This window comes from Thunnus albacares, chromosome 10 (genome assembly GCF_914725855.1).
Source record: "Thunnus albacares chromosome 10, fThuAlb1.1, whole genome shotgun sequence".
Classification (NCBI taxonomy): Eukaryota; Metazoa; Chordata; class Actinopteri; order Scombriformes; family Scombridae; genus Thunnus; species Thunnus albacares.
Window position 1 is genome coordinate 7,736,186 of NC_058115.1, and position 66,519 is coordinate 7,802,704.

A 66,519-nucleotide genomic window follows, 5' to 3' on the forward strand; every position below is an offset into this window, starting at 1 on the left:
AAAATAGACATTATGAACAATAACATAATAACAATATATTAGGAATAATACATCATCATAAACTGTAAAATACATAAATGAACTAACTCAACTCATCATTATCAATGTTAGATCATTCATTTTTGTAACACCCCTTTTCAAAAGTGTTGTATTTCATAATGACATTTTTCCCGAGAACACTTTTGTCAAGTCAGGTTTGATTTCACATTTCATAATGACTCCAAATCTCAGAAAGGAAGTGAATAAGTGAGTCACCAAAATGTTCACCTGTTCCTTTAAAAATAACTTCACATATATGCAATATGACAAAATGTGTTTGTGTTGAGTAAAAGATGAACAGAGTTGAACCAGCAAACAGTCAAGTGGAGGTCAGGACACATTTGTGGACAAATTTTGGATTACACACTTCATCACAGCTTGTCCAACTGGGGATCTTTTGATTTCCCTGGGTTAGGTTAAGGTTAGAGTTTGGCATGCATCAGTTATATTCAGACTGAAAAATACATTTATGGGTAAATCCTCATGTTAGTTAAACACTACCACCTTCCACTACATCCCTGTTATCTGCGCAAAGTAAGTGATTCTCTGTTTTTAAGCTTGTATTTAAAGGAACATGAACGTCTCTGTCTGTCTCACTTCCAAGGGTGTCGTATATCCCCTGAAGACTCACTGGCACCAGTTGCAGGTTTCCTGGCCCCTGCCTCACACTCTTGGATGAAGTTAGGTCATCAGCTGCGCCACGGAAGCCACCTTCTCGTCATTTGAAATGATCTGAACAGATTGTTTTTTATGATCTTTAAAAGATCATAAATTGCAAAGTGTAACAGACGATCTCTCTCTTACCTCTGGTTGCTCGTTAGCTTCCACAGAGACAGGTGAAGCACTCGTTTGAGCAGCACAGATTTGAGCTTCACTCACCTTTGACTTGGAACTGTGTGATGATGACTCTTTTCACTACTCCGCTCTAAATTTGCCCCTTCAGGACACCTCTGACCGGTCCCCCCCCACCCCTCCCCTCCTCCCCCTGCCCTCCTCTCACCCCCCTCACCAGCCTCAGATTCCCTCCTAACCCCATTCCACCACCACAACCCCCCCTACCCCCTCAACACACACACCCCTGCCTGTGTGTTTGTGTGTAAATGTGTGTGTCAGCTCAGGAGCAGGGAGCGCCCAGCCACCAAGCCATGACTGGCAGCCACACAGTCACATAGCAGTAGCAGCATTTAGCATTTGGATCATTCACACTTCCTGTTGGATCAATACTTCTGTTGTTGTTGTTGTTGTTGGGTTTTTTTTATCCTGCTGGGAAAAGACCAGACAGGTAAGGAGGGGAACATTTTGGTTTAAGTTTTTTACAGCTGGGGTAAAGCTGCATGTTGAAGCTGCAGCCTCGGCCTGTTTCACATGTGTGTGACTGGATCAACACTTGAATTGAAACGTAACTATAAAACACGCTTACTCTGTGAACTTTTCACAACCAACAAAGTTTAGCAAGAGTGGGAATTCAACAGAGGAACTTTTCAGGATTTATGTAGGTTTGTGATACAGCTCCTTGCTCTGAGATGAGAAGGCAAAAGTGAAGTAGTCAGATAATCAAATGCTGTAATTCACTTGGTCAAGGGCCATATGGTTATTGATACTGCAGGCAGGTGTTGGTGCGAATGTGGTGAATGAGTTTGCAGTCAGAAAAACGAGGACAGCTGGGAGGATCAGTTTTGCGCTAAATTTGTATGCTGTTATCCATCTATCTATCTATCTATCTATCTATCTATCTATCTATCTATCTATCTATCTATCTATCTATCTATCTATCTATCTATCTATCTATCTATCTATCTATCTATCTATCTATCTACATTTCTGTCCCATATATGTCTCTCTATCTCTCTTGATATATCACTATCTAAAAGTGTCTTTCTGTCTATTCCTCTGTATGTTTTAAATGTATAAGTATGTGATGTAACTGTGTAAGTAAGTCTAAGTGTGTGTGTGTCATCCAGGATGCAAACCGTCCACCATCAGAGCTCCAAACTCTTGCAGTGGAGGAAAATCTGTTACATCCGTTTGGGGGTTTAAAGGGTGGAAGTGGAAAAAAAAAAAAGTGTGTCAGTTATATAGCCTGCAGGGTGAGGCAACACAAGACATACCAGCCAAAGCGGAGTGGGTGGCAGAGTTGGGGGGGGGGGTGGGGTTCACAGTGTAAGCCTGACATGCCTGTATGACGCTGTGTTCAGCCGCTGAGCCGTGGTTGGTGGGATCAGGTGACCCAGTGCGGGCTAAATCGGTCCCCAAAGCAGACAAGTTGAGGAGTTAGGAGAATTGGAGAATTGGAGGTGGAGGTGGAGGGTTAAGAGGATTTCAGAGTGATGCAACTGAGAAAATTCAAAACAGACTTCAACACAGCGACTAGAGGAATTCCTCTTTTTCTACTGATGCTCCTTTTACATCCCAGTGTTCCTCTAAAGTCACAATTAAAACCAAACAGAAAATTAAAGCTGTACAAGGCAAAAGTCTCATGTAATAGTATAGAAATCTTAATCAGGGAAGAGTGTTTCGTCCTCATCAACCAATTTTGTTTGCATAGATGAAATTCTGTGTTGTATGGACAGAAAATTCAGCAGGAAGTGACCACTTGAAACTTGTCCACAAGTGAGTGTGCGAGTTCTCCATTCTGATGTTTCAGTAACCCCCACTCTGTATAGTTCTTTACACAGAGGTATACAGTTTAGCATTTAGGTCACTTCTAGGTATTGAAGTATTCAAGCAGTTATCTCTCACTGCCTCTTGGGAGCACCAAAGTGTAACACTGCCAATATAGTGCAATTTATGGTGCTTATATAGTACTTGCCATAAGACATTATATAGCCTCTGAGTGTGTAAAAGATTTGGGTAATACTTTATTTAACGTGCCTGTCATTTCTAAATATATTCCAGGAAGTTTCCTGGACAGAACCATGAGATTTGGAATTAATTATAGGGAAAATAGAGATTTTTCAATTGATGCACTGTCAACAACAGCAATAGTTTGTGCTGACTTTAATCCAGAACATGCATTTTTAGAAGAATTGATATTTTTTCTCCCTTCTTGCTCTCATACCCTCATACCATCTGTATTGTTGTGGGTCTGCTATCAATAGTGTATCTGTTTTGCGTCATAGTGATGAATATGCATGCATGGAGAATATGCTGACTATACATAAAAACTAAGTTTCACACTGTACACGTGTATGAATTATTCTTGTGCTTTTGACTGTTGTTCGGCCACTGGATGCAAGCCAAAGTCCTGATTTGAGCTGATTTTATTGGCTCACGGATGTTGATGCCTCCTGTCAATCAAAGAGGAGCACACAGACTTATGTTATGATTGCTTAGCCGTAGATTTCAACACAGTCCGCACATCCAGAATGTGCCGCTGTGGAGCTAAATCTGTCCACAGTTGAGAGCTGCTGGGGGTTGGAGGCTTCATGGTGTTGTATGCAGGGCTGGGATTACACAGTGGGTGGTTTCTTTATATTTAACAAGGTGGACTGTGGGTAGGTGTTGGTTTTCTCACCATGCAGGATGCATGTTAGAAATTGTCCTTCGAATTCGGGCACAGATCATATTTCTATTTTAAGTTAATGATCAATAACGATACAGCCACCCACATGCTTTACATGTTTTGTGTTGTAATGTGTATATCTGCTTCAAACAGTAGATATGTGAAAGTTGGATCATTCTGCAGTTTTCTTTCTGAAAACCTCCATCCCTGCCAGACTCTGAACACTTTATTGCACATTACAGAAAGCTGCAGATGACCAAGTTGCCCACCATGACTCATTTTGAACGTCTTCTGGTGAGAACAGGTGGACTGCTGCTCTGCCGTTGAAAACACAGTTACAGTGTTAGTGAGAGTGCAGCCATCTTCGCTCTTTCCTGTGCAAGTGAACAGGTGGGCTGAACATCATCCCAGGAGGACACGCAGTGTTAAAAATACCAGCCAATATTGACACATAAACTCTGGAGATGTGTGCCATAGGTCGAAATACTTGACTGCATTAGCAGAACATCTGTGTGCTGTGTGTTATTTTGTTTATTTGGCTGAGGCTCAGTTTGATAAGTGATCTGTTTGCTGTTGTAAACTGATATTTTCTATGTCCAAAAGATCAATTAAATCTGAATCAATTTTTGTCACTTTAATCACATATGTAACACACAAACAACATCATAGAGATCCTACTAATTCAAAATCAGGTCTTAAATTGGTTACTTTATATATAGAACTTATTGTAGTAAAGCAGCAAACCACATATATAAATAAAATATAAATATAAACTGCAAACTGCTGTGTTGTGAGCTATTTATAAGTATAAATCTTGTAGTACAATGTGTTTCTTAAATTATGAGGATCCAAAAGCAGCTTGCAGATTCACACATGACTCAAGGTCACTAGTGTGGTTTAGTGGGTCAGTCTGGGACTACAGTACGGGAGCAGACTGGTGCATTTATAATAATAACAGCAACACTGGCCTTTAAATATCAGCTGTGGCTCAGTAAGTATGATCCACCTCTGATTTGACACATTTGTTGTAAATAAGTCCACTTTAAACTTAATGTTAAAATTATGCCACACATGCATGACACCATATAGTAGCAGTAGTGTGAGGATGTTGCAGTGTACAGTATGAGCAGTGAGTCCTACAGTCAATTTTTACATACTTGTTCATACAGTATGGTGTTGCTAGAATCTAGTGTGTTTAACAGCAATCATACTCAACTAATTGCGTTAGTGCAACCAATACGAACATATTATAAGACAGGATCAGACCTTGAAATCCTAGAAAATCCTGGATATTGTAAATACAGCACTGAGATGAGTTTGGAGACACCTGTAGTTGCCTGTACAGTAGCTGCTGCCAATCATTGAATGCAATCAAATCCAATACAAGTGTTTTAAAAGCTGCTTTACAGCAACACTCCACAGATTTTAAATATCAAATACAGTTGTGATGTGGTCTGTGGTTCTGGAGAGACCTTTCAAACGTTATAAAAACAAATAAACAAACAAACAAACAAACGAAACCTGATGATGTCTTCAGCTTTATCTTGGCTTGAGTTTGAGACCTACATTTTTTTTAACAAAAAGCCTGCACCACAAACCGGGGGTGTGGGATTTGAAAGATAATAATAATAATAATAATAATAATAATAATAATAATAATAATAATAATAACCTTCATTTATATAGTATAGTATAGTATTTATATATGCTTTTCAAAAATAAGTGGTTTGCAGACATAAAAACAGAAAATACACTGCATATTAGAATCACATATTACATATTAGAATAAGTCCAATGCAATCAAGAAATAGAAAGACAATGAATAAAAGTCTTTAATTGAAAGCCAGTTCATAAAAATGATTTTTTAAAAGAGTTTTAAGAGGACACTGTGGTTGCTTGTCTGATTCCCAGTAGAAGATTATTTCACAGTTGTGAAGCCTGTAGGGCAGATAAGGGTGTTTATACCAGGGAGGGAGGGTCGAATGAAAGACGTAATCATGTTGCATCATGGGAATTGTAGGATGCAGTGTTTTTGGAGCTTGACCCATACAAGAAACTAAATATATGTGGATATCTCGTATTCCGCTGCTTCGATTTCAACCATTCTTTTTGAAATCTATCTCTTGTGACATGCCTAACTTTATGAAAGTGCAATGCTAAACTATGTAGCGCCCCTTTAATTTGAACATTTACTGCACCATAATATGATATTGTGAAAATATCGTGGTCATCTTCGGACTGTGCAGCCTCTTCCTACACGTCTCCATCCATCCATCGCTAGCCAAGGAACAGCTTAGTAGTGCTGCAGATTGTTGCTTTTAATCATCTGGTTATGTAAGACAGAGACAATTGATACGAGGGGTTCAGCAGCAGCTGTTGTTGTATCAACAACGGGATCCCACCAACGTACAGACACACACAAACACACCTGTTAGGAGTGATTATCTGAGGGGAAACTGGATGTACACATGGATGTTGTACATGCTGCAGCTGTTTTTGCTTAAACTGTGATCCTGTGATTTAGACAGTGTTTAGACTGTTGTGATCCCCATATGGGCCTTTGAAAGACAGGCAGACAGACAGAGAGACAGAGAGAGAAAAACTCAAAGAAAGGAGGTTAAAGTAGAGGAGACATAGAAATCTGGAGTGAAAAAGAGATTTATCTCAGGTCAGAGAGTCTCTGCTGTGCTCAGGAGGCAGCAGAGTTTAATTTAGCCTGGAAACCTGAACCTCAGCCTCCTCTGTCAGCTCCTTCTCTGGGTCCAGGGCAGAGACACACAGCGCAGCAGGCTGAGATTTTTGTGAGGGTCTTTCAAGTGTGGAACGATGAAAGACGGCATATACCTTCAATTAGCTGTGATTCCATGATGGAGACGCTTAGTAACCTGACCCAAAGGAAGTCATGCATTTGTTGGTTTGTTTGGGCTAAATTGGAGAAAGAAGAACTGGGTATTTAGTGTGTGTCTGAAGAGAAAATATAATAGTTAATCTTCATCTGCATGCACAGAGATTCATGTTTGAGCTCAGGGTTGCAGGCCGAGTGAATCATCATGAGCCTTGCAGGTGAAAGAGCACACAACACTGACCAGACAATACAGTGTCCGATCCAGATTTTAATGGTTCATACTTGACCTGAAGCTAGACATAGTCATGGTGTGTGTGTTTATTTATGTGCACATCTGTGTTCATTTGTGTGTGTGTGTGTTTATTTATGTGTGTGTAATTCTGTCATATGAGGAGGTGGGAGAACAGGGAAGGGGAGTTGACGGTGTGTCACATGTTACGACGTCAGATATGACAAAGATATGGCTGAACGTGTTATGAAGAGGTCTGGATTCATTGTTGCAAGAATAGAAAGAGAAACTTCTTTAAATGGATTTTGATTTCAAGGCACTCATGTTGCTTTGGTGTACAACAATTTTTTAATCCTTTAGTTTTTCCTTTAAATAAACCTGCAACAGGAAAGCTGTGGTATGTCTTAATACATAACGCATGCCTCGGCTTCCTTTTTTAACACCTGGTTTATTTGTAGATCTCAGACTTGTGGTGAGATGTAAAGTCTGAATCACTACAGAAATGTTAACTTAGTGTTCTTTTTTGTTTGTTTGTTTTCTTTTTTTTCATTGTTTTTAACATTTGGATAAATGTTTTACATGCATGTGGTTTATGAAAGAATTAAATGAAATCAACCATCTGGTATTCCCATTTAACCAGCAAAATGTTTGAATGTTTTTGCTCTTACAGGAATTTCCCAGCAACAGACACACAGACTGTCCGAATATGCACATTCAGCTCAGAGCTTTGTAAGGTTTAAGAAGGAATAGACTGTGGTGACAGCAGGATCTTTGGGTTTACCACAGCTGCTCATGTATGTGGTCATTATTTTTAGTGCTGCACCCATTTTAATGATGGACAAGTAAAGGAAAGCACTATACTATAATTTTGTAGGCTTCAAAGATAGGATTTGTTGGATTTGTGCCATTTGGTAGTCAAGATTCCCACTGGAAAATATGAATGAGCAAGACTGAGACTACATGCTGCTGAATATACAGTATATTCATCCACATGCAGTACAGTATATGTACATTATTATATTCTACAGCAACAGCTGATTCATGTTAATGGCTGCTACAGGGGAAACAAAGGCAGACTCTATACAGCCATGCTATAGTGTTTCCTAGATCTTTTAGTTTGCTGAAAACATGTGTTATGAACATGAACCATACAGTTTTGTGCTAGCAATGGATCTCCTGCCAGTAGTATCACCAGATGTTGCATCTCAGTAAGGATAGTTTAGTCTATGGCATTGTATTTGTGTCTAATTTCTGAGTGTGCAATTGGACGTTTTCAGCTCAGATTTTTTTTTGCATGCGCGTCAGTTATTTTTTGTTAAGAAATTATTATCATTATTGAGCATAGAATACATTTACGCAATTTGAATTATTCTTTGCATGATAATTCCTCTAATATAATTAAATATAATTCTATAGAGATACACATCATATATGCTAAGGAACCTGAAAGAACAGTCCAGCAATGAATCAGACCTTTGAGAGATCAATGAAACTTTATGAAACTTTTGTTAACTTCTTGCTGACGGTGTGCCAGAGAGACACTGATGGTAATTTTTTGAGGCTGTGATGTTTTGACGATGTTGTACTGGACTGCCTCCTATTGAAACTGAAGACACACCACAGATTTCCTCCCAGAATGTTTTTGTAACCTTTATTTTCTCATCGAGGGTTTGCAGATCATGTTTGCTTGTCAGGATCGACTGTACCTGCTGCTCACCTGTTCATAAACAGCATTCAACCCAACAAACAACAGCAGCTGCAGTTGCTGCTCAGGACGACATCAGTAGTGTCATCCACTGGAAAGAAATTGGGATTTAAGGGCACCTGTGCAGTTTATATTTAAGCTGAAGAGAGCATTTAACTTCTTCAAGATTTTCCTAGACTGCAGACTGACAAATCCATATCAATATAAATCATTATCAATATAAATGCATGTAATCATACCTGGCATCCACTTTAACTATACAGGCCAGATAAATATCCAAATACAGTCAGGTTAATGGTTTCATGTTGCAGGGTAGATGAGATTAGTCATATATTTTGTTGCTGTCACTTTAAAACCTTGTAAGTCCAATTTTGACAGTTTGACATTGGATCATCTTCAGGACTGGATTTAGTAAGTTTTTCCTCTGATGTAAATTCTATGTCTTTATTTATTTGTTCATTACAGTCTGCACAGTCACAACCTCTCCTCCTACAAAGCTTTTTGACAGGTTTCAAACTGTATTATGGGCGTCTTTCTGTCTCTCCTCACTGTGCTAGTGCACTAATAACTCATCCAACTGCTGCAGTATATCCCAGCATAGCTAATATCTGTGCCTCTGTTTCTCAAAAACTTTATGTAACTACGGAGAGATATTGCTGACCATGCATCCTTTCACAGCCCTACTTATTATTCATGTAGTTAAACATGCAACTCATACATGCAGGTTTCTAACACTGTGTCTGACATTCTTCTGTCTTTGCAGAGTATAAATCAACCTTTGTCGCTGCCTCCTGGAACGCCTGAAACATGGCACAGTAAGTTAAACCTACACACACATGAAACACACTTCAAATTGAGTGTATAAAAAGTTTTGTGGCAAATCTTCAGAACAACAGTTTATAATTTTGTATGATAAAGAAAATCTCACACACTTGCAAGTTGCTCGGTTAATTTTTATGATTCCATAATTTTTCATTTCCAGTGAACTTAAGAATAGAAAAATCATCAAGCCACATTTTTAAAGACATGTACCACTGTGTGTGTGTGACACCGTGTAGCGTCCAGAGGGTGCAGAAGAAGACCAGCACTATGTCTCTGACCATCTCCTCCTCCTCGTCCTCCTCCTCTCGGGAGCTCTCTTCCTGCTCCTCCAGCTCCTCTGCCTCCTCTGCCATCCTTGCTCAGAGACACTCCAGCCTGGTGCAGCCGCTGTCTGTCAGCCCTCAGAGGGTGATCACATCTAATTATTAGAAATCTTGTATACCTTCTAATGATGCAGAGGCATCTGTTTTCAACTACCTGTAACAACATCTGTTTGTATAGACCTTAACGAATGTATTATTTTTCTTTTGCAGACCCAGAGTCCAATCTACACTCAGCAGTATTCAGGGCATGGAGTGGCCCCTACATTTGTTAAGGTAAAACACACTTACATATGAAATACTTAAATTTGTACACAGCAGAATTATGAAAAAATAAGGAAAACGTGTATGATTTACACTGAAGATTGCACTCCTGTATTACAGCAATCACTTTTGATATTGATCTGTATCTTCTTTTCTCTTCTTTTCATCTTCCTGTCTCTGCTCTTTCATCATCATCGTCACGTCTCCCAGTGTCTCCATGATGTGTCCACAGTGAAGGGCCAGCTGGTGGTCCTGGAGTGCAGACTGAGGGGGACTCCTCCCCTGCAGGTCATCTGGTACAGAGAGGATGATCAAATACTTGACTCTGATGACTTTAGGATACTACGCAAGAGTGAGTGTGTGTATGTGTGATTGGAGTCACCTGCACCTGAGTCATGAACTTAACTTCAGTCTTGCAATTTGACTTCACCACCAATTATGCAATAACTTGATCTTTATGGCTTGAAATACCTTCCTGAAGCTCACAGCAGAAGAATCTACTGTGAGCTAATATAATGTACTGGTTTCATAGACTTTTTCTCACCTGATAGATGCTCAATATTAACATTAAACTGCCCAAATGAACTGTTGCGAACAAAGAACTTCAAACTCGTTCTGTATTAGAGATCTCTCCATATCTGGCAAAATTATTGCAGCTCCAGAGGAAATAACACTTATCTCTCCTTATTTTCCCAGAGGCCAGTTCCGCATCAGTGCCAGGTGAGTACAGAATATTGATTGAATGATAATGGGTTAAAGCAGTGGTTCCCAACGTGGGGCTCGGCAACCTCCAACAGGTCCCAAGATAAATCTGAGCTGTTGGTTTCATATTTCACATCATACTTCAGGTTTAATTCTCAGAGGTGCTGTCAATGGATGGTAAAAAGTAGCTGACTAACTGCTGGTTTTATGCAGTCGCATCATTTTACAAGTTATGCATTACATTGATTCCCAAACAAACACTTTATACTAGTGATCATACTTCTGAAAACATCCTTCATAACTGGATTGTTAAAATATATTTTCAAAGCATGTTTTTTGCAATACAGTATGATATCAGTAATATTGAGGATTCTGAAAGTTAGCACACTAGCGGCTCCCTGTGGAAGTGAGAGGGAACTGCTTGAGTGTTGGCACTTCAATAACCAGCCATCATATTAAATTCTCAAACAGCTTGTTATCAAAGCGTTTGAAGAAATAAGAGACCAAATAAGCATCATAGTGAGTCCAACAAACCTCTGTTCACTGATGCTTTCTTACTTTTAAGAGAGAGTTTTGCTCCTACATTTGTCACCTCTTGTGGGCCACTAAATATCCATAGCCTTTATGACACAAGAAGCATTCATGCTTTCATTCATTCAAACACAGAACATCAATTAGTGGAGATAAGAACTTGATGTTCTTGTGTTGCCCCCTGCAGAGGAGCTCTGTACACTGGTGATCACTGAAGCCTTTCCAGAAGACTCAGGCCTGTTTAAATGCATGGCCCTCAACCCCTTCGGCACAGTCTCCTGCTCAGCCATCCTGGAGGTTTACAATGGTATGATGTCCATTTATACATCAGTTTACCCATCACAAAGTAATTCAGTGGAAATGACCAGTCAGTTTATACTAACAGTCTTCATATCTCATCTCATCTCATGCTGTGAACTCCCCATGTAGACCTGGAGGAGCAGCTGGAGATCGAGGCAATTCGCCAGCAGGAAGCAGCCACTCTCACACAGGAAGACAAGTTGTTGTTCCAGCAGGAGAATGTGTCTGTCCAGACTTCCTCCTCCACAAAGAGCAGCCAGGACTTTCCCCCTTTGCTGCCTGACTCCATGACCCTGCCCCCTCCTGAGTGGCCTGACAGCCCCATGGAAGATAACACCCCCACTGTTGCAGAGTGAGTAGATGATACACAACACAGAAATACTGTATATACTGTAGTCCAAACTCCATTGATGCAACTGAGCGAGGCTTGAAAATATCAGGTTTAACAGGTTTTGTGCAACATGGATCAGTGACTTGTTAAATACGTTTGTAAATTAGTGAATGTCAGTCTCAGTAAATGAGTATCTAAATACATTATACATAACCTGGACCTAAGCAGTGTTTATACAAGCACCATTATTGTGAACCAGTGATGAACTTATTCTTTTATGCTGCTTTTCACTGTGTAAATGATGAAAGCATATGTGTTGAACCATATGCTCACAAAGCTTTCACACATTTGTCACATTTCATACAAGTTGTATTCTAGGTTGTACAACTGCAACATCCTCCTCTATTTACTCTAAAAATGTTCTTATTTTCAAGTCTGAGACAATTCAAAAGACAAGCACAACTTATTTCTTCAAATATCATCTGGCTCCTGTGACCTTTGACCTCATTATTTTTAGCTATACTTGTCACACTAGTGATCTGCAGTTTAACCTTCTCCTTCTGTTGTTCTCACAAGTCATTATCAATGACTAAAATGTTCAATAACTATTTTGATTTAATTAGTAATTTAATTATTTAACTTAAAATAATAGACCTGTTATTTTTTTATAGTTTATGGAGGAAGCTTAGTGGTGTATTTATTTATTTATTTATCTACTCATTCTTTCATTCACTCATTTTTTATTATTATCAGTCTAGAGGGTATTTCCTTTAAGTAAACTGTTCAGGAGGAAACATTTCAAAGCAATGAAAACTTTAAGCTTTATATTCTTGTTCATTCTTTGAAATGGGAGCAGCAGCAGAGAAAATAATCCTAACTCAAAGTCCCTCTGGAGCTTTCAACCATATAACAGAAAGAGTTTGCTCAGTTATGTAACATAGACGTGCAAACTTTCTGTATTCTGAGCACTTTTGGGGCTTCTTGTCCATGTTGGCTTAAAAGTTCATCAGTCATCTGCTGATGGGGCTGATGAAGATCGTGTGAAAGGTCCAGGACAAGCGTATAAATGGACCTTGAGTTCAAATTGCTTGTCAACAATTTTGTGCTACCACCGTGTTGTAGTTCCTCTTTAAGTTCAGAGGAGGTCGCTGTTGTCTCATTCTGAAATTGTAAAGTGGGCAAATCAACCTCATTCTCACGAGTGAGGTTGACATATTATTAATAAATTATTAATTTCAAGTTCAACATTTAGCTTTAAAAACAATTGGCGCGAAAATATGGATGAATCAAATAAAGGATCTATTGAATAAGTGCGTGTGGTCTGTATATATGGAGGAGCTGTGTTGAACCATTGAGGCTTATTTGCAGTTGCAGCTTTTAGAAGCTCAAACCAATCAGCTGGGCCTCGCGCGGTCCCGTCTCTCCTCGTGAGCGCGCGCTCGGGGGTTCACCTGTTGCAGCCCGGCCTCGCGCCTCTCACCGGGGCTTGGACTCCCCGTCTCACAGGGGAAGACCGCTTTCATTCAGCCGGTGCTGAAGTTTACGGACGGTGGTGTAGAAACGGTGTCCGAGGTAAGAACTGATCCAGTTTGTTTTTATGCAGGCAGCAGTTTAACCTGCGGCAACTTTTCACTACTCGGAGGCACAACTTTAATCTCTTTAATGTAAGTTTACTTAATGTTTAAACTGGATAATTTTCCTTCCTTGTTTATATCATGGAAACTTAATATGCTATGTCCTCCTTAAAAGGTCAAACTATCTTTGGAAAGTGGACTTTAGTCTATTCTGGGGTTTTATGTCATCCAGCTGGTGATCTTTCAAACTTGTTAGGAGGAAACAGGCTAATTTAAATGCGACATTATCACTTTATTAGTAAATTAAGTGGAAAATAATGACTCCTGGTTCTAGCTTTCCACACGTGTAGTTTTTGTCAACACCCTGTTGTATTTAAAGTTTCACAAACATGTAGCTAATAATAATAATAATAATAATGTTATTTTATGATTGGAAACAGGGTTGTTTGATATGACATAGCAGTAAACTCCACTTCTGTTTCTACTGCAGGAGGTGAGGTAACACTGTCTACTTCTACATCTCCACACACATCTAACTTTTCTAAACTGGATTGAAATGTGATATTATGATATGATATTATCTTCTCCCTGACTTTTCTGGGGATCCTCTGGAGCTGCTCCCAGGATTCACTCAGGGAATCACCATACCTATGTGTTTATTGTGCTGTTAAGTAGTGTTTGCTGCAGGCCAGACAGCCCGTACTTTAGTCAAGTGGTGCCTTAGAATGGCTTATGAGCTCATCTGTAAAGTGGTAATATGGACTGTGTCCTTCAGACTTAACCCATTATCAGCAGGCATACTAAAGATCTTACATAATAAGATAGTGTCATTTACTAACACTTCATAGCAGTGTTCCCCATTTCAAGAGGTTTTGGAGCTCCAAAATAGATTTTCCTCCACCAAATAGATTTATCTGGCATATTTGTATTGATTATAGATTAAAAGTGGGTGGAAGTACAATTTAAGTGAGTGGCAAATTGGTGCATTCACATGCAGTCATATATGATAGAGAAAATTACTTCCGTAACAGGACATCAACTTATGAATACAGTGCTTTGTTTATGAAACAGAAATGCAAAATTCTCAACCTGAGAGAAATATTGCGCAAGATATTCATACATGTATACCACAAAATTTTCATAATACCACAACAGATGAAAATACCACAGGTGAGTAGCACCACAGATGCTACATAGTGTTTCAACTATGCAGTTTGTTTTTCAACTAACGTTTACTTGATACTTTGGTTCATATTGAAATTCAGTGAGTGTTTCATGGTGTGAAGTATGTTGGTCTGAGTGCAATGTGTCCACTCTATATTAGTGGCCATGGGGTATGATCTCATCTATAATGTGAAGTGCAGACATGGCGTCTGTGTCCTTCAGAAACCCCCCTTCCTCTGCGCTGCACACCACAACAGTTGTTCAGGATCTGTTGGCAGCAACAGTCTGGTTTTTAAGGTCACGTTGAGGTTCTTTGGCCAACTTGAAGTTCACTGTATGTAGGTTTGATTATTTTATTGATTTGATCATTTGATGAGAAGCTGGACTATCTGTAATGTGAGGTGTTCCTGTGGGTTTGGACTTTTTCCTTCAGTAAAAATAACAGCCTCAGATAAATGACTTGAGGGAGTAGTTATTATAGCTGGATAAAGATCACTTTCAGCAGTAAAAAAAAAAAAAAGTTGTGGCTTTTCTTTGAGACATTTTGGTTTGGTATTTCTTCAGTGTTTTTGTGTACTTTTTGATGTGCTCACCTTCCTTCAATTTGCTCCATTAATGTAAAAAGTCAGATATTTCCTTTATTTCCCAGAGTGCATCTCTGCAACCCACAGCATCACTGTCTTTGATACTTCTGTGTAGGGCTGTGCGATATGATGATATATATCTTGTGATGAAAGAAAAACGTTTATCGTTCCATATTTTGCTCTATCGTTTATTTTGTTGTGACGCAAATCACACTCTTTACGGCAATATTTTTCATCATTTGGAGTCTGTCTTTTGTGTGGGTTACATTAATAAATCACTCTTCTTGGCTCTTTACTCTTGGCTTTCATTGCACTTAGAGTAACATAATGAGTTTAGTATCCCACAGACCAACTATTTATTAATTGTATTAAAATGTGCTATATCGGGATAGGTATTGTTATCGGGATATGAATTGACCCATATCAGGATATGAGATTTTGGTTATACTGCCCAGCTCTTCTTCTGTGCTATCACCAAAACATGACAACTTTTTAACATTTTAGATTGTTGGAAATTCTTCTGCTATTTATCACCAAACTACAGTATCAAGGCAGGATGGCACAACATGCAAGGTGGGAGATACTGTTCATGTATAAATTGATGAATCAGTTTATTGGCTGAAGTGAAGGTAATATTCTATCACCGTGTTGGGTTGATTGGCGGTAACATGCATCATTTCTCCATCTTTGATCCGAATGAATTGAGTTTGTCTGTGATGATCAGGTAGATATGAAGATGGACAAATGAATAATTGAAGAAAATGATGGTGGTGATGCATTGAATCCCTCAGTATGAGTCATGTATCTCACCACAGTGTTGCAGCTTTTTCAGAATGACTGGTAGACTTTCTGAAGGTTTATAAGATTCTGTTTTGGTATCGGTTTTGTTCCTTCTGTTGTTATCGGTCACACAGAGGACTTACAGAATAGCAGGCTCCTACCCACAATGCCATGCAGGATTGTGTGAGTGTGTGCTTGCGTGTGTGTTAAAAAGGTTGGGTCACAACCAGCAGAGTGTCTGCACCTGCCAGCTGATGTCCGAATTCCTCGACCAATATAGCTTTGCCTACTTAATCACACAAACACACACACATGCCGTCACACTACCGTTATTGCACACTCACACACAGACACACACACACATACATTGTCTCTAAAGCACAGAAAGTACAACACATATTGAAATAACACAATTACTTACTAACTTACTAAATACAAATAGGTCACCATGTACTTAAACATACATTAACTGAACATAAACATTAACTGATACACACACACAAACAGGTACACTACAGAATATGATCATGTAGTCATCTGCAGAAGTAGAAGCTCTGTGACGTTCATGTTTTGAGTTTTGGAAACTTGAATTGCTGTATGAATTATCCAGGTCTTTGTTAAAACAATGAACAAGTATTAAATTATATAAATGAAATCGTTGTTTATTACATTCAGGTGTGACACTGTCATGTCTTACTGTGATGTTTCAGTGGAACAGAGCCATTGTTAATGTTATCGGTTCCACCTGTGCTTTTCCTGCTATGACAAGTCTAAATGTCTTGCATTAGAGCCTGACTGATATTTTTCTGGCCCAATATTATCGACCAATATGAGCTTGTCACAGATAAACTAGTATTCACCTATAAGAAATGCTAATAAATAACAAGGATAAAAATGTTTTTGGTAATTTTGAAACAGTTGTTAATATACTGTAGTTTGTCAGAGACTGACTTTTTTAACTGTAAAATGTCCCACTTAGTACATATCTTGGTCAAAGGCTCAGTGATATGGTTGGAATCATTATTGTGATGTTAATATGGAGATTTTCAGAAATTGATATATGGAGAATGTATGTATAATCATACATAAAATAATCAAACTGATGTTAAAGCAGTGTATGTTCATATATATTTATGTTTGTTAAACCAGTATGTTCATATGTGTCAAACAAAAAGTTTAACCAACTAATTCTGTCAGTTTTTAATCACACCTTGCTCCGAATCATTACTTTGTCTACTTTGACAGTGGCAAGGTGCCGGGTATGGATGAGATTCATCCTGAGATGCTGAAGGCTGTGGACATTGTTGGGCTGTCATGGCTGGCAAACCTCTACAGTGTTGCATGGAGCCTGTAGACTGGCAGACCAGGGTGGTGGTTCCCATTTTCAAAAAAGAGGACCAAAGGGTGTGCTCCAACTATCCTGGGATCACACTACTCAGCCTCCCGGGAAAAGTTATGCCAGGGTGCTGTAGAGGAGGCTCTGGCCAATTGTCAAACCTCGGCTTCAAGAGGAACAATGTGGATTCTGTCCTGGCTGTGGCACAGTGGACCAGTTCTTCACCCTTGCAAGGATACTTGAGGAATCAAGGGAGTTTGCACATCCAGTCTACATGTGCTTTGTGGACTTGGAGAAGGTTTATAACCATGTCCCTTGGGGCACCTTGTGGGTGGTGCTGCAGGAGTATGGGGTACTGGGGCCATTGCTGCAAGCCATTCGGTCCTTATATAACCGCAGTAAGAGCTGTGTCTGCATTCTTGGCAGTAAGTCAGACTCGTTTTCAGTGGGTGTTGTTCTCCACCAGGGTTGTCCCTTGTCACAGATTCTGTTTGTTATTTTCATGGACAGAATCTCAAGGCGCAGTCAGGGGGAGGAGAGTGTCTGGTTTGGGGACCTCAGGATTGCTTCTCTGCTTTTTGCAGATGATGTGGTTCTGTTGGTTTCAACACATCATGACCTCCAGCAGGCACTGGGACAGTTTGCAGCCGAATGTGAAGCTCTTGGAATGAGAGTCAGCACCTCCAAATCAGAGGCCATGGTGCTCTGCCAGAAAAAGGTGGACTGCTCCCTCTGGGTTGGGAGTGAGTTGCTGCCTCAAGTACCTCAAGTATCTGGGGGTCTTGTCCATGAGTGAGAGTAAGGTGGAGTGTGAGATTGATAGGCGGATTGGCGCAGCATCAGCAGTAATGTAAGCTTTGTACCGGACCGTTGTGGTAAAGAGCTGAGCCAGAGGGCAAAGCTCTCAATTTACTAGTCGGTATACGTCCCAAGCTTTGGGTAGTGACTAAAAGAATGAGATTGTGGATGCAAGCGGTGGAAATGAGTTTCCTCTGGAGAGTGTCTGGGCTCAGCCTTAGAGATAGGGTGAGGAGCTCGGACATTCGGGGGGGAGCCCGAAATAGAGCCGCTATTCATTCGCATTGAAAGGAGCCAGCTAAGGTGGTTTTGACACCTGGTTAGGATGCCTCCTGGACCCCTCCTTCTGGAGGTGTTCCGGGCACGTCCAACTGGTAGGAGACCCCGGGGCAGACCCAGATCTTGCTGGAGGGACTACATTATCTCTCCTGGCCTGGGATTCACCAAGGAGGAGCTGTAGGGCATTGCCGGGGTGAAGGATATCTGGGTTTCCTCACTCAGTCTGATGCCACCGCGACCCGGTCCCGGATAAGCAGCAGAAAATGGATGGATGGATGCAGAAAAATTATAAGACAAAATCATATCATCACAATATGATTTCACCTATATTTAATAAACAGTAATATTGAATTATCACGCAGTCCTATCTTGGTCACAATTTTTTAATAACCTAATTTAAGGGGCTCTCATCAAAAATGTTTGCTTATGTTATGTATTTATGCTAAAAAAATGCTGATATATCGTTATCAGATTTGTTTAACTCTTAACAAAAGTATCAGCCTGGAAACTGCAATATCCATGAGGCTCAAGTCTGCATCTGTCAGGTTGCAAGAGGAAGAGGTTGCGGGCTCTGTTTGCCTGTTAGATTGTGGCCGTTTCCACATTAAAAGTTTGTCTACCATTTAGAATGTTTTGCAAAACAGTTTTTTGATCACTATTCCTACTACTTACAGTACATCCAGTCTTCACTAAATGACATGATATAAGTGGATGACTCAGAAAAAAGTTATTCACTTGGTCTTTGATATCCCATCGCCTTGGTAGGGTTGCCAAATGCTTGTAAGCTTATATCGGCTCTGAGTGATCCTGAGAAATAACCATAACTCAGCGGTCATGTGTCTGACTCATTTGACATTTTGCACAGTTCATCCTTCTACAATGTTTTATTATTCTAAGAATTAAGATTTAGAATAAAAAGCATCACTGTATTTTGATCCAAATCCAAGATTACAGATTCAGATTCTCGGTCTGCTGATGCTGGCTTTGATCAAAAGCCAAAAAGTGTCTTGTCTTGAAAAACTGAGCAAGTGGGTGTAAGTAAGTGAGAGCGGGAGGAGAGAGACTGCTATTGTCATTATGCTCCTGCCTAGCCACGACTACATGGTAGTCATGGGAACAACATTCTTTCCTAGTAGAAAAGTAGAGGACCAGCCAGTCTTGGTATTAGAGGAAGTAAATTACTGAGTGGGCTGAAGTGGGAGCAGAACTATAGATCTGTGTTATCTGTATTATTGTACATTACATTATGGTGATGGGTCCAACAGAAAAACATAAGCCGGTTCAGCATCAGTGAGAGTTAGCAAGTGCAGCCTCATGTCAGCCTCCTCGAAAATGAAGCTAAACTTTCACTTCACCTTCACTATTTTCAAAGGCATTCATGCTTGTGTGCACCCATGCATCACTTCTTTTTTAACTAGATGTAAACACTGGATTTATCCCCAGTTGGACTGAGTAATCATTTTTTAAATTTCTCCCCTTTTTAGAAGTGTAAAACCAAATCCTTGACATTTCAACTGTTTTGGATAAGGCTAAAATGTAGCCCGCAAATTAGCAAGCAAACTTCTACTGCATTATCGAGAAATAAAATTTAATCAGTGTTTTGTTGGATACAAAGATACAGTAAGTTAATAAAGGACAACATTTACATTTTGGGTACATGTTTTTAAATTGTGTGTCACTGTAAAACATTTGTGATTTTGAGTCATGGAGATCTTATGTAATTACACAGATCTAATAGGTTTTGAATACATCCTGGAGGATTGATTGATCTTGGAGGATAATTGATCATGGTACTATTTCTTGTTAGAGCTGACATTAGATCACAACTGCCTGGACATAATGCAACAGTTGTTAATAAAAGCTCTGCATCTTGAGGAACTTGGTGATTGTCATCACAACTGTTTCTGTACCTCACATGTCTGCCTCCCTGGCTTTAAGCTTTCTTGCTTCCCATCCTGACATGTTTGTGTGTGTCTGTCAGTTTCCCAGAGCCTCAGCCATTAAACCACTCCTCTGAAGAACCCTTTGGTCGCAGCGAGGAGGAGTATGCTCTGAGCTCAGAGGACCAAAGGTCACCAGAGGTCACTGTCCGAGCCTGTACGCCCAGCCCTCCTCCTCCACCCTCACCCTCACCACCACCACTAGCTCAAGTCAAGGAGAAAGCCCCAGCACCCAAGCTGTTCACTCCAAGCAAGCTCAGTTTCACTGTGAGAACTTGTCTTTTCTGTTGGGGAAGATTTATGCTACAGTTGGTAATAGATGCAGTTTCCACCTTGTTTATTTTTTTTACAATGATGTGTCTTTTCTCCTCCAGTCCTCCCAGTCAGGAGGCAACAACATGAACCTGTCGGACCTGCCTACCTTCACTCCTAGCGCCTTCCCTCCCAGCGCCTTCAACTATGAGCGACCGAGACATTTTATTCAGTCGCAGCCGGCCTTCCAGGCACCCAGCTACGAAAGCGTGCTGCGGGAGGCCCAGGAGAACCAGAATAACTCCCAACAGAACCTGAACAGCTCCCAGAATAGTTCAAATGTTCAGGAGGCACAAAGTCAATCTAAAATTATGTCCACACAAAGTCAGTCATTTTCTCAAAGTCAGTCAGTGTCAAAGTCGTTGTCTCAGACTCAGTCACAGTTTCAGTCACTAAGCCTCAATCAAAACCAAAACCAGTCTGCTGCCCAGTCACAAATCCAGAGCCAGGCCAACGGAATGGGGAAGTCCTCACCATCCTCATCCAGTCTGAGCTCTCCCGTTTCTACCCCGGCTTCCTCTGCTGCGCCTCCTCCTTCCTTCCCTGCCCCCTTGCTCAGTCCCTCCTCCTCCCCTTTCCCAGCCTCCTCATCCTCGGCCTCCCGCACCACCATGCGCTCCACCATCACCCTCACCCCCAGCATCCCCAGTGCCACCGGCCTCGGCAGCGCCACTCTGCCAGCCAACCAGGACAGCATGTCAGCTCCCGCTGCTTACCTCTGCTCTGTGCTGCCCTCCCAGTCCTCCTTCTCCCCTTATTCCCCCTCCAAACTGTCTCCCAACTCCAACCTGCCCAACCCCTCCATTTCTCCGTCCCGCTCCCCACTCGCTCCTTCCAGCCCTCTCCTCCCTATGAGGGCCGTCTCCTCTCCTTCCTCCCTCCCTCAGCAGCCTCTCCCAGTGTCCCCTTCCCTCCCTCAATCCCCCGTCTCTCCTTCTTCCTCCTCCTCTCTCCCACAGCCCACCTCTCCTAACAGTCAGAACAGAGTACCACCTGCTGTGGTCTCCCTTCCTGCCAACTATAAGGGGACACCTAACATGTGAGTCACATCATGCATATTATTACACACATTTCTCACACCTGCATGTCAAAAAAACACAGTTTCAACAAGCAAAATGTACATAGTCAAGAGGGTAGGAGGTTTAGACTCTATTTCTCAACCACATATGGTGCTACACTTCCATCAGTAACTCCCTCTCTTCAGTTACATCCTCATTTAACAGTGAGTGGACCCCAACTGTGGATGTGTCCACCCCATAGGGATAATACCAGTATTAGTATCAGCAAAACTCTAGTTCAGTATTTGAATTTAGCCCAGTTTTCCCAGACATTGTACCAACTGGATGATTGCCATACACTATCCTTCACAGATACAGTGAGGAATGAAAATGTTTAAAAGACATTGATTTTCAGAGTTAAAAAACAAAAGACCTAGAAATAATAAAGATCATACAAGTGCCTTAAAGTAGAGGTATGGACAATTCGTGGTATTTCTGTTTGGTATTTCCACTCATATGTTAGTGTTTTGTTTCATAAATGAAGCACAACAACTTGTATATTGGTCACAGCACTTTTCAACCAGGCAGTTAAGGACAAAAGCTCATTAAAGAAACATTGAATAAGGGTTTTTTGCAGGATTAAAGCTCAATAGTGCCTCACTTCCTCATCTCTCTCTCTCTCTAACCTCTGTTCCTCCATTCTTTCTTCATATAATTATAATAAACACTTCTCTTTTTCTGTGTTTTTCTTTCCCAGTCTTCCTAAGCCCATCCTGAAGAAGACTGTGGCTCCTCGGCCTTCCTCCTCTCGCTCCACAGATGAAGACATCCAGGGCTCCAAAGACGCCCTCATCCAGGATTTGGAAAAGAAGCTGCGCTCAAAGGAGGCCAGAAGGAGAAACAGCCAGGTGCCTGGTCATGTGTGTGTGTGTTTGTGTGTGTGTGTGTGTGCCCCATGCAAACCATGTAAGAAGTCAAAAGAATCATTTCAATAAAATTAACAATACACATGCTTTGTCTGCAACAGAAACTGTCCTATGAGGAGCGTATGGCTCGCAGGCTGCTGGGTCCAGACAACGCCACCTACGTGTTCGACCAAGACAATCTTTCAGACTCGCAGATAGACCAGGTACGAGTTAACAACCTTCAATCTCAGAGTTCTCAACAGTCTGTCTTCACATTGTAGTGTGTGTGTTGCAGTGTCGACCTTGATGAACATTTATGTTGGCTCTGGTCCAAAACCCATGAGCTTTCATTTTGCTATTAAGTGAGGACCACACATTATTACAGGCATTTGGCTCTGAATGGCTGCACAGGGAGCCAGTTTCCCTCTCAGGGCCTCCCAATGGGCTCCCGAGTCCAAAGCTGAAAAGGCCAGGCAGTATAATCAGCAGCCCCAGTGAACTGTCTCATGCTGTCATTTTGACCAGTTCAACTGTGTGTGGGGGGGGGGATGGGGAGGGGGAGGTTGTTCTGTCAAAAAGCCTCTGCCGCTCACAGGGCTTTGCACCATCTATTCTCTGCCTCTTTCACACTCAACACCAACACAACAAGCGAATACACACACACAGACACACATGTCCTCTCAAGCCAACAAGGTTTGTCAGCTGCTATTTCCAGCCCGCTTTCTGAGAACGAGCCTCTTTCATTGGTGACAACAGGACTATTGTGTCAAAATATATACACACACTCAAACGCGCACACACACACACACACACACACACACACACACACACACACACACACACAGAGTTACCCTCCTGGCATTTTGTCAACCTGTCAACCAGTATTGTTGGTGTTCAAAGTGCAAACCTGCCATTACCTCTGCTTTTATATTGATCTGTTTTCTGTTACAGCCAGATTCACCAGAAGGAAGACACACAGGTGGACTATGGTAAATACGCCTCACCCATCAATAGTGCTTATAATTATTAACCCAAGTTTCTAGTCAACATTGCACCCTGTGGCAGAGGAACTCCCCTGAGATTCCCATCCAGTGTAGCAATACTCTATCCATGCCGTTGTAAATTTATAGTGGCCATTTGTTTTTCAGATTTCTCCCGCTCATGACACTTTTTGTTTCTGTCCATTTGAGTGTGGTAACCAAGCCTCAAGCTGCTCTGTGCAGTCATGCATGATACTTTGCAGATTACGTCATTGGAGCATCCATTGAAATAGTTTGTATTTTTCAACCTGACCACTTTCTTAAGTCAAAACATTTGTCACCAGTTTCTCTAGAGTTCTGGAAACTGATAAAACCAAATTGTATAAAACAAGATTTAAAGCCAAGATAAATTACCCAGAGTACCCATTTTGCAGGGTAGAAGGGACCAAAGACTGAAATAAAACCCAAATAAGGATCATTTTGCAACTTTACGTCTTTTTATGGGATTCCAGGGAGAACTGGGAGAAAGATTTTATCCCCAAGGGTTTCCAACTGTCCAGGAAACTTTTGAACCATGTCAGGAGCGGTACAAATGACTCCAGTCCCTCATATAGTAGCCATGCTGTCAGAGGACAGAAATGGCACAGGATTTAGTGTTACTATGGTCGCTTATGTTTGTGTGTGTGTTGTAACTAGTGGACTGTAAAATTCAGTCATTGAAAGTGAGGTATCATTGCGTTATGAATAAATAATCTCTCTCTCGCTGCAGGGGGAGGCACCACTCAGGGACAGATGAGAGGGGAAATGAGGGATCAGCCATCCAGGAGAAATGTTACGCTCCTCGCTTCCTACAGATCCCTCCAGACCTCACTGTAGAGGAGGGACGCTTCTGTAGGATTGACTTCAAGGTGAAGCATTCACTCACACACACAGATCTGATGTCTTCACCTTTACAGTCAGTAAAGTCTGTATTACTGTAGGGTTAGGGGACTCACTTATATTACTTATACAAGTCAGTCTATGCACTAATGGTGCGATCATGCAACAATAAATAAAGAGTGAATAACATTCTCTTTTCCCTACATTCAGGTTGGAGGCCTCCCCACCCCAGATGTCTGCTGGTACCTGGACGGTAAAGCCATACGTCCAGACGATTACCATAAGATGTTGGTGTGTGAGAAAGGAATGCACTCATTCATCATAGAGATCGTCACAGTGCACCATGCTGGCGTGTATGAGTGTGTCGCCAAGAATCGTGCGGGAGAGAGCAGATTTACCATGAAGCTTGATGTAATAGGTAAAATGTAATTACCTCCTGTCAATACATCACGATTTTAGGCTGTCACATAAAATTCAGCCTGGTAATAAAGTCATAGATTTGAAATGGAAATTTGTACTTCGTAAAGTTCTGTCTTCAGCTTGGCACTGAATTTTGCACAGTTAAGGACGTCAGCTGTGCTCTTAAAGTTTTGACAATTTCTTTTCCCTCTCTGCAGCCCAGGAGGCTCTCCGTCCTCCCACCTTCGTCCAGAAGATGTCGAACTCCAGAGCTCTAGAGGGCGACACTGTTAGGTTAGAGTGTAAAGTGGATGCCTCCCCTCCTCCACAGCTTTTCTGGAAGAAAGATAAAGACATGCTGCGCATTGACCCCAACAGAATGAGGTGAGTTCATTTAAAGCACTTTGTTACACCCAAATCCCTCCTCAAGCAGTACTGTACATCAAATGTTATACTAAATACTGTAGGTACACTCTTTTATAAATCTATCCAATTATTTTATAAAGTACATTTTGTTTACTGCCTCGATCCTGTTGTTGAATCATATTCACCTTTATCTGAGAGAGGTATTACTCAATATTTCCCTTAATGACTGAACCATTGAACAGTAAGCACAATGGACCAATTTTTAAAAAAAATATATAAATCACACACTATACCTCAGTGTATTTACCATTATTTTTAAATTGTGCATGCATTTTTGTTTGCCAGATCATTTGGACAGTGTGGGCGATAAATTAACATTTGAATCTGTCTGTTCCTCCACAGTCTGTACCAGGATGGGTCAGGCAGGCAGTGCTTGTTGATAGAGAGGGTGATGAAGTCTGATGCTGGTTGGTACACTCTCTCTGCCATCAATGAAGCTGGCATGTCCACATGCAACGCCAGGCTGGATGTCGGCTGTAAGTCCTCTGTGTGTTCTTCCTTCCATGCAAATGATCTTTATAAAGAGAATATCTGAGCTACCTGTTGTATGAGATAACCTGATGGTTACCATAGCAGCCCGGGCTGTAAAATCAAACAGCAGATGGAGAATGTCCGGCACTCAACGCTAGACTGAATCCAGCTCTATAGCCTGGAACACGTCAAACAAATGCTGTGTTACGTGATCAAGTGGAAACTTGATGAAGATGTGAGGCATGGAGCTGTTCAGCTTACCTAAAGAATACTGCTTAATCACCAAGCCACAGCGATGAGTGGAAGCTCCAACCACTGCTGAGAGAGATCACAGTACAGGAAAATACAACACAGCTATTAGGTTTCTGCTTGATCACATAACACACCATCTGCTCTGTGGAGACAGAGAGGACCAACAAAGACTGCACACAAAACTACCTGTTCCTCTGTTTCACATGAGCTGAAAGTGAAAGTCTGACAGTGTTTTCTATCAGGTAATAAGTATATGTAATTAAAGACGTACAGTTACTAACATACTTTCCACAACCATACAAATGAATATGAAAATATAAAATGAATGAAAACAGAAAGTGCCACATTATTGTGTGTGTTTACTTGCTCAGCAAACATCACCATTAAATAATTCTCAGGCAGTTTTGTTTAAAATGTGTTTTTATTGCTCTGCTAATGAAATGCATTTTGAATACATTGCTGTGCTTGTTTACCTAAGTTCCGATTTTGTGTGACAGTATATAGCTCATCATGCAGTGTTTTACAATTAATTGCTTTATTGCCACACCTAGAATAGACAGTACAATACCTACTGTATATAGATGGTATTATAATTCAGTTTAGTTTCACTTTAATTTCAGACTATAGGTACCGACACAAAAATATACAGTTTTGAACAGAAAATATACATAAAATATCACAATTAAAAACTCTTATAAGTGGCAAAGGTACACTACATACATTGATGTTAATTGTGTGGGAACTGCAATACAATATCCCTTTTATCATTTTAATGTACCAGCTGTGGATTCAGTTCTACATTTCTACAAGTCAAACATACCCACAGTAGATATCTAACATCAGAACAAACACCTGGATATGTCTGCTCACTTCTGTTGCCTCTTACAACCACACCAGTTGGCGTCTATCCCGGTTAATTAATTATTACAAGCAATACTTCCAATAGATCCTCTTGATCTGTGTCATTGGTTAATATTTACATGAATAAGAGCTGACGGGTGTATTGAGATCAGCATGCAACTGTGTGTCAGTATTTAGACCTGAGTGAGAGCAGTAGAGGGGGTTTACTTGGAGCTGTTTTTATTATAAAATGTTTACTTCGGTGTTTATTTTGAGTCTTAACGAAGTGTAAAAGTTAGTGATATTGATTACATGAACTAAGAACACTCACAAATCCCAGAGGACACACGTCACACACTCCCTGGCACATATTACATATGATCGCTCAGTCAGATGCATGAAACTCATATCGCTAATAAATCATTTTGCATGTTTAAAAATGTGAAACATGAGGAGCCGTTGTTTCTACAAATGTGTGTAAGTTACATATCAGGCACTGAGCCATGCCATGCTGTGCTGTGCTTTGCTGTGCTGCGGGGTAGAAGAGTTATTTTCAGACACCTGGCATGAAAGGAATGTTTAGTCTGTCCAACCAATAAAAACTGTTGCTGCTGTCGGTGACACCAACAGTGTTACTCATATTATTCTATGAATAAACAAAACATCTGTTTATAAAGTGATTTTAAAAATGTGTTTTTTTACCCTGCAGTGGGAGGTTATTACATGATGCCTGTGGTCTCTTTGATATTATTAATAGTCACAATTTATAGAATAATCTGTCATCAGATGATCTGACCTTTCTGGCTATAAGAGTATAGTGTATGTCGGTTCTTTTGGGTATATTCGCACTACAATAAAAATGATGGTGCCCTTTGAATCTGTATAACAAATGTAAAACTGTTGTTCTACAATGTTTCACCTCACCCCTCTCTCTCTGTCCCTCCCAGCTCGCGCAACCCAACCCATGAAAACGGCGCCCCCTGGCTCGAAGACGTTGAAGCTGCTGTCGTCTCTGAGCCACGTGCCCGCTCTGACCGTAGAGCGCCCCGCCCAGCACACCGCCCCGCTGTATGAGAGCGAAGAGCTGTAGATCCTAACTAATCCCCCCCCCAGTCAGTCTCATCCTGCATTCACAATCACTCATCTCACAACTGGGCCCGAGTCTAATATGTGAACATCTGCAAAACACTGTGATGCAGTTTTTAAGAATTTCACACGTTCATGACAACCCGTCTTCCATCCGTCAGAAGTTTTGAGATATTTCAAACAGGTCTTTTTAAAGAATATGTTTTAAACTGAGAGGAAACACTTGGTGGCTAATTTGAGAAAAATGTTTCCATAGTTAGTGCGGTCAAGTTCCTTCTGACTTAAACTCATCATGTTGTCCATCTGCTGCAGTTTGTTAGCGCTGTGCCCATCCTTCTTCCTCTGCCTGTCTGTTTATTGTGTACAACTGCAGAGCTCATGTTTGATACACGTCTGTACGCCTCTCTACTCTGCCCGTCTGTCTTGTCCTGTCTGCTCTCAGCAAAATGGTGTGTCGAGGTCATGTGGATGTATTAATAGACCTGGATACGGAGTGGCAGAGTCAGCCCTGATGCCTGTTTTATCCCAGCGGCCAAGCACAATACAACAAAAAATCCCCTGTAGCCAGGAAACATCTCCCTAATTTAAAGGACGTATTTGTAAAACTGATGACACGATACGATGTCACTTATCACTATTTGTGTAAAATATTTAAATTATGAAGGTCTAACATTTGTAAAACTGGACCTGCGCCTACAAAAGCTATTTGTTCTCTTAATGTAATGTGTTTATTACAAGCAGGCTGGGCCAGGGACACTGGACTCTAATGCAGAACACAGTGGCAAACCAGAAAGAGAGAAAATGTACTAGTAAACACTTTAAATGAATGTGCGCCATCTTGAAACACAGTTTCCAGCTCTCCTCCATAGTCTAGAGTTAGAACATAGACAGCAGACTCACAATCCAGCACGGCCAACATCGATCAGATGCTGCACTTTAAACCCTGACAACTGTCTCCTTGTCGCTCTTCCTCTAACTCGTAGTTGAGTAAGGATGGTTTTGTGTTTGAGCCTCAGAATGTATATGTTTGTCCCTGAATTTCAGCTGCTGCTGCCTCTCATGCCGTGTGTCTGTAAAGCTACATTTACTGCAATAGAAAATCAGATTTTTAAAGTTTTGATGTTGAAAGAAATCTCAGATATCACAGTTGATCACTTCTCAGATTCTCTGCTGTGGTGTAAATTCAGTCTAATTGTTTTAAAGTTGGTTTCTAATATACAGTGTCTGTGAATGAATATTTATTTGAAGTTATTAGTTATCAGTGTTGGGACTGTTAAGTTGCCCTTCTCTTGCCTGCAGAAGGCTGAAACCAGAGGTGTGTTGATGAGTTGGACAAACAACAGGCTTTCATTTTGATACCCAGCCTCTACAACTGAACACAAAACCTGCTCTGCACTTAAAAGAACATTCAGACCTTACTTATTTGAAAAGTTTACATTTTATCACATCTGCAGTGCAGATAAGAAGTTTATTCACTTTATTCAAGACGCAGAAATGTGTTTTTCTCCTTGAATGCATGTAATTCTTCATGTTCAGTTGAATATGGGTATCAGTATGTCATCCTGGGCCCAGATTTGCCAAACTCTCAAATTTCTGACCACAGCCTTATATAATACAGTCTATCAAAAAGAGGCTTGAGTTGCCTGCTTACCATGGAACTGCTTGTTAGTGCCAGCCAGGAGCTAATTTCACAAAAAATGTTGTATTTTTGGCTGGATCTGCATGCAAACTGAAAAGCTGGTGTTTAACCCTGTGTGGCCACAGATCAGTGGCAGGAATCCCTTTGAAGATGCCCATATAGATATATAATAACATATATAATAACAACCTGATGAAAACTATAGTTCAAATGCAGCCCATTACAATGTAAACTGATTTCACTGAAACGTTATGTTTCTAGATACAATATTTCTACAGTTTGTCACGATAAAGTTTGAATGAAACAGGGTTAAAGATTGGATTTGCTTAAAGCACCAGAGTAGTTTTGGTAAGTTAGGCCCTTTCTGTCGAGATTTTAAACTGCAGGTAGTAGTGTGTATTCTCCTTAAGTACTGTTTGTTGTGTCAGATGTTCTACATATCACTGGATGAATGAGGAATAAAGTCTATGTGACCTTGGCTTTTCCTCTTGGTGTGGTTTTTTTACATTTGCCATGGTGGTTCAATCAGACATTACACAGACATTGTACTAGTGAGCTGGCAGGGTAAAGTCTGTTTAATGTACAGTCCAACTGATTCGGACACTTGCGTTCACACATACAGCGCCTCCAGATAATGTCTGGATAACTTCAGGGTTGAAGTGCGTGTGTGAAAGGAAGTCACCAGGTCGCCCCCTAGTGGTGATCTGACTTTAAAATACTTTCAAATGCTCATGTGGTTCAATTTCTTTATTTTATTAAAAACAAAAGTTGCTGACAACAATATATCAAAAATCACATAAAACCTGTTTCTGGCTAAAAGAGGACCAGAGTAATAGACGGCATTAAGTGTTTCTACTGTGGCTTCACACTTCAGTTGCCACTCATGTACATCTGTAACACAGTGAGGGACCAGCACTCTGACATCTGTTCACCGTGTCAACTTCTTGCTTTTATCCCAAATGCTGCACTAACAAACTACCAGCATCATCATCACGGTGTCCTCTTCTACATTAGAAACACATTCACGGCTCATACATTTATATGTATATACAGTAAAGAGCAGAGGAAAAAGAGAAAAGGAATGAAAAGACAGGAGAGTAGTTCCAGTCCAGTGGCCTCATTTACAGAACAAGCTACGGATGTTTACTTGTAGAAATCCAAATTGGTGTCAAGTTAAAAGTTGAAGTTGATGTGAACATGTGTCCAGCTCTACATCAGTGCTCAGCTTCTCAGAGCTTTAAGGCACATGAGGCTGCTTTGTTTAAAGTTTCCAAATAATGAGTATAAAGAGACTTGGAACAGTTTGTACTACTGAGATTCTGTCTAAAAACAAAAGCGATGTTTTAAACATCTGACCTGATAAATATGTGAGTAATGTGTCCTTGAACAGCTTCTAACTCATGCATGCCACTTGTACGATGAAATAAATCAACAACTTCTCACGTCTTTTCTGATGGAAACCGTCGCTGGATTATCTTCTATTTTAGATGATGATATTTGTTCTATGAGAGGAGTGATGTGTGGTGAAAAACACATTACTGTGGCTGTTTCCTGAATCCAAATAGATTTACAAATTATGAGTTGATTGATTGAACAGACTTTTAAAATGAGTTACAGGTGAATTTTTCCTCTTTCAACAGTCAAATACATCTTATTACTGGGATAACATGGACAATATAACAAGCAGAAAAATGTTTTAAAAATTGCTATTACCAAAATATAGACATTTGACATATACAGAAAAGAAAAAAAAACCTGTTTTGAGCCCTGATATTGTTTGAAAATTAAAACAAAAAGGAGCATCCATCCTGTTTTCTTTTCACACAAACAGATTTAACACCTGATGTTTCTGGATCCATCATAATAAACGTTTATCCCACTTGTAAATGTAATTCGGGCTCATCCTCAGTGAACTCTGTGACGTTATACACAAGACTAGAAACAGAACCTACGAGAGAAGGATCGCTCAAAGAGTCTTTTCAGTCCATCCAGAACTGGCACGTTAGTTTCAGAGTTTCTGGTAAATCTGCAGTGGTGACGTGAGGTTTGGAGACCGCGGGCGATGGAAACAGAAAGCTGTGAAGGAAAGTTCCTCCACATGTGTTCAGGCGGGTCAAATTTCCACATCGCTCTCTTTATCGTTGTCGTGGTCGCCGTCGTAGAACTCGTTGGCTGCCTCTGGCCTGTGGAAGTTAGGTACAGGAAGTTAACTCACCGATTTTGAAATGTTTTTGTTTCGTATTTTGTCATACTTTAATAATTTTTTAAACTTATGTGGTGTTAAATGAGTGAGCTGACCTGGTGTAGTTTTCCTCGCCGCCCCTCTCATCCGGGTCGGGCTCGTCGGTGCGTTCGTAGCTCAGCATGTCAGAGGGAACGTCGTGGATCTGGACGCTGGGCGCGTGGTTCAGCATCTTCAAGTTCTCGAACACCGTCTGACGGATCTGCTCCAAGTACTGCACCCACATGCACACAGTCAGATAAACTGCACACTAGATTCATGTAACCAGTAACCTCAACGATTCAACAGATGCAAGACAGGAAGGAAGAACGACAGACTGTGTTTAAGCGTCGTTAAAGCGCTTTTGAAGCTTTGAATGAAAGTAATCCACCTCAATATTTCTCCTTTGGTCCTGCAGACCTGCTTAGTGTGGATTGATGTTTTACCTGTCTGGAGTTCTGGTTTTCTATCCTGGTGCTGACATCAGGATGCAGCGTGAAGTCTGGAGCAAAGTACTCAAAATACTCTGTGAAGGACAGAAGAAGAAGAGGATGATGATGATGATGGGAAGATTTCAGAGAAGATAAGTACATCTTTTTCTGTCACATTTACATTATATTACAGCAACAATATCAACAATCAAAGAACCAAAAATGATGTGGTGAGATGTAAATTTAAAAGGTCAAGTCACTGTGTGAGCTGCATTAAATAACCCACTAATACAAGTTGCACTGATCTTCCAACAGATGGCGCCAAAGTTTTAGATGTTCAATATGACGGCGTGTGTGCAGAATGCATTTTCTCATTAACACGAGTAATCTGATACTGGAGGCGGCAATAAAAAGACAAATTTGAGGTGCAAAGCTGCAAATAAGAGCTGTTTATATGCAGTGTATTAAAGTACAACTCACCGCTGTAAGGCAGCTCATCACTGATGGATTCATCCAGTAACAGAGACGTCTCGAAGGTCCTGCAACAGAACACAACACAACAGAGATTAAAGCAGTCGTCCATGTCCTGACTCGCCTCAAAATGAATTTATGGGTTGTTAATGTCACGTTTATTTCTTTACTCATGTAATCACACCCATATTCAACCAGTGACAACATATCACCTCTCTGAGCTCTTGATCAAAATGCCAAATTATGTGTAGAAAGATTATAGTGCCTGTAAAAAGTATTCACACCCTCGCTGTAAAACAATAACATGAAAACTTCCAAGGGAGGTGAATAGATTTTATAGGTTCTGTATTACTGTGTTTCTCACTGAGTGTGAATCAGACTCACCAGCAGCGAGCCACGTTCCTGACGGTGTATCCTCCTCCTCCCAGGACCAGCAGTGGAATCTTAAAACTCTTTACAAACTCCACACACTCGCTGCACGACAGGGAACAAAGCAAACACGCTTTAATACACAAGCAAAAGAGAATTAAAAGAAGTTGTTGCCTATCATTAGGAAACAGATGATAAGCCAGTCTCACCCGTGTCCTCGTATACTGAGGTTAAAGCATCCCAGTCTGTCACAGCCCAGAGAGTCTGCTCCACACTGGAAGGACAGAAGCACGCTGACTAAAAAAAACGTGTCAACAATCATCCCAGGACGTTTTACTCAAAGTCTAAATAAACTGTATCCTGGAGCATCTGTGATTTCCTCACATATGTAGATTAAATGATCCGTTAGCTCACATGACAACAGTTAATGAAACAGACGAAGAACGCATCAGAGATTATGAATCACACACTGACCTGTAGAACGATGCAGGTCGGCTGGTAGAAATCCACCACCTGCTTAATAACCGGCTGGAACAGCTGTCTGTAGCCTGACACACACACACACACACACACACACACACACACACGTTGGCTGTGGCTCATACTACGACCAGCTGACTGAGCTACTGACACAGTCGACATAATAATAATAATGCAGTTCTATGTGTTTTGTTGTGTTGCGTATGTACTCTGATATAATGTGATGTTTGCAGGAGGTGAACTCACTCTGGTCATCAATGCCGTCTCTGAGAGGAACATTGAGGCAGTAGTACCGGCCGCTCTCTGCCCCGACCTCATACATGTCACCTGCAGCAAACACACACACACACACACACACACACACTGTATTAATACACACCTGTACAGAGACAACACATTCACAACATACTGTATTAAAACAGTTTCCTTTTTCCACAAGTGTAAAAATGTTAAGAACACTAAATCAGAAATGTTTCAGGTTGGTTATTTGTCACCATCACACTTCCTACAGCAGCACCTGAAGATGGAATAAAGAAATGTTGGAGTTCATCTATTTAACGAGCAGGTACTTAGCTGTACGTGTATTATATTTAAAGAACATTAATGAATTTTTTGTTCTGCTTATAAGTAGAGCTGCAATGATTAGTCAACTGAGAGAAAATTAATTGGAAACCATTTTGATAATCAATTCATTCCTTTTTTGGTCTATTTTTAACCAAATATTAACTGGCTCCAACTACTCAAATGTGAGGATTTCATGGTTTTCTTTGTCTTCTGTGATGGTGAAGTGAATGTGTTTGGTCTTTGGACTGTTGGTCAGACAAAACAAGACATCTGGAGACATCAACTTGGGCTTTGGCAAATTATAAAGGGCATTTTTTAAAACCATTTTCTGACATTTTATAGAAAAAACAACTAAAAAAATGCATTCAAATAAATGAATGTAAAGGCTCGGGGTGGTGCTCTAAAAAACTGTACAACAAAACATTTCTTAAGATGTTTAAAGCAGCACTCGCCTGTTCCTGGAAAAAAGTAGTTCCCATATTTATGGAAGGACACAGTCATGACACGGTCAGTCAAGTAAAAGGCCTCCTGGACACCGTCACCGTGGTGAATGTCAATGTCGATGTACAGAACCCTAGGGTGGTATCTGTAACACACACACACACACACACACACACACACACACACACACACACACAGTTGTAAAGAGAGAAACAAACACAGGAAACACTGATGAAGGTTATTCAGATGAGTGTCGGGACTCTTACTTGAGTAGCTCCAGTATACTGATGACAATGTCATTGACGTAGCAAAACCCAGACGCCTGCAAATACAGAAAAAAACATTTTAGTCCTTTAATAAGCAAAGAAGCATCCGCAGCACAATGTGACTAAACAACATAAAGACTTCACTCTGACCTCAAATTTTTTGGCATGATGCAGTCCTCCAGCCCAGTTGATGGCAATGTCACAGATCTGGAAAATAAAGTAGAATCATTTAAAGGTCATTAAATCACCAAGACTCTGTGGTCCTGACCAGGGATGCCCCCCGAAACCCGGTTCTGAATTGAAACCAGTTCTAAAATTACTCCTCTGCTCTCTGTTGCTGCTCTAGAAACAACATTTAGTTATATTTAAAATATGAATCAATTCTAATCATGTTCTGATTTGTTTCTTTTTTTAAATAATACATTTTTAAAAAGTTATTTTGTAATAAAGAAAGAAGAATGAAGAAATAGAATATTGATAAGAGCAGTAGTATTGATAAAATCATAACGATAGCATCCCTGGTGACCAGTCTACCAGCAGTGCTATGACTGTGTTTCTGCCGTGTCAGAAAGTACAAAAAAGAAGAGTTAAAAGTGTTTAAGGATGAGACGTCCAGTGATTTAGTTACCATCTGGCTCACATATGTTCATCTTTTATCAACAACATGCCTGCATCAATAAAAACTAAATCTACTAAATCAGTGCTTACGATGCTCCTGACGTTCACTGTGGTGACGCTGACACTGAATTGTGTGTGTGCGTGTAGGTGTGTGTGTGTGTGTCTTCATGCGTGTTACCTTGTGGTTGAGCTGTGTAGCGCCCTGTAAAGAGGCTCCAGTGTATCTTGAGCAGAACTCAAAAAGACCCGGAAATACAGGACTGAAACACAAAGACACAGAATATTATGTGTGTTCATCTGAAAAGAGAAATGGTGGAGAATTCCGGCATTTAAGCTGCGGACTGAGCATTTAGAACCAGCTGTTTATCTACTGTGCAATGAATTTCAATAAACATCATCTTAAGCAGTTATTTCTCACCAGTCGTCCCCGACGTTGAATGTGTTGAGGCTCTTTGTGAAGCCCTGCATGTTATTGGGGCTGACCTTCTGTAGGAAGTCTATGTAGTCTTCAGAGTGGAACCGACACATGTCATGCTGTGATGCTTTGTATGGCTTAAACACCTAACAAGACAAACATGCATTTTTGAATACACATAATGTACAGTACAAAATTTTAGTTTCACTGTTCACTCCTGATTTTAGTTGAGCATGTGTTATTTCAGAACTGAAAGCATCAGCAGGGTCTGGATCTGTGACACAACGGCTCTTTTTTGCTCACCATCATTTTCTTGTAGAGTCCATAGTGCAACACCAGACTGTGAGTCAGAGACAGACGGTGAGGCTTCATGGGATGGCCAGCACCTGACAGAGACGGAGAGTTATATGAAACAGAGCAGTCTTGTGCACATCCACAAAACCACAGTGGGTTCAGGTGCTGGATAGAAAAAAACAACTACAGGTCTTCTCTGGTGAATACCCACAGGAAGGAAATGAGGTATATATACAGTCAGATGACATCACAGACATCTAATCACGTGTCAAGACACCATCATCATAAGAGAAATAAAAAGAGAGAAAGTTTGCAGAAGATAGTACAAATAGTATGGATAGTACGGCCTTAATCTTTTGATTATTTTTGTGAGCATTTAAGTTTTAAGTTCCACAGCCGGTATTTCGGTTTAACGAGTGTTAACTGGTGACTCTCAGCCGAATGTGTCTGTGGTTGCTATAGTGACAGCAGCTGTTGAAAACACAAACACGGTGGTGTCCTCGTAAAAGCCTTAAATGATCTTAAATTGAATGTTCAGTGCAGTATATATTCATCTGATCCTTTTTATCTTACCTTATAAATTAAATGGTTTCAGCAACAATAAGCATTCACATTTCTTCACTCATTTTTCTGAAATGAATCTTTTTAGATGTTAGCCTGTTTGAGAGGAAATGCTGAAGTCTCGTTGAAGTATCCACACTGATGGATCACAAGTTGAACAGACTGGTCAAACTGGGTGGCTACTGGCCAAACAGTCTGTAAACAATATCTAGCCACAAACTGAACATATTGTGTGTACACAATGACAAACAGGTTAATTCTTTAAATATGAATATTCACCAGGCCTTGTTCCCAATATCATCGTTTTGCTTGTTATGTCATCATTATTTTCAGTCAAATGTTTCCATTAATTTGTCGTGTTTTTTAAATCAGTGAATACATTGGTTGTAAAGTGTGGTTTATCTTTGTTTGATCAGCTGCTCAATCAGTAAGAGTGGAAGCAGGTTTGCATCATTGGGTCCTCTTGGCAGTGAGGGATTGGGCATTGTTAGGATGTGGGGAGATGGGTGAAACTCTTGTGTAGTAAATGACATTTGGTTGAACTTTGTGCACTTATGAACAATTTGTATGCTTATGGAAGATTGTGATTGTCAGAGGTAACAGAAAAACCCATTGTTTATAATTGTGTGGTATTCTGTATGCTTTGAAAGCCTAGTATCTGTGTAGCTTACCCCCATACTTACCTGAGCAGGTGGTATGTTCCAATTAGGTGCGGAGGAGAAGCTAAAATATCATTCAGTGGTCAGTAGGAACAGAGCAGCTGGCAGCTCACTGTGAGGCTGCACATTTAATATGTTTGCTACCATAACGTAAGTTATTTAGATGAATTTTCCGGGGCTCATTTTTATCTCTGTATCGTTAATATTTTATTTTTTTAATATTATATTTTAGGGGCGGCGGCACTACAGAGCCACTTTGCTATTGAGGATAACTGAATAAAATCCCCAGATAGGCTACAACAGGCTGCGGTTTGTTTCCCACATTGTAAAAAAAACGATACAAGAGGTTTATGCTTTTTGTTGAGCACAATTTAAGTTACGTAAATGTTTAGTGTAGATAATAAACACAGATGAGTATTGATTAAAGTAATATTGATATGGCTTTTTGGAGCCAGTTGCCCACGACACATTCAGCTGAGAGTCACCAGTTAACACGGTCAATAGTGGATCCGAAACACCGGTAACATCAGATTTAAGGTGCATTATCTTACTATATGAACATATACTGTACTGAAATATTATTTCATTTCAACTGTCAAAGTACGAGGGTTGTATGACATACTGCGGTTGCTTCAAAGCGATGAATAAAGCGTTAACTAAAACAAACACACAGCACAGACGGAGACACACAGAAACTGTGAAATTGTATCAACATGTAGGTATGAATACGAGACAGTAATATGATGATAACCTGCCTCAGCAAATCCCAAAAAGCACTGTGAGAGCGTGAAATGCTAAAAGAATAAAACACATCCCCACATAGCATGTCGCTAGCTTACATTAGCATCCATTTCCTTCTGCAGGCCGGCTCATTGCGATAACCGAACTCACCGTAATGAAAGTTGCCCACGTCGGGGTCGTAAAAATACGATGTTCTGTTGGACATTCTGAAACAAATATCTTTCTACTTTTTCCCTAAATGTGTGGCTGTTCTTGCAACTATACAACCCGCATTTTCCTTTCAATTAGCAGATAGCCGCCATGGTAAACAGATTGTACTTCGTCATCAAGACGGGTCAGTAATGGTGGAGAGGGGCGGGGGGAGAAAGATAGCGGCGTTACATTTTTTTTTTTACCCGCATTCTGCGAAGACCCGCCCTACTCTACCTCTGATTGGCTCTAACTCTGAACGCTAACCCTAACCCAATCATCTCACTTCCCTTGCCTAAACCTAACCAATCTAAACAACGAAGGCAACGAGTACTAGCCAATCAGAGGCAGAGTAGGGCGGGTCTCCGTGGAATGCGGGTGGGAAAAAGGAAGATAAGCGAGATATGACAATTAAATGAATTTCATCTGTTTGTGGTTGTCACTGATCCCAATTTAAAGGATATGTTCAGAGTTTTTCGAGTCTGTATTAAAACAACAGTCAAGTACCCATATGAACAGTGAAAGAGGTTTTCCTCGCTGTAGTATTCCTCCTGTTCATACTGGCTATTAAAAGATCCCCTTCAAATGTGGGCCAAAATCAAAATCCAGTGTGTCCACACAGTCATTTTTTGCAAAAATGCTTTTAAAGTCGATGTGAAGCTTATATGAGGCTTCAGCAGTCTGAGTTAGTCATATCAAGTGGGTATCTGCCACATTTACAGTCTTTTTAGCATCAAATTCCCTCTGTGTTTCCTTGGAGAATGTTTCCCTGTTGAGCTGTGGTGGAAGTATAGTAACAAAAAGAGGAACTTTGGCACTAAAAAGACTAACATTGAAAAAACTCTACTTGATTTGACTCATTTGGATGACTGAAGCTTTATATTAGCTTCAGATAAACTTTTAAACACATTTCTACACAGAAGGTGGATTTTGGCCCCCATCACTTACATTGTAAGTGCATTATGAAGGGATCTTCTAATGGTCAGTATGAACAAGAGGAATGATTACAGCAAGACAAACATGTTTCAATGTTCATTTGGGCTCCTGACTGTTCTGAGCCCGTCCTCTAACAAAACGTGTTTAAGAAATATCCAAAATGTCTAAAAAACAAATTTATTTGTCAAAGCCAAAGTACTTTCTATGATATCACAGACTGTGTGTGAGTGATAAAAACATACAGTAGCTTGTTTGCTATCATACACGTCATGATACTTTACCATAAAATGTATGTGGCCTGTCAGGGTAAAATATGGTGGAAGCGCCTACTGTGGGACAAAATCTGAAGCAATTGGAGACAAATTTGTGAAAAAAATCTAATGCACAATTAAATGGATATATAAAGGGAACAATTTATGATGAGTTTGTATATAAGTAGGCCAAAATAAATTATAAATACATTTACAAATATGTCATTTCTCATGAATGATTTGCTTATTTGTTATGTATTCATTTTGAATTACTTTCAAAAGTCAAGTTTGTTTCTTATACACAAAAGCCCCATTACTTTCTGGGATAATAAAAACAGAAAAGTGAATCATTTGACCTTGAGTTTTCTAAAATACCCCCAAGACAAAATTTCACTCTGTTGGCAAACTCTGCACAAAATACCCCAAACGATTTTATTGGAAAATGCTTTTTTGAACCCTAGCCTGAATCTTTTCATTGCTATCCAAATGTTGGGAAAACACATTTCCTGCGATGGTATGTGCTTGACAGCTATAAAAATAATGTGCCATTAAAAAAATATCTGACGACTGTCAAATAGGAATATCAAAGGACTACTGTGTGAATCAGTAGATTTTGACGGTATTAAGCAGAATAACACGTCTCTGCAGGTTTAGTTAAAATAACTTGCATTCAAAACAGTACCAAAGAGCTAACTGTGACACTGTTTATGTTGGACACCTGTTGATTAAGAAAACTTCTGAATGAGAGCATGCAGGAACTTTTCCAGATCATAAAGGGATAGAAACCAGGTTTTACACACGTGGCAGTGAAAGGAAGGTGCACGAGTTATAACACAAAGCAGACACGTTACTCTGCATCCACTGGATTACACACACATGCAGTAAAAGCAAAGCAAACATACCACATGGGCGTTATTTTTTTTTAGTGTAATATTGGGGTTTAAAGATACACCAGCTAAAACTTCTTCTTCATCTCTTCATCACAGTAAAGTATTCTGTGTGTGTGTGTGTTTTCATGTGTGTGAGATGGCCAGACCAGATGTGCCGGAGAGGTCTACCAGCACAACTACACAGACAGGGTCATGTCTGCCTGCAGTGTCTGTGTGTGTGTGTGTGTGTGTGTGTCTGATGTGTGTGTCTGATGTGTGTGTGACAGCTAAACCCTTGAGAGAAATTTAGTGTGATTTATTGGTACACCCTAATAAACACTGCTATCTGCCATTCCTGTGCACACATGCACACACACAATGACATGCACTCACATGAACCAATAACAGGAGGAGCGTAGGAGTGAATGATTTAGTGATGAGTGAGCTGCTTCCACAAGGTCTGCAACTAATGATTATTTCAGCCTCATCTCATCAGTTTTTCAATTTATTTTTTGGATTGATTAAATTATTGTTCGTTCTATAAAGTGCCAAAAAAATAAAAACTACAGTATATTATAGACTTTCCCTCCTTTCTCCATCTACACACCTGAATCTACCCAGTAACTGTCTGCACCTGCTGCCCATTCCCTCATCAGCTCCTCACTATTTGTACCAGTCCTTTTCCTTTGTTCTTTGCCAGTTCATCAAAGTTGCTTTATGGGACACTTCCATCCTGATCCTATCTGATCCTGGACTTTATCTGTTCCTCCTGTTCCTGTGGTTTGAATCTTTTTGCCTGTTTTTCTCCTGCCTATCTGCCTTGCCTCTTTGAACTGCTTATCTGTTTTGGACTAGCTCCCGTTGCTACCTGTAAGTAAGAGTTTTTGCTTTTGCTTTAAATTACCTTCTCATTTCACCTGCCAGTCTGCATTTGGGTCCTCCATCAGTCTGTCCCAACCTCATTGATGACAAATGATGTCCTACTCATGTGTTACTGCACCCAAAGGTTGTAACCTTTTTAGTGTTCGTGGGCTTTACAGACTCTATATACAGATGGACATAGTGAGGTGTGTTCCAAGTGACGCAAACGATTTTCCCAGTTTTACTTCACCCAGAGAGCAAATCTTCTGATGGTGGAAATTCCTTTTAAAATGAACTGATTTTGCTCTGCAATTTCACAAAATGCTGGTGTGATCAGGCTCTCAAAACCTTGTATCATGTAGTTATTAGGAATAGATTCCAATAGCCTCTTCCATTTTGGATTTGGTTCCCATTTGTCAAAATACCTAGATATGTTAAGCTCCAGTGATCACTCAAACCTTACATCCCTTGTAACTCCTTTATTTTTTTATTAGTGAAGAGCAATGGAAAACAAAGGTAGCTGGTTAAAATGACTCCCACTTAAACTTTGATTCGTATCATAGCAACATTTTTATTCAGAATCAGGCCCTTTTAGTATTTGGAAGTAATTTGTGAACTATAGCTACAGGCTATAGCTGTTAATTGAATGTGTCAGATAATTAACATTTCATTTATTATGCTGCTCATCTCATTTTCAAGGAACATTAATCAGGCTGCCACTAAAAACTGTACTGTTTTTTCCTTATCAATCAACAAAGTTAGACATCTTTGAGTAGTTAGCCTGCAGTTATTTGCAGATGTTGAAAGGCAACCTAATAAGATTTGATAAGGGATTTGAGGTTTTGGTTACATTAAGCTCTTAGTTATCATACTGGTATTTGAGATAAAAATCTGTTCCATATTCAAAGACTAGGGGGTGTTGTATAACATTGTAGATTACTAGTTTACACATTCAGGTTGACAAGGTGGAAAGTCTACATGGAAAAAGTCTGCTTCAGAGTGACGGTTGAGGCAGACACTGTCAAGATACAAGGCTTTTGAAGTGTTTGATGGAGAGTGGCTGGCATGAAAGCAGCACTGCCTCGCCTGCACTTTGCAGAATGTGTGTTGGCTTGTTGGCTGTTTTGCGTTGGAATGTCAGGATGTAAATTTCACTTTCTCTCCCCTGCTTTTTACTTCCCCTCTCTCTCTCCATCTTTCTCTGCCTGCAGCTAAATGGCAGCACTTCCCTGGGTTGAATGATTCATGTGTTATGAATTCCTGACGTTACAAACCAGATTTGAACCTGGCATACCCCTTATATATTATACGGGCTTGCTGTATTTGATATATTCATTCTTTGGAGGTGATGCTGTGGCCATCAGGTCATGTTCCCTTTTAGTCACACTCACCTGGGTGTACCTGCCCTTTTGAGGTATTCCCAGATCACTTTTACTTTCACAGAGCACACACCAAAACCAAGCCAATTTTCATTTAAAGCCCCCCTCCAGTCAAATGTGTTTCGCTTTTTATTCATTCAGTCGGATGTTTGAGCTTCACTGTGCAAAATGATGTATGTGCAGTTTGACACTAAAAGGATGTTTTTACATTCATCTGCTGACGAAGGAAAGTTTCTCTTCTTCCTTAAATCTGAGTTTAAGGCATGTACCTACAAGCATGATTTGATTCACAGTTGAGTTTGGAGCAAACCAAGGGACAGTATGCAATTTACACAAGTGTGATGTGGAAACTTGAAGCCTCCAGTGCATAAACACTGAGAATAGACTTTACAGTGAAGTAGGAGACATCTTGTGCCCAGCAGTTAAAAATGAAACACATTTGCATATTTATAGATTCTGGACTTTTAAAAGAGTAGAGGGAAAATGTTAGGATTTATTTTTTTTACATGGTAACTGAACATTCTTTGTGGAAAAACATGTCAGACACAATTTATTATTCTAAGCAGGGGATTTTATGTCCTAAAACATGTCCCTGTGTACACAAAAGTTGTTTTCCTGCTGTGAGAAGACTACAGTGAACAAGGTCTTCTTGCTAGAGAGTAGCACAGAAAAAATGGAGCAAGGTTTCTTCAGATTTTCAGCTATTTTTAAAGATCCCTCCAGACAAGTATTAAAACATATAAATACTCTGGTTGGAACAATAATGTGTATCTAATTTTTTTCCACAAGAAAAGTATAATTACCACTTTAAAATCCTTAAAATGGCGTCTACTCCTTCTCCCCCATTACATATTTTAGGATCTATGAATATGCAAATATATTTCATTTCAGATGTTAAAGCTGCAGTGTGTGACTTTTGTCTCCCCCTTCTGGCAGTGAGAGTAATTACAAAAATACTGTTGACAAATGCTTATGTCATAGGCTCTGCTGTAGCTTACTCCGTCGCTACTGTTGCGGCTGTAAAACAGTGGATAAATTGTTTTGAGCATCACACAACCATGTCCAATAACGTTTGGAAAGTCTAGAAGAGCTGCACGACTAAATTATTTTATCCCCAGTCGAGTTAGCAGAAGGCTAACCAGAAGTTAGCCGGCTCAGCCAGAGGAAGTCTCCAGTGCGCAGCATGCATTCACCCGGCCAGTGCAGGAATGTCAAATCCGACACCAGATTTAAAAACTCCAGTATACCTTGAAATACAGAGCGATTTATCTGGTGGTAATAGGCTTAATCAGCATTGCGTGAACTTGTTAAACAAGGGCTTGAATGAAATGGATGTTCATTTATATAAGTTCCACGCTGCAGGTTTAAACTGCTGGAAACAAGAGATGTCTACTTCACTGTAAAGTCTATTCTCAGTGTTTGTGCACTGGTGGCTTCAAGTTTCCACACTTGTGTAAGTTGAATATTGGACCACGATTGGCTTCAAAATCAATTATTACAAAATATACCTAAATTCAAATTTGAAATGAAGACAGATCAAGAATTAGGTTTTTTTTTTTGTTTTTTTTTTAAAAATATTTCACGATGCAGGAATATTGATCCACTTCAGCTTATAATGTGCACACTGTGGTAGAAAAAGGTCACCTTTCCCTAGAATAAATCTATACTGGAGAAAGGTGATCTATAGGGGAAAATGCCCAATATGTAATAGTATAGGTTTGCTTCTTATTACATATTCGACCCATCAGTTAGACATTGGTAGGTGATATTAGTTACTGACAACACTTCAGACATCAGTGTCTCTGCATCACAGTATTATGGCCTTTGCAGTGACAAATGAATATCAATTTGTGCGTAACTCTGCTTCTGTTACTCATATTGGTAAATTAATTACTGCAAAAATACATTTGAAGAGCAAATTTATAACCTAATCAATTACTGAGACTGCAGACTTTCAGATATTCACTTTGCTCCTTTTATTAACAGTGTAGCAAACTTGATGAGGAGCCCTGTTAGAGGCCTGTCAAGCTCTACATTTGCACAGCTATGAAATCAGTCTATGTGTGTGTGTGTGTGTGTGGGGGGGGGGGGGGGGGGGCTTCATCCTTAGTTGGCTTGTTTTGGCCCCAGGGTCCAAATCTGTTCTTTCAAGCATCTGTCTCTGCCTGTTTATTGAAACACACACACACAGAGACATGTGCCCTCTCTAACTCATTCCTCTTTGTCATTGCCATGGTGATGTATACAATATACAGAGGTCTAAGGTATTATCAGTGACACACAACTACACACATACAAGTAAAAGTGGTAACAGCCACTTGATGTCAAGAAAAAATGGGCAGACTGACAAAAAAGCCTGGGTGAAAATGGCTACCACACAAAGTCAGATTTTCAGTCTGTATGTATCCCTGTTCTTTCCTTTGTTTTTCCTCTATTCAATGAGGGAAAGAAAATGCATGATGTCAGCATGACGAATTTCAAAATCCGGTACTGTGCAAGGTCACCAGGATACCTGAAAATATTGACAAAGAACTGTGTCCACTGCAGCTGTCAGCAACCTGGTTTCTGCATTTTCTGCACAAACCCGGTACACTATAACACAGAACTTATTTTAAAATTTTCAGACCTTCAGAGTCCAGATTTTCAAAGTTTTAGAATTATTTGTTATAAGGTGTACTTTTTCCTCAATTGCTTTGTGAAATAAAACTAACTGCTGCTTGCTGCCACCATGGCATAGCAGAAGGATCCTGCATTGGGAAATATTACACAAATGCAAGTTGGGCCACGTCAAGTTGTGTTAAAAAGTGCACATCTGCCCCACTGCCTTTTCCCTTTCTGTGACATCTCAGACCCTTTCAGTTTGCCAAAAGTTTCACATATTAAGACAGCAAAATCAACACAGAGGCAGTGAAGGCAAAATCATCACAAGAGTTTATTCTGGCCTTCCACAAGGTTCTAGTCCAGCAATTCTCCCAAGGGTACACAGGTACTGAACTCCCAGCAGCCCTAGCAGTGCTGTCCAGAATTTGGCTTCAGTGTAGGAGCAGTCTCTACTCTGGAGTCCTCATCGTCCATGACATCACCTGCTGCATGACAGATGTGGAGAATCGTAGCTCATGTGATTACAGATGACATAAAGAAAAGATCAGTCTCCACTGACTACAGGATGCAGTTCAGCACAGGCTTGGAAAGGGGTGAGCCTATTGATGGATGTGTGCAGGCAGGTGTAGCCACCATCCCCCGTTGTAAAGTGGGTGGAAACAGAGAAAGAAGAGATTTTAATTATACAGAATAGAAAGAAGTGCTTGTGCATGAGGTGTGTTTGTTTGTGTTTGCTTCAACCCAATGTGACACCTATAAATTGTTCCTGAATGCCTCAGGTGTGTGTGTTTGTGTTTGCTTTAATCCCAATATGACACCCATGAACTGTTACTGAATGCCTCATGGGCGGCCAAGTGTGCAGAGCTTTGCCCAGTGCTGTTCAGTGCTGCTGCTGCTGTCAGTGGATGATGAATGATTTGGTCCGGGAAGCTGAGTCACAGGGCTACAGCACAGTAAATCACATACCAATTGCAACCATGCTTCATCACCATGTCCAGTGGTGTGCATTAGATGATATGTTCCGCAGGCAGTACTGTCTTCAGGAGCTGTCCATTCACCTTCAGCTTTCTATACAAAAATGCAGACAGTGTGCCAACAAGTGCTAACTCCATTTGTGCATATTTAGGTACTCTGAATGTGATTTATCACAGTCTTGGTTATATATTGTACATAATGTAGATATATTGTATAATCAGGTCCACAGGGGTCACTTACTTACTCATCGTTTCACTCACAGTTTTGTTATAGCAAAGTCTGGCTTGGATGTCAGGAAAACCGGGTGTGTATTGGGACAAATATTTTGGCATCCTCAAACTTGCATGTGCACTGAGATAAATCTAGACTTCCAGAAGGGTCAACAACAGGTTCTGGTGACCTAGAATAATTTATTCCTCAGCAGACAGTAAATATACATGCATTTACCAATGGTACATCTAGATAAAACTAATGCATTCTAATACAAGAGCCCTGCAATAAAGCCTACCTCAATGAAGGTTGTAATGTTTAGTTTAGTGTCATTTTGGAGGCTGTAGTTTGTTGTGCTGTTGAACTATATTGGGTTATACTGAGAGGTTTCTAATATTTTGTCATATTCTTTAATCAATGAAAATATAATTAATCCATCTACATGAAGGTAAACCCCATGGTGGTGTTAGAGGAACAGTCAAGAGATAGTTGACTTGAGGAAAAGTGAGAGGAACATATTATCTGGGAACAATTAATGTCTGTACAACATTTCTTGTCAATCCATCCTGGAGTTGTTGAGGTTTTTCAGTCTGGTCCAAAGTGGTGGTTGGATCAACTGACCAATCAACCAAGGTTGCAGAGTGAGAGACAAGATGGACAGAGGATGACAAACTCACAGAAATGGAGAAATGGAAATGAGAAAGAGGGAGATGGAGTAGAACTGAAAGTGAGGGGTGAAGAATTGAAACAGAAACAGATCAGACACATGACCCAGTGTCTGTCACATTTCCAGCTGGACCTCATGATGTGTTTGTTCTTAGTTCATATGAGGTCCAGCAATAACATATCCTTTCATTCAGTAATCTTCTGTTGTTATTTACCTTTAGAAGTAGTGTTATTTGGGGAGCCCACCAACCAGCTTCCCATGTCACATGAAAAATATTCCAGATCTGTCATTGCCACAAGCAGTCATGGCCTCGTACAAGTCACATGGACTGATAGTACAATATGTATCAGATAGAGAACTCAAAACGGCCATCAGGTGCAAGATTTTTAGCAGTGATTATAGTCCAAATAAATCAGATTGCAGCGCCTGTAACTTTATCACACCTTAATGAACTTGTCTGCACTCTCCCTGCTGCCAATCCAGAATTCACTTAAACCTTTCCAGATGTGAAAGCACATCCTAAATCCCTACCTGCTTCAGAGATGCTGTTCAGCAGTTAACCCTGACTTCTGAGCCAGCTGTAGAGAGGAGCAAGAAGACAAAACGTTTCCCAGCAGGGATCAATATAATCATTCCAATAATGATTAACTGACTCCAGTGTCTTGAAGCAATTTTCTGAGCAGCTCAGACCCCACATTGTAGCAATAACCACAGTCAAGATCCAGGAGATGTGTTTTATACCTCAACCTTATCAGTGATTTGCCTATTTCTCTGCTACCAGTACTGCATGTCAATAAATTTCATGTAGGCCTAAGTGGGCACTTGGAGAGAGAATGTTTGAGAGGATTAAATACACACTCATAAATCACAATTGCCCTTTAGAAGGCTTAACCGAGAAAGATTATTACAACAACAATATTATATAAGTTGGTCAGTTGATCCAACCACCATAGTGCAGAGGAAATAAAGAAACACCACAATGCATTGTGGGTTAGATGTGCCCCTTCAGTTTCCATCATTGTTCACTCAATCTGACAGAGGTGTAGTTGAGTTTTCTGGGTACTGGAACATTGCTTAACATGGTGATGGAGATTCCTCTGGACAGCAAGTCAACAATGGCTTCTCCAACCACCACTGAAATACATAGTAGAAGTGATGCAACATGTCTTACCAGGCAAGGAGGGCTGCCCTGTCCCAGCCTTACAAACTAAGGTTAAGTTTTACAAATATTCATTCCTACATGAAAGTTTGGTATTCAGCTTCACTGTTGTGAATGTGGTGCCAATGTTAAGATCAGGCAGTTAGTTTCAGTAAAAACAATAAAAAAGAGATTGTGTAGCTTTAATGTGCAGTGAAGTCAGAGTCTGTTTCACCATAGTGAAGACAAGTTCCACTGACCGCACTGAAAAAACATTGTTCTGCTCCATTAGGACTTATAAAGGCACAATGAGGAATATTATTCATGACTATTATATGATAGTATATCTTTTTTGTTGTCCCTTCTCTCCTCACAAAGTTCACAATGAGTCCACTCCCAGTGCTAACCAGTTCCACAAGGCCTTCTTGTCAATAAGCCAAGCTCGCCTTAGAATATATTGTATATGGTTATTGCCTTTCTGTCATTCGTCATGCATTCTCCATTTCATGCAGTTTACTACAACATATAAATAGCATGCATTGCCCTCAAAACTTTGGGGGTCCAACATTACACACAATACTGAATTGATTTGGGGACACAGTAAGTGTTTTTTAGATTTTCTGTTTAACACATCTTTCTTGGGGGAAAAAAAATCCACTTTGAAAAGGCAGTGATTGATTTTGTCTGTTATATAAAATATTATATTACGCTGATTACCACAAGATTACAAATCATTATCTTTTGCATCATCCATTTGTTGTCCCAGTAAGCACCCATATTTTATTTGCTTGACCCAAAAAATGTAAGAAACATTACACACTATCAGAGGCTGATACCCAGTATACAGCCAAGTCATCCCAGTGATAAATCACTCAGTGGACAGCGGCAGTAAAAACCCTACAGTACATCATGCTGTAAGAGTCAGTAAAACACACTAAGTAATGTATTTAGTGATAGATAAATGAGCTGTGAAATCCTAACAACAGTTGCCATCCAAACAAATGCGGAAAAATATGACAGTGCAGATGTGTACAGAGGTGTTTTACAGCTGTGTGGCTGTGTGTGGCTTTGTATGAAGTAATCTGGCTTCGCTCGAGATGTAGAGCCAGACAGAAATGATTTAGAGCCATTTAATAAAGTGGTTGATTGGCTGGAAGCTCTGACAAACTCTGATGTTGACACTGCAGACAGCTTGTGTTATAAGAGAACTTTAACAAGAGATTTTTGTTCTTTAAAGGATCAGTGATATGAGGTTTTTAAATATCAGGCGGATAGCGAGGGGGTTTTGGGATCAATATTAAACCCTAAGACTAAAATTTAATTTTCTTGTGTCTTTTTACCTTCATCTGGATATAATCTCATTGCTTGTTTCAAAATGTGTGCATCTGTCTGCAATGGTAACAATCTTCTGTCTTTTGAGGCGTGCAAATGTTTTTCTTGATCCACTCTGATGGATGTTTGGATGATAAAATCAAACCATATTTTTAGACTCTATTGCCTGTAGCGGTGCAGAAGCTAAGATCTATAAAATCTGACAGGTTGGCCTTACATTGAGGCATTACTATGCAAGACTTGTATAAAGAATACACCTGTCTTGTCAAGCGAGATCCTGAGAGGTTAGAAGAGAGAGGGCTATAGATTTGTCCTGTCTGACCAAATGAAAATGAAAAGTTCACTGAGGACAGGAAGTGACAAATCAGCAGCAACACCTAGTCACATTTCTCAGCACTGAGAGATGATGCACCCTAAATTGAACTCTAGACACTAAAATAAGCTTTAACGTGCACCCAATGCAAACTCCCGATACTTATAGGAATACCACAAGCATGAGTAATATCAAGTTTCATCTGGAAACAAAGAGAAACTTGTTCTAGCAAGCAGGGCTGAATGGTGTTTGGAAGTGCTCGCAAACCTAGAGAAACTCATTTCCCTCAGGAGATTTTATTGAAAAAATATAATGATCGCAAGACACCAGCCTTTATTTAATTGCTTATGAATGGATATAATTATGTGCACATTTCATGCAACACATATGTTGATAAAATGCCAAATAACAGTTTTTGATAAAAGAGATCTTCTGATGATGATGGATGCTTAGCTCTGTGTGTTACAGTAATATCACACAAAGTGATGGACTAGATGTTTCGTGCTATTACTATCTATTAACAATCAGACAGTGATAGATTGTTTTTCAGTTGTCACAAATGAAGAGTTTTTATTTGATCCAGTGATAAAGTTGGCTTTAGGCATGTGGGTGGGTTAATTGTACAGCTGACTCATGTAATTTGACATTGCAATTAATAAGGATGGGCCTATTTTCTTGCCCTTTTCAAGGACACAAGCCACAACCTGATACTTACCAATCTGAATAGAATATAAAATTCTTAGCATTTAATTCAAGCATCTGGGACAGCATGTATATTTCAGTCTCCTAGTGAATAAAGATATCAGTTTTATGGAATCAAACAGCAGAAGGCCACTTCAACACTAAGAGACTGTATAAAAATGATTTGTCAGGAGCACTTTGGGTTGCCTTGTACAGGATAAGGTGCTATATAAATAAATTTGCCTTGCCTTGCCTTGGGAGGGAGGGGTCAGGAAAGGAAAAGGGTTATGTAATTTTTAAAAATTTTTAAGAGAGAAAATCTTTTGCAGACTTTTTTTAAGAGAGCATGGTCAGGTCTCGAATGAATAAAACATCAGGTAGTTAAATAAAAAAGACGTCATAAAGGTGTGTTTAGCCAAACTCTATGTAGTAAACAACAATCTTGTCCCTGTTTAAGGGCTTTGTTTTCTCAAAATAAACTAGTAGTTGTATATCAGTTTAGAGAAACAGAATAGACATGGATATATAGTTACTAGTGCTGGAACATTATAGACGTAACAATCCTCTACGAGTCTCCAACAGGCCTGTTTATGTGAGTCAGGCTTCATATAATTTTGGTTTAAATGGTTTGGATGTGATTGACAGTCAGACATCTGATCTCATGTCAAATTTACATCGTTCAATCCAATTCATATTTATTTTTATCATTTGGTATCTGGAGTGGGCGACGGCAGCCTCAGAGCTGGTGCGTGCCTTCTTTGCTACAGTGGTATATTCAGCTACAGTTGTAAAAACTATATGTATGTTGTCTTGCATGTAAAACTAATCTAACTCATTTTTTTTTATTATCATGTGGAATCTAAGGGTGAAATATCGCAGGGCTCAAGTCCATCAGCATGCAGCTGTCACCTGTGTCTGGTTTCCTTACTCAGTGGCTTTAATAACCATTTATTACCTGTCCTTTATTCAGAATTAGAGCATGGTTATATTTTCTCCATTTTGTTATGTTTGCCATAAATATCTTGTTTTGAGATGCTGGGGGAAGGTATTGCAGTTTGTTTTTCAAAGTCAGGTGGAGGGTCCAACAAATATATTACGAACACTGGGGAGAGATGTGCATTTTTGTCAAAAGAAATGTAAGATTCAGTCCCGCTCCCCACCAAATATCTAAACCTAACCACACCTTATCAGCGTAAAATCAGAAAACAGCATCTCTTTGTTTTGTTTTTTTTTCATTTGACATAATTTGGCCACTAGTTTGTGCTGAAGGAACTCTGTCTGTTTAAAGATTATCCAGTAAAATAGAGGTAAATTTAGACTGATACACCTTTCTATCATGGAAATTATATTTATGTTCTTCTGGTTTCTGTAACAGGTTTTTAAGTATCATATCATGTCTGTCAAAAAGAAATCAAACTGTGATGTTCCTGCAGATCTCCATCCTACGGAGGATGAAGGAGGACATGGTAGAGGGGAAATTTTGGCTGTTGTTCTTCAATGGGTTTCACCTGCAGGGAGGACACACACACACACACACACACACACACACACACACACACACACACACACACACAAACACATTTTCCTCTGTACATTGACCTTAAGGTGCATTTTATGTTAAACTTAATAGAAGATGCTGCTTATTATCATTCCTCTTTTAAAATATAGTTATATAGTAGAAACGTCAGTTGGTGAAAACCCATAAAATAGCACAACACACTGCAAATGGATAGCATTAATGTTTTACGGTCCATTCGTTGATGGAATCTTGGCTCTGTGAAGGAGTGAGTGAAGGAGAGAAGACAGAAAGTGCGTGACAAGAGTTGGAGTGAAATAGATGAGAGACATACAGGTGCTTCAGTTCCTTCGGTCCCTGTTCCCATCACTGCTGACAAATCAACACAGCTGGGCCGGATAATCTACAGGGAAAGTTCTGGCAAGAAATTGAACATAAGATGTACCATAAAAAAATAATAACAGAGAAAAAGACGACACGGAAACTCCTAAGAACACAAACACACAGTCATGTATCACTCTGTAATCCGAGGACCGACACATTTTTAGTGGTGGTTTTAAAGTGAAATTAGCAGCTTTCTCAGGAAATCTTGTTCTTTATACTGTTGGTTAATGAGCATTTTCATGAGTGAATAAACAAATAAAATAAATAAAATAGAATTGGCTTGGCACTGAGCAGCAGATGAATCAAGACATCAGTGGAGCTATAGTCAACATGTGTCTAATCCACTGGCTAATATTTGAAATGGAGCCTCTCCTGCACTAAAGCCACTACAAATAAACTGTGGAGTTCCTTTCAGAGGAGATATGCTTTGAAATCTTTTTTTCAGCCTACAAGACTATAATATAGGGTAAAGAAACACAGAGGGAGAGAGAGCGGGCAGATTATAGAAATATGGAGCTGAAATGGAGCGCAGAGAAAGGGTCTATAATAAAGAACTTCAGAGCTTGTGAGATTAAGAGGCCAATAGTGAGAAATTTCAAAGGAACGACTGAGAACAGAGGAGATCCCCTTAACATCAGAAACAGGTTAAGACAGAATAACATGACTGTACCCTGAACTTTCAGCTAATGGTTACTATAAACAAAGGAAGTAAATTCAAAGTTGCAATATGGCAGATAACACAGCCAGGACTGAGGACATGATTATATAATATAAAAAGGTCCTTCTTTCTTTCTTTGACATTGTTCTATGCATAGATGAAAGACTGTGGTAGACCACAATGTAAAAGGGGTATGACTCTGACTTTTATGTCAATTATAAAAAAAAACAGCTTCTTTGTTTTTATCATTGTCTCATCACTGACTAAATTAAGTTCCAGGCAAACTATGTGGGAGATGTCAAAAGATATGTTTGGGAAACTCAGGAAATCACTAACTGAAGAAGTAGACAAGGCAAGAAAAAAGTGGATGCCTAAAAAACAATAAATTATTAACGGAATGCATCAAATAAAACCAATGAGTGATTTTGAACTGTTTGAGTGTGAGATTGTGGATTTCCAGTTTGATGCAGAATGATACTGCTCCAAAATGCAAACACACACACAAGCCTGTCAAAACAGGATGCAAAGTTTGTTATTACATAAAATGACCCAGTTACATTGCGTGTGGGTATGTGCATAACCATATTTTTACATTTGTGTGTGTGTGTGTGTGCTGGCCTCATTTCCCAATCACACACCTGCTTCAAACCATCAATGACATTCCCACAGTGAAAGAAATGTCGGTACTACGGTGTTTCAAAGACTGCAAGTTTAAACGTCAGGCAGTGGTAAATGTGCATTGGTATCATAACATATGCCAGGAACCACACATCTTGCTAATAATTTATAGAAGCGATGTGTGTGCTGACAGAAACACAAGGTTAGTAATGTGAGCGTTAGCATCTAACGCTACTTGCAACTGACCCCTATCTCCTCCCAGTTGAAAGCAAAACTGTTACTGAAGCCACAACCTGTTTTATTTACAGGGACATATGGAGTGATTGAAACTACCGAATTCAGAGGGATGAAAGTGACCCAGAGACTGAGGTAAACAATACACTGTCAGCAGCATATTTTTCTGGAGCATTTGTGATTTAGAATTTGAAATAAGACATGAAGAAATAATTTATTGTTTATTTTAGTCACACTTATTAATCAAAAAGTAAAAAACATCAATTCTTAATCACAGCTGAATCAAATCAGCTTTGTATCATAGTGTATCATGTCGTTACAAATCGTTATTGTATTGTGGACCATGTATCTAGATGCGTATCGAACTGTCTACAAGGGAGAGATACACACCCCTATTCATGTTATGTGCTACTTAAACTCTGCCACATAAGGCTCGGGAGAGGAAGCTGAAAGTGAAAGTTAGTCATTGGACGTCTGGATCTTAAGTTATCAGAGAAACAAGCTTAGCAAACGTTAGCAGCAACTTGGCTAGCAGTCCCTCCCGGAAGTCCAGTGCTCACTGAACATCATCGGAGAAACATTGATTTTTTTACATGAAATAGCTTTAGTCAGTATTTTTACAGTTTTAAACCCCGTATACATTTCTTTTTTGAAGAGGAGGAGACCTCTGCGGATAATTCGGTTCCTGGTAGAGACCTTCTGAACGTCTGGATCTCACGTTATCAGAGAAACAAACTGAGCAAACGTTAGCAGCAGCTCCGCTAACAGCCCCTACCGGACGTCTGGTGCCAGCCAACCAGCATCAGAGAAACATAGATTTTTTTATGTGAAACTGTTTTATTCAGTGTTTTTGCCTGTTATAATTACTGGTTCTGTTTGTTTTGGAGAGGAGGAGGCCTCTGGGGAATAATTCAGCTCCCGGTAAAAACATCCTGAACAATGAACACTGGAGAAATCCTAACCCGAAGAAGCTGGTTGTTTAACAATGAAGACAAGAACTACCATGATCCCACGCTACTTCACACCATTATCACACTCCGTCCTTTCGTCCTTTATTAATGTTTTGATTGAGAGACCCCTAGCAGCTGAAATCAGATATTGTGCATTTAAAATGTTACAAATAAAACATATGATCAATAAAATCTGATGCATGGTTATAGGTTGAACTACCCATGCATAATGATTAGTCAGTTTTCCTCATGATACTTATACCCTTTTTACATCAAATCAGCATGTATACACAGGTTTTTTAAATGCAGGTAAACCCACTAAAAATAGGCGGTTGACTCTTTTCACAATGCCAGTAGACAAGTTTTCTGTTTTTTTTCTTTTTTATGTTTGACATCATGGCTAGCAGCTAGTTATCATGGCTAGCATCGTTAGCATAGCTGTGCCGTGCTGTGTGTAGCCCATAGACTGTATAAAAATGAAATGTAGCCACAGTGTTTCTGGTTTAATAGCACTGTGCTGGGCAGGTGAAAGGTGTGTTTACAGTGTTTGTGTGCTCTGATATAGTCACAAAGCTGACAGACTGTTAGTCTAGCATGCTACTACTACATAAACATATGGATGAGACCATATGTTTACAGACACCAGCAGATAGAAACAGATGAAAGAGCAGCCAGCAAAGAGGCGAAAATTAGTGTGTCCACCCGGGTGTCATGCCAATCACTGCCAATCAGAGCTAAAGTCGATAAATACCTGTGACTACTGCACATTCATTTACAAATGAATGAATGCTGATTGTCCCTTCACATTGAAGACAGAAGCCAGATGTTAGTGAGTCTTAGTGGGTCTTTTGTCCAGTGTGAAAGAGACTTTACTATACTTGTACTGCACAAGTACAATTTTGAAGGCAGCACTTTTAGTTAGTATTTTATGGTACTATTACTATTTTCATGTAAGTAAGGGATTAAATGATCTGACAACTTCCTCTAACACTGTTAAATATTTAATGGAAACTCAGTCCCAGTGTTAGAGTGGAGTAGTATAATACTATGTCTTTATGTTACAAGATATGAAGCAGAACACAGACTGCTTTTCATCCTTGTTCAGTCATCACAGGTACAGTACATGACCTGGGTGAGTGAACCTGGACATGAGATTTGACTTTGTAAACTTTCTATCACCATGCTGAAATAAATATGTATGGAGATGAATATGAATTTGGTAGCCTCTAAAACGTAAAAGGTTGCTGTTTCACGGCCAAATATCAAGATGTTTAAATGTCAGAACACAATCAGTGCTATACAGTAGTTGACAGCACGTCTCCAACCTCTGCCATGGTTTAGAAAATGTGAGGAGAATAAAAGTTTCAGTTTGACTTTTAGGGCCTACATTGTTCACAATCTTCATGTAGTGTCTTTCAATGTTGAGATTCAACGTATCTGTGGTTTGCAGAAATGTACAATGCCAACATTTTATTCTGGCGACTGCTTTGTTAATAGACATGGAAAAAGAGTCAAGTCCACAGCAATCTTGTTTCTAAATTGCAAACCCAAAGTGTGCTGGTGTTTCTTAATTCTTAATTCTTAATTTTCTTCTAAATTCTCAACAGAAATAACAAAATAAACAATAGGAATGCGATGACACACCCCAGTCCCCACATATTGATGGCTTCAGATATGGGGAGGCCCAAGGTCACCTTCAGAGCCTTGTATGCAAAGCTTGCATGGTCATTCAAACCTTTACTTTGGACACAGGAAGGGCCAAACCAAAGTCAATCAACTTCACCCTAGAGGGCTTGTCTTTTTGCCTGACAAGCATAATGTTGTGCAGTGTAGTGTCTGTATGAAGGATGCCAATACCCATCAGGGCTTCGAATGCCACAAATAATTGATGCGTGACAGGGTGAATTTCATTGAAAGTCAATGGCATCTCTCTCGCTCTCCTTCATCAGGTCCCAAAGGCTCTTGTCCAGCATCTCAAAAAAAAGGCAAGAAAGGTCTTGGAACTTGAACTTGTCCACAAACCTCACCAAGTTTTTCTTTTCTGGATCAAGAGTCCTGATGGCCTTGAGCATGTCCAGTTCTCATTTCAATGCATGATCGCTGCTCTCTTTGTGGATCTTTATTTATGTCCTTCTACATTAAAGTCCATGACCAAGTAGTGAGAGGCTGAAGAGAATATATTCTGTACCTTAAATGAAGGCGCTTTCTCCTCTAATAAAAATAATATCCAACTTCAGATTCGCTTTACTTCTCACTCTGCAGGTAATTAAACAGATTCTGTTTTACTGTGAATGTCACAAGATAACTGACTGGATTCTCTCTGCTGGTCTGCTGGAAGATTCTCATTGTGTGTGTACGTGGGTGTTACAAAAAGAAAGTGGCACAAGAATTCCAGGGATTGAACACCAGAGAGAGTTTTGGCCCATGGAACTGGCACCAGGCACCATCATCACTATGATAAGTTGATGACTGATGTTTATGTGCATGTTTGTGTATAATGGTGATGGATACAAGAAAAGTGCAGAGAGAAAGTGCTGAATGATGTACAAGTACAGTTGTCAGAAAAGAATGAATGAACCCATATAACATTTCTGGCACACATCGTTTTTTTCATGTAATTACAATGAGCCTTCTTTTGGTTTGAATGGCCCCTGTATTCTGGAAGTTTGTAACAGTGATAACAAGACTGTTGTAGGAGGTAGGGCGGGTTGTCTACTAATCACATGGTTGGCGGCTCAATCCTCGCCTCTTCCTTTCCTCATGTCAAAGTGTCCTTGAGCAATAGCTGAATGGCTTCATAATAATGAATGTCTGAATAAGAGACAAATTGGAAAGCGATTTGTCCATTAAGGTAAAGCATTATAGTTCAGACTATTTACTATTATTTCCACTACTGGTGTGCCTGAATACAAATATGTTATTCGGCAAAGCACAAATAGTGGCTTTTTTTATGAATATTTGTTTTTGAGAAAAAAAAAACTGTCCATGCCCAATACCAGCATGCAGGTTGGTTACATCGCTATTTCAGTCTCTCTCCTCTGCTCCACTGTCATGTCTATCAGCAGGTTTTCCATGCTGATGATGATCTGCTACATGACGCACATGTCCTATATGGACATCACTCCCAGAGTTGGGGGTGTTCACCAGAGATAAAGCTGAGCTACAGACACAAATGAAGTTCTCCCAAGGGATTCTCCATAACCTGGGGACCTCCTTCGTAAGGTAGTTTATTCGTATACACTTATTGTAACACTTTAATTTTCTAAAATTAAAAGCATAATAAAAACAAAAACAGGATTTTTAAGCCTCTTTCCACTTTTATTCAAATACAAATACAAATAATTTTGCTGTCTCAACAAATACAGATACAAATACAAATACTGGACCCTCTGCAAATCCCTTTAGACAAAACAGCTGTTGACAAAATTGCTGTTTTCGAGGTCAAAATCCATTTATATTCTGGATCTCTCAAATATATCACATGATCTTCATCAGCAGATAGCGGGACTCTAAGTACTTCTCGTCCAACATGAACCACGGAGAAAAAGTCCTTTAAGTGAAAACATGAAAACCCCAAACTCCATCTGATGATGAAGAGCATGTGATATGATTGAAAGCCCCAACAACTACTAAATAGACCTTGAGAAGAGATTTTGTCCACTATATGTGGCATAATTTTAGCAAAGATGACCATTTTTTAAAGAAGGTGAGATAACTAAAACCAGATGGTGATCAAGAATCTCTTTGTGTCTCTCTAAGCTAAATTTATCATTTTGTGAGTGTCACTTTATTCTGAGTTAAAAACTCATTTCTTAACAAAACTCTTCAACTGCTCCAACTTTTCCTAAATGTTTTACAAGCTTTTAACACAAATAAATGGCTTCATCTCTTTCTTCCCCAACTGAAGTAAACTAAATAAACATGAAACAAGAGGTGGAGCACATGAACAAAAAGGCTATGTTACAAAGAGCCTATTCATATACATTTGTTTGGAGTTTGACTATGGCAACAAATGAACAGGTCAGTGACTTAAGTGTTTCCAAATGGTACAAACAAGATCAAACCTATTACACAGTCAACATGCACACTCTTTTAAGACTCGTAGCCTGCTTAGCCGACACATGCCAGCAGTCCTGTTCTGAAAAGCCCAGACTTTACATTTCTACATGAAAAAAACTGTCCTAAATCCTGTTAATTGCTATGTCAACACAGCCAAGGCATGGTGCCACAGTTTCAACACTGCAGATAGATACTACGTACAGTGCCAGGGCTTAAGGGACAAATTAATTGCTAAAACCTTCCCATCCTGTTTGATTCACTGTAAATTTTATCCGGGCAGATCACATGAATAACACTGAATGCCTGCCAACTTTTGCAAAGTACGTGTCAGAGTGTGTAGCTGCCGGCACAGACTCCACATCAATAGACGGGTTATTATAATTGGCTAATCTGTATTCATAAACTGTAATGAACCTCAAGAGGCAGAAAAGAGAGGAAGAGGGAGGTAGAGGGACTCGAAAGGTGAAAGCGTGTAAGGAGAAAAACAGGCATAGAGGGGGAAAAGATGTTTATGAGACAGAAAGCAGAGATCGAGAAAGGAGGCAAAGAGAAAGACACAGAGGAGTGAAAAGAAAGGAAACAGTGAAAGACAGAGGGGGTTGATAATGTTTCCAGCAGGATTAGTTGTATGAAATGGAGGTAAAGGAGGGAGGGTGAGGCGGAGGTAAAGCAGAAAGAGAGAGGGAGAGGAGATGAATGAAGGAAGGAGCTTAGGTGTAGGAGGGGATGGAGAAGTGGTAAGCAGCATTCCTGACTAAACAGTTACAACAGTACGAGAAAGAAGTTAATCTGAAATCCAGATGCCTTCAGGACCAACAGAGGGTCAAACTAATCCACACACACACATACAGAGCGCTCCATCCCTTCTCTCGCTCTCTCTCTCACAGACCTCGGTGGCTTTACAAGTCAGCAAACATCAACAGGACTAAAACATCAACTGGATACTTTTTTACTGCCTGTTTTCTTGTAAAACTCTTACTTTCCAGCCTGTATTCAAAACTGAAGGACTTGTTTTGGGGGTTTATTTTGTACTCAAACTGTTTTTGTTTCCTTCTGGAGGAATTTCCAGGTGAGTCTCTTGTGGTTTTTATAATGAGAACTTGTTAAACTCTCCCAGATGTAAAACCAACTTTAACAGAGGCTGTTGTTTGTGTTCAGGTTTATTAGTTTTCTATGCAGATTTATTTATTTGAAAATTTTCTTTACATGTTGATGCAATAACCTGAACGTTTGCATGAATTGTAATTTTCTTCTGGGACTTCAGATTTAACTGACAGAAGTTAGAATCATGGCTAATGACTAATTGTCTTTATTTAAAACCGCCAGTTAAATAGGTGGAAGTTGTCTAATGAGTGTCAAAAGGCTGCAAAAGTGACAGTTTGAGAGACATGTTTGTCTTTGTAACATCAAAGAATGCCGTCTCACTCTGAAATGTGATTTCATACTCTCTGTCAAGTAGTGACAGATGTGGTTGGTGTCACTGTAATTCATCTGTTGACTCACTTGTGTTAAGTGAAATTAGCAGCAGACAACAGTTGTGTGTTGTTTATTTATGTGCATGCTTACCAACTACAGGTTTGCCTACTGTGCAACCCTTTGTCCATAACTATTAGGAAAACTAAAAATAGAGCTCGCCTTCAAAAGGTTTTGCACTTTTCTGACCTACATTTTTTTGCCCACCACCCACCATAAAAGCCGAACTGTAGCACACAATTCCCATATGTGTGCAAAGAGCATCTGGAATTGCAAATATTTATGCTTGATATATTGTGTGCAAGACAGAGATTTCTGTCAAACATAGCCTGTTGTCAAAGTTTGTTTACCATAACCAGGTCCTTCGGCAAAGTGCATTTCAATCATATTAGTAGTAATGAGCACTTGAGGCAAACAGACGATCAGTATAAATACACTCTTAAGTATTTATTAGCCAACAAATCCTCATAATGAAACGACCACATAGGTCGATTGTACTTGCCCTCCAGAATGACCCATAGGAGTGTTTTCTGATATGCTGCCTCTATCGGTGCTTTCCAAAACTGTTACAAATCACTGTTAAAAATAATGATGTTTTATGGTGTGACAACGCTGTGGTTAAGGTCTGGTTAGGTTAAGGTAGAAAAACCACCTGGTTAGGGCAAGGTTTGGGTTAAAATGATCACTTGAAACATGGAGTGGGTTAAAGCTACTACTTCCTTAAAGTTAGGTAACCTTTGTCTTCATGGCACCAGTAACCACCACAACAAAGTTACAGTTTTTAAAAAACTGTCCCGATTCGGTAGAAACGTGACACTCACCGTTGAAAAAAAGTCCACTTTTTGTCATCTATCTATCTAGACATCCACCCAACACGCCTCCTTCTATTATGGAAATTTGTCACCTATATATACGTCATCTGAACTGCGTCACTTCTCTGGGTCATAATTACAATGGCCGCTAGATGGCGTCTGTCACTCAAACGTAACTATTTAGGTCAGTTTTGCCAATTTTCAGCTTATACTGTCGTTTTTCTTTTGAGGAGGGGCTGTTTTTAGCCCCACACAGCTTTGTTGCTCTCAGACTTTGGCTGCACAAAGTCCATGCACACACCTGATCTTCTGTCCATGCAACTGCAACAAGCCAACACTTGGAAAAGAAATCTGAAAGGAATCTGAGCATGAAAATAGTTAAAGCGATCAATTAATATCCAGTCCATGGATTTTGTTTCTCTTTCAGTATACTAAATGTAAATTAAAAGCTCAGATTCATGATACAAAAAGCACAAAAAAAAATATTTGCTGAACCCATTTGTTTCATATTTTTACCCTTTGTACATCTAGGATGAAATAGTCCTCTAAAACCAAAGTTGACTCTATTCTCAGAACTCTTTAAAATTGATGAAAAGCGTATGTCTTTTTGTAATAATTTAAAATAAATTACCATAAGCCAGATGTTTGTGAAGGGAGTATAAGCCTCAAGATAATGATCATCTCGCATAACTCCACTGAATATTTTATAAAATATTCAAATATATGTTGGCCAAACATAAAATGTAACTGTTTACTTTGCTAAATGACCTTTTGGAAACAGGGTTGGTATCTGATAGCAACACTCCACACATTATGTTGAAAGAGATTTCTGAATGAGGATATATGGGCAACATATGATATTGCAGACTTGCATGGAAAACATGTGGGAATCATATTGTAGTCCTCTCTTAACATGTGTTATCTTGAATACAGCAGCTGTGACTTGGCTGGCAGTCTGTGTAATGCTTTTGACATAAAGAAGCATTGGCCTCACTCAGGCATTCTTAAAGTAATACACCAGGTATTAAGTAGACTGGTCTGGCTCTTGATCAATTTTAAGTGATACTGTAGACATCAAATCAGCCAAGAGTCTAGAGAATTGATAATTCAGTCGTGGTGCTACATGCTAACAAGTTACCTGTTAAGACAAGACACATTAAAAACTAGATGTGTTGTAATATTACCCACACCCCTCACCAATGACTATGACCCCCAAATACCATTTGCATGACAGACATTTTGACGTTTAGCAAGAAGAGCACAGTACTCATGCAAGCCAGTTCCAGGGTCTTGGTATTGTGCATGCTAGCTCACTGGAATGGCTTACTGGGACGCTTAATGGAACAGAGCCATGGTTAATGCCATTAATTAAACCTGTGCTTTCTGTGCCACAGTACGACAAATGAAACTGTTAAAAAAAGTTAAAAAGGACAGCAGAGAAAAAAAAGCTGTGATCACATGGTATATAGTATACTAGAGTATTTTTTCAACATGTAACATTACAACTTGAGAAGATCGCTCCTCTGACACTGTCAGGGACACTGTTGGTGAATAAAATGGAAGGTGCACTGCTTAGAGCGTATACACAGCACAATAACAATTCAAAAAAGGCGCCTTCTGCTGCTTAAAACATTTCCTTAGCTAGCAAAACATTTGACAATGGCAGAGAATATTTAACTGGCTATTTGTCTTTAAAAAAACAAACAAAAAAAGTATTTCTTATAGTTTTAGCTCAAATATACTAACACTGTACTCACCACCATCACTCAGCTTCTCAACAGAGTCCAATAACGCCAACCTAAACTAGTCCTGTGCTAGCATACATTACAGTCTAGCCATATATGTTCAATAATATGGTGCTGGATTGGATGGGCTGGAGGGATGATTTGCGAAACTCTCACAAGATTTGTACGCTAACATTAACCTAACCCTAACCATAACTTGCTTTACCTAACCCTAACTTTAACCCTAACTCTAACCTTAAGGTTAACCCTAACCACACCTGCGAGAGTTCGTCCCTCCAGGCCATCCAATCTAGCATTTACCCTTTAGCAAATACTATGCTAAGAAGTTCAGCAGTAGGCTTCATGCTAACACCTCACCATGCATAGCACTGAGTGATGATAATGGTCCAATAAAAGAGTTTAAGCAACTTTCCGATTCCATAACAATATGGTATAGGCTATAGCTATATCACTGAATTAAACAGCTTTTGATTGTTTAAAAACCCAGTTTAAGTTACCAAATGATGTCACAATGTTAATGTGCATGTAAAAGTAGAAATGTATGGCTATTAAAGGAAACCTCTAGTATTGTAAGTTTTAAGTCTTTTAGCTAATATAACCACAAGTTAGCATGACATCCTATTGACCATCATCATTGTCGACATAGTTGACACCTACAAGCCTACAAATACAAGACAGTACAATGAGGCCATGGAAATACAAACAAGATTAACTTGTGGCAGTATTGACTGAGTTTTTTGAACTCAGAATATTTCATCTTAAAATGTACAAATCTAGAGACCATTTAATAAATACACAACCTTATTGTTATATTAGTGTTTTCTTTTTGGATAACCTTATTGTCACTCCACATATTGTATGCTAAAGTCTAAAATAACCAGCAAATGAGGGTTTGCTTGTTCTGTACACTTTTCAAGTAGGTCAACCATTCTATCAAAAATTGCTACTATTCCTTTTAAAATATGCCAGTCCTCAGTGTTTCTGATCATCCTTCCTTTGTTCATTATTTTCCTCTTCCTTTCCTTTGTCTTTGTGACAGCATGACTTTGACTTATGACATATTGTTTAAAACTACATCACAGAAGAGCTGGATGATTATAAGATGGAAAGAAAGCAAGATGGAATGAAGGATGTATTTTGGCAGTACTGAGAGAAATACACTACAAACCAGTGAGCATATGATTTTGATAAGAAGGAGGTTGAACGGTTTAGTTCTCTGGCTCTTTTACTGGAAGTACAGTAGTTTATCTCTGTCAGGTGAGAGTCTGGGAAGGGTACTAAGTGATTCCATAGTGTAGGGAAACCCTTTTCTTATCTCCCTATCTTTCTCTTTTTTCTTCGGCTGTCCTCTCCTCTTTTAATCATGTTTCCTTTCCTTTCCTCACTCTTGCAACCACTTACCTTCTCTCTTCTCTGTTTTTACTGTCTCCTGTCATTTCCTTGCCTGTACTCTCTCTGTGTGTCTCCAATGTACTAACACAGAGAGCTGGTAAAGTCATCAGAGAGGAAGTGCAGGAGCAGAGAACTAGCTTTCACCTGTGATCATAATACCTTGATACTGGAGACTTGACATTGAATGGACATATTTACTGCTCTGTAAAATCAAGGTAGAAGTGAGTGAGGGTTGGTGAACAGCTGTGTGTAACACCTAATAAAATGCATCCAATGTCATTTCAACATGTCATTTAAATTATAGAATGATGACCACACAGACAATATGGGGCATTCATATAATATAACCTATGACCAATATCAGATACTGGCTTTTTAAAAAATCTTAAGGGTGAATTTCTATGATCTTGGGCACAAGATGGCAAAGTCATTAGAGACCTCAGGACACAGGTTCAAGCTCTTGTGTCAAAAAGCATGCCTTCTGCTAAAGCGTCCTTGAGCACGACACTGACTCCCTCCCAGTTGCAGGGCCTCTGTTCTGTAGTTCTGTACCCCGACCTCTGACCTCACAGTGAAGGGAGCAATAGGAGAGGATGTCCCTCTGTGGATCAGTAAATAATGATTGTCATGGTGGTTACCACTGTTCATTTCGAATCAACAAGGACTTTTTTTCTAATATCAAATCAAACAGTCAAATTAAGGCTATGAATAGAATTCCCATTCCCAAATTCAATTTGGGAAAAGGCAACATTTCCTTGACTTCCACTTTCCCAACCTGAGGCCTCATGGTTACAGCAACATGTTCCTGTTCATTGCTCTGTTGAAAAATAGTCATTTGATATATACTGTCACCAATGGTGAGCCTGACTGACCTCTGTGTAGGTCAATGTATTTGTCAGATCAGGAAGTGAAACCTGTGTGTGTATGTGTGTGTGTGTGTGTGTGTGTGTGTGTGCGTGCGTGTGTGTGCATGTGACAGAGAGAGGGTAGTGGGGTGGGGAGGGGATAGAAAACATGATAATCAATCTGTCATTGGAATGATAATAGCAGGTAACACACACACACACACACACACACACACACACACACACACACACACACACACACACACATACACACACAGCTGTTATGTGAATTAGCCTCCCTACGAGCAGACACAGAGATAGAAGAGGAAACTAGAAACCCCAAACTGGCCTCTGATGACTCCAAATATGTGTGTGCGTGTGTTGTTTAGTTCTACCTGTGAATGCTTCTCTTTCTCCACTTGTTCTTTCTCTCATCTGAGTTTGTTGTCTTGTCTATCAGGTTTGTGTGAGTGTGTGTGTGGGAGCATGGAGCACGTTAATGTTTAAGCCAACATAATGATTGCCAAACCACCTGGCAATGCAGCAAACCACAACTGTTAAGTGGTTATTTTCCACTCTACAGTCTATTGCATTCTATTCTGTTCCAGTGTTTGTTTCAGCTACCAGAGTCTGACTTTCAAAAACGCCATTGTTGACAGATAATGTGTCTATTATGTGTACAAATAACGTATTCCTAGTTTTAAAAATGATTATCTTGGCTAAAAGAGGATTTGCACTCCCTAGGTAAAGGTGTAATGAAGACAGGCAGGATTTAAACGAATGTTCAAAATTCTCTGATGTGTTTTATCAACCTTCAGGGCAAATAGTTTGGTATCAGCATAGCTGCTACAGTTGACAGATTTTTCTCACAGCTCTCACTGTATCTATTCTACCTCTCCAAATTTCTTTCTTTCCGTTCTTTTTTCTTTCTTCTTCCCTCTTTCACTCATTCTCTCTTCAGTTGATTTGTGGTTGTGCCAGCTTGGACTTGCAAAAAATAATTATTACTGCAATGTATTTTGCAAGACATAATGGTAATTTTCTCTTTCATCATGTCAAGCTGAAGCTTAAAATGAAATCTGAGTTAGTTTATTCCTGTTCCAGGAACTCATTAGGTGTCAAAAGTCAAAAGATGACACATCAGATAAATATGTATGGATGCGCGTGTGTATGTATAAACATACACATTATGTCCACATATGATGATGATTTTTAAAACAGTATCAGAAACAGATGAAAATTAACATTATGTGTGAATGATGAGAAAAACAACCATCTTAAAGTCACTCTACTCAAGATTCTGACTCTTCAGCTCCTCTCGGTTCTACAGTGATTTTTGACATCTTTCACATTTTTTGACATCATTTTGGTTTTACAGCCTGCAACAACAGGTAGCTGTTTTCAGCAAAAATGCTCTGAAAAACTGACCATTTGATAAAAGTCCCAGCACCAAATAGACAATGTTAGCAACTAGCTGGTGAGGATAGCGGAACATTTAGCAGCTAAAGACCCATATGGTTATGAATATGAGAGTGAATATTTGAGTTATATTCATCAGGTGGATACAGACGAGTCCAAATGCTAATGTTAAATGCATATATGCTGGATGTTTAATGGTCAACTGTTTGCTAACAAGTTTGCTTTGGTAACTTGATAAAGTGAAATGTG

The 66,519-nt window shown here is 39.8% G+C and overlaps 2 protein-coding genes across 4 annotated transcripts; one reads left to right on the forward strand and one right to left on the reverse strand.

Moving 5' to 3' along the window:
• Nucleotides 1–1,170: 1,170 nt before the first annotated feature.
• Nucleotides 1,171–29,710, forward strand: myot (myotilin). The gene is made up of 18 exons (XM_044362923.1): nt 1,171–1,321; nt 9,084–9,135; nt 9,379–9,550; nt 9,676–9,738; nt 9,937–10,078; nt 10,423–10,446; nt 11,147–11,266; nt 11,389–11,611; nt 20,087–20,312; nt 20,420–21,396; nt 22,113–22,263; nt 22,383–22,484; nt 23,212–23,249; nt 24,010–24,148; nt 24,330–24,537; nt 24,737–24,902; nt 25,287–25,420; nt 27,455–29,710. Exons 2-18 carry the CDS (start codon nt 9,128–9,130, stop codon nt 27,595–27,597), a joined length of 3,036 nt encoding a protein of 1,011 aa, XP_044218858.1. The 5' UTR covers nt 1,171–1,321; nt 9,084–9,127; the 3' UTR covers nt 27,598–29,710.
• On the reverse strand, nt 29,109–38,115 carry hdac3 (histone deacetylase 3). Of its 3 annotated transcripts, XM_044362926.1 has the most exons (16): nt 36,643–36,783; nt 36,376–36,501; nt 35,812–35,894; nt 35,512–35,654; nt 35,272–35,353; nt 34,626–34,682; nt 34,476–34,531; nt 34,221–34,354; nt 33,451–33,531; nt 33,199–33,272; nt 32,934–32,998; nt 32,740–32,829; nt 32,365–32,423; nt 31,900–31,979; nt 31,531–31,688; nt 29,109–31,415 (listed from the first exon to the last, which is right to left on the reverse strand). In XM_044362926.1, exons 3-16 carry the CDS (start codon nt 35,878–35,880, stop codon nt 31,346–31,348), a joined length of 1,218 nt encoding a protein of 405 aa, XP_044218861.1. In that variant the 5' UTR covers nt 35,881–35,894; nt 36,376–36,501; nt 36,643–36,783; the 3' UTR covers nt 29,109–31,345. The 3 variants fall into 3 exon arrangements, with proteins under 3 accessions (XP_044218861.1, XP_044218859.1, XP_044218860.1); XM_044362924.1 differs by lacking the exons at nt 36,376–36,501; nt 36,643–36,783 and adding an exon at nt 37,914–38,115; XM_044362925.1 differs by having other exon boundaries at nt 36,376–36,783.
• Between the last annotated feature and the right edge of the window lie 28,404 nt (nt 38,116–66,519).

Coding starts and splice junctions, on each gene's coding strand:
- myot (XM_044362923.1), top strand. Junction 10,079..10,422: donor CTTTAGGATACTACGCAAGA/GTGAGTGTGTGT, acceptor TTATTTTCCCAG/AGGCCAGTTCCGCATCAGTG. Junction 21,397..22,112: donor TATAAGGGGACACCTAACAT/GTGAGTCACATC, acceptor TTTCTTTCCCAG/TCTTCCTAAGCCCATCCTGA.
- hdac3 (XM_044362924.1), bottom strand. CDS start 37,968: ATGTCCAACAGAACATCGTATTTTTACGACCCCGACGTGGGCAACTTT. Junction 31,980..32,364: donor TGATGAGCTGCCTTACAGCG/GTGAGTTGTACT, acceptor TGTCCTTCACAG/AGTATTTTGAGTACTTTGCT. Junction 31,416..31,530: donor GGCGAGGAAAACTACACCAG/GTCAGCTCACTC, acceptor TAACTTCCACAG/GCCAGAGGCAGCCAACGAGT.